This window comes from Onychostruthus taczanowskii, unplaced genomic scaffold (genome assembly GCF_017590055.1).
Source record: "Onychostruthus taczanowskii isolate IOZ18803 unplaced genomic scaffold, ASM1759005v1 scaffold4, whole genome shotgun sequence".
NCBI classification, from domain to species: domain Eukaryota; kingdom Metazoa; phylum Chordata; class Aves; order Passeriformes; family Passeridae; genus Onychostruthus; species Onychostruthus taczanowskii.
Genome location: NW_024501459.1, coordinates 16317143 through 16389231, shown reverse-complemented (window position 1 = coordinate 16389231; position 72089 = coordinate 16317143).

Genomic DNA, 72089 nt, shown 5'->3' with positions numbered 1-72089 from the left:
ACAAGCAGATAACAGCCTAATTCTTGAGACCAGTTTTTTTCCAGATGATCACTGAAGAATATATAGCTGTGCTTGCCACCAGCATATCATTGAATTTGATCTGATGTTATAACAGCTAATTTCCCTTCTAAGGTGGGTGTGGTATTCAAAGAGCCTGGAAAAGATGCCCACATCTAAGCTTATCTTAAAACCTCTCTGTGTTAGTGGAGAAAGAGAGGTTTTTGCAGCATCGTTCTTCCTCATCGTGTAATCTAACATGGGTCAGATTAATCTGATTCTAAAAGTTTTTTCAGTTCTTACGGAGATGGCCTGGACTTGTGAGAACAGATGTAGACATCTACGTTGGAGATCTCTAAAGATAGAAGTACTGATCCTAACCTGTGTATTGTTATGTATAAGCCCCATGAAAAGCTGGATTTACAGTACTTTTGTAAGACTGGTCAACCCTAATATATTAATTCAAACCATGGGGGTTTTCTCTCTTTCTCTCTTTCTCTCTTTCTCTTTTTTAACAATTTCATTCTTCTGGAGTTCTGGGAATGGAGATTTGGATCTCAAAGGTACTTGTATACATACAAGTCTCAGTCTACCTGAGACCATAGCCAGGCTAGTCCCAGTTCCTAGCATGTATGTAGCCTAGGAGTCTTCTTGCCAGTTGATCATGCTAAACCCATAGCTAAGGTTTTAGGACTTCTCACTTGCCTCTGAAGGAAACTGTGTATTCCTTATGCCACCCTAACTGTCATCAGGAAGAGAGAAAGCAAGCACTTTTGATAAATTTTTTTTTTTCCTTGATGCCCAGTAACTGACTTGCTGTGCATTTACAGTTATGTAGAACAATGAAACAGGAATACTTTTTTTTCTGAAGCACTGAATCTCATTTTAACAAGACACTGAACTGAAATAGCTGCTCAGGTCCAGAAGAAAGCTAGAATTTAGCTTTTTTATTTCCAGATCTACCAGTTGATTTACATTTCTCATGAGCCAGCATGCTAACACTTGTTAATTCCCTCTATATGAGATTAAGGCACCAAGCTCCCTGTAATGAAACCCACTCAGCATAATTTGAGAACTTTGTGATGGCTCAAACATCACAATAACCATGTTTCTTTTTTAACTACTTTCAATGCTAAATGAGGTTTATAGATTCATCTCTAAAGGATAAGAAGCAAGAAAAATGCCACATGGTGTGTCAAAGCGTATATTTATTGATTTCTAACCAAGACTGAGGATTGAGACTATCCTTTGAATCCCAGCTTCACTGATTTTTCCTGGGCAGGTTTTGAAGGACACCATTTCAAACATGTTAGATGCTTAGAGCATTATCAGGCACCTAACTGTATTTAAAGCAACTGCCAGATTCTAAAAGAGGAAGGACATAAACAGATGCTCATGAATATCCTCCAAAATGTGTATTAAAGTGTCTTCATTTATGTACATATCAGTTATTATCTCCTCCAAATCACTCTTGAAAGAGGGATTCATATGTTTTCATAATTTTATCCTCAGCATTCCTGTGACCTGTGTTTGACCATTACACAATTTTAAAAAGGCATAGGTACTACAACAGTAGAATTAGAAAATTCCATAAATCTGTCTTATTTCAGAATAGATCACAACTGTAGGATCCCAGATCAGAGTGTTTTTGATTCCATAGTGACCATATTCTGATACCATCCGTTACTTGAAAATGTTTTAAATTCCCAAGAGGCACATTGAGCTAACTGTGCTATTCCAAGAGTTCATTTCTATGCAATAGAATAGTAAACACATTTTGACTTTTAAATCTAAAAACAGAGATGAAGAAACTGTGCCACATTTATTCCTTCAAAGCAGTACTTCCTTCAAACATATTCATCATAGTATCAATAAGGCCACGAATATAGGAATCTCTTGCAAAATTATGTAACATGCAAGTCCACCAATCTGGGAAAGACACAAATATTAACTTAATTAATACTGTTGCTGTGAGATTTTGAACATGAAATGTCACTGTGGATGGTTAATATTGTAATACAAATTCATACTCTAAATTTAAAATATATTTGCAATTGATACCCAGTATTAAACCCATACAGAATCATGAAAATATAAATGACTGGAAAACAAATCGAAAAGTCAGTCTTTGCTTTGCATTTGTGACTGCAAAGAGCAGTATGAATGACTTGGCTAGTTTCAGAATTTCTTCCCAGCTGTGCAACACTCTTAGACTTCTAAATTAGGCCATTTTTGGCAAATCAATAACCATTTACATTTGGAAAACAGTAATCCTCATCAAAAGAGGCCAGGTTGTGGGAAAGTAATTACTCTTAATGTGGAAGAGAACAAGAAACCAAATCAGCAAAAGAAAGACACATTAATGAATCCTTTTTCCAAAGCTTCAAAAAGGAGGGGAAAATAACTTGGCTTAAGTTAACATTATAATAACCATTTGTATCATGAGACAGACAGGAACTTAGTTCTTCTAACTTGAACTGAGCACAGGGTTTGACATTATTCTTTAAAAATAAAGATAAACAGTTCAGGGCTCTAGTCCCTGGAAACAGTGAAAGCATTTGGCTTCATTGCTGTCTCCAGAGTCTGGAAAGATCCCTTTTGAATCACTGTCAAATGGGAACAGTAAATGTTTACTGACTTCCAGCTATGGTAAAATATTTTGCTTCCAAGTTTTTTCTATCCAAAATGCTGAATTATCTAACACTTACAATCAGTCCTTCAAAACACATTTTTTTTTTTTACTAACATTTCAAGACTATAAAGTATGGGATCAACACCTAGAAAAGTTACCAAAATAAAACTTAACCATTACAGAGGGTTCTTTTTTCTTTAATAAATGTACTCAGTTATTCACATTTCTGTGTCAAAAAAATGTGGCAATGGGAGCATTTTCAAACAGGGAGCATTTTGTTGATTACCTACAGAAAGGAAGTTTTGAGTTGGTAGCAGAAGTGATTTTAATCACTAAAGTTTTATTCTAGATATAATGACAGCAGTATATATGCATCTTGAAACTTCAGACAAGCTTACATGGACACAACTGCCACAGTCCCACTGATGAATGGCACTTTCAGAGATTTTCTATCCCCTTTTCTTAATTTGAAAGTGAATGAAAAATGAAAATGTCTTTTAGGGAGAGAAGTTCCACTTTCTTTTCTTCCTATATTCTGCACACATCAGAAAGCAGGCAAAAAACTGTAGTATTTGGTATACTACAGAATAACTAACTAGTGTACACAATGAAAAGAAAAATGGGTTGACCTAACCTAAATATTCCCATAAAATGTCTACCAGCTACATTCTGAGTATTTAAAATCATGCTTAAAACTACACAAAAAGCATCTTCAGAAGAGACACTGATTGGGAAATAAATTCAATGAACTTTGCCAGAAGTTTAGATTTACATGTCCTCTTAGATGATTTACAAAAATATCTCCAAGGAAAGAGCATTTATATAAAATAATTACAGAAAAATGTATTGGACTTTGATGTTCTGTTCTGCATGGTAAACTTCCATAGGTCATTTTAGTAACGTCTGGTAGCAACCAAAATCCTCTTATAAGGTATTCAAATGCAATAGCTGGGACATTTTAGTTTATCCATATTTAATGATAGTAATATAAAACTAATATGACTTTTATTCATTCATTATTTAAAATAAAACTCCTTAACCTTGTGACACATTGGATCAAGCAGTAGATCCAAAAATACAAGTTCTGTGATTTCATAAAACATTGAGGGCAGTTATAAAGATCATGGAAGATGTTTTCACATCCTTATAAGCCAACATATATTGTCTTTTCCAGCTGTAATTGTTTAATGTGGAAAAAAATAGCTTTCAGTTAACACAGACTTACACAAGATGGCAAAATTATTTCCATTCATCATCTCCATAATATATGCATAGGAGTGGGAATGGTTATGAATAGCTTATATTTTTAAATTTGTTTAATATAGAAAGTAATTACTGATTAAATTTTCAGTTCATGAAGGAACAAATGGTTCTTTGAATAAAATAAGAAACCACAGAGCATTCAAACAGAACAACCCATCCCTCTATTCTGACCTGTGCAAACAAAATACCAAAGTCAGTTTGAGTGACAAAAAAAATGATAAATCAAATTTTTCAAATAAGGAAAAATGCAAGATATGTAAAAGAAAAAGGCTTAAGAAAAGCTTTGCAAAGTTTGCACTTTCAAACAGAATTCTCTCAATAATTGCTTCTCTGGTAAACTGAAATAAAACTCTCTAAAGCTGAATTTCTCTCTTACAATATCTTCCTGTTCTGCTGATCCACATACAGACATTGTGTTGCTATGACTTATCCAGTTTTTACATTGATATCTTTAGATCAGTAGTGACATCTAAAACAGCTACACTGGTCTGAGACTACCAAATATTGTTTTGTTATACAGTTAAGCTATACCTCCTTAATTTATTGTTATTTCTGAGCTATTGAAGTTGTACCAGATTACAGTCTGACTTGTCAGGCATTTCCATGTAGTGTATTCCAGACAGCCTTTCCTGTTAACTTTTCCCATCTCCTTTTCCTGCTATTTATTGCAGTGAGCAGAAACTGGCCCTAACCAAGACTCACTATGCTTAAATCACCGCTTAAAACCTTGCTCCCACGTAGTTTCTGTAGTGAAGGATTTCTTTTTACCTCCAATGCAGTGTAGTGAAAAAGCAAGATTTGTTTCACCCCTAAACATACAGGTTTAGTTTCACCAGAAATATATGCATATTCCTGCTCTTTTGTTTTTTAACACCATTATGTAAGTGAAGTACAAAACTGGTAATGGTCAAGTGAATCCTGCCAGCTGAAGACTTTAGTTTCTAAGGGTGTCAGTTAGGAATCTTTCATGAGCTCTTATTCTCATGCATGCAAAATTTTCTCCTGACAAAAAACCTATGTTGACAAGTTTAGCAACTGCCTTGCGGCAGCCTAGTGACTTTCCTGTGTTATACTAATTTTAAAGTTAAATAATTTCTATTTCAGAATGGAACTAAATCTCTACACCCTGTTCTTCCCTATACAGGTATGATATTTTTCAAGCAGTATTGTGCAACACAAAAAAATCTTAAGATATATTATTTATACCTTAAAACAATGCTGCTACCAAATGGTGCATTCTAACACTAGGAGAGTTTTTTGGCCATCAAACATGTACAGTTAATATCTGTTTGTCCTCATTAAACACTATTGCTCTTAAAAGCTTTTGCTAGTATTAATTTAATACTAAAATGGTTGAAAATTACTTTTAACTTTAATACCTTTCACTGATTTAGTGTTTCAGATAAGTGAATTTCTATTAAAAATGGTTGTTGAATGGAAAATTGCTGACATCTCTTATTGTAAGACCTGTTATTTGAAGGACTGTAATAGTCACCTATTTTGTAGTACACTCTGTATAAACACTAGCATATGCTACAAAAAGAATCCTGTTTTGGGGCCCATTCTTGGGGCCTGTTCTTGGACCATATTTTTGTCTCACTTGAAATATATGCTTTTAAAGATACATTTTAAACACCAGACTATCTTCAAAACACCGAGTGAAGTCAACTAAATTGTAGTATATTTAATAAAACTTCTCTATTAAGTGACCAAAACAGTAGAAACATTTCTTTACTAATTTCTTAACACAAACTTAACCTTTTTGCTGACATATTTCATTTGTACATTACTGAAATTTCTAATTCAGCATCTTTTCTGGACATGTAAAACAGCAAGTTTGTGCATAAACAAGAAAATAATTAAAAGGTAAATGGGATGGAGCAAGAAAAAATAAATCTGTTTTCAGATTTTTGAGGTTCTGTTTCCATGGGTACCTCAGACTGCTTCACCAAAAGCTGTTGTATTAACTAGTTTCATGCTGCTCATAATACTCAGTAAAACATAGTAATAGCAGTTCCCAAATACGTTAGAAGAGCTGCAGGTCAGTCATGAATCAGCATATATATATAAGCATGCAGCTGCCCTAGTCATAATAAATTAATCTACCAAAACAATTGATAAAACACAGAATTATGATCTTAACTCAAGATTAAGCGTTATCATGAAACATGCCAGGTCAATGGACATTCAGATTAGGTCTCTCTCACTCTGTTTGAATCCATTGTTGTTCTGACAGTTTCTGTTTTGTTCGTCAGCATGCTTTGTGATGGAAATGGGTGGCACCATCACAGGGCCATAAATACAGAAATTACATTATTTTAGTTGAATCTAATATATCCCTTATCTAAGAGCAGCACTAAAACCAGTGATGCAAACTTTTCTGGTGGGTAAAGCAATTCAGACCATCCTTTACTTTGGCACAGTATGTTCAAGGGATATGAATCCAAGTATATTTTCCATTCCTATTTTTCTGTATAGGTAATAATAAATATCATGACCAAATATGAGAATTCATATCACGAAGCTGCAAACAAGAAATGGAATATGTTATCCATAACTGTAGTTTAATGTAACTAATTTTAGGAATTCATTTGATATACACTTTTCTTCCATCGGCTCAGAAAATGTGGGGGCTTTTGGATGACATTTATTGTTTTGGTAGAAGCTGCTTTGATTGTGATCTTATTTCTTTCAGAAACATCAGATGGGAGAATTTCCTTCTATTAAACCTCATTTTATGGTTCAATACCGTAAAATTCTTTAACACATAAGCAGGCACATGATAACACTGTATTTTACTATTTACACTATTATTTCTATTTTGTTCTAAGTACTTTTAAACTGTATTTACTAGTTAGTTGTTAACTACAGAATAATGTTATCAACATTATTCAATAGATAGGCATACTGAAGCAGCAGAGCATTGACTTTTAGTAAAAGAGGACAATGAACTATTGTACTGGTTTTTCTGGGAATGGATTTCAGTTTTTTATAGCAGGTTGTATGAGGCTGCATTCTGGAATTGCTGAAACAGTGTTGCTAAGTCAGGGATGTTTTAGCTGATCAATGCTTACACAGCAGCAAGGCCTTCTCATCCCACCCCACTGCTGAGGAGGCTGGAGGTGCACAAGAATTTGAGAGGGGACATGTTGAGAGCTTTGTAACAAGCTGGCTCCTGGATAAGGGCCACGGCCAGATTAATCTGCCTGAGATACAAACAGGAGGAATGTAGAGGATTTTGTAGATAGTTAGCTAGCTAACAGAGATCATGCTGGAAGCAAGGAGACGAGGATAAAAGCGGCAAGGTCACTGTGCCCTTGCCGAAACTTGAGGTTGTGGGAGAAGCTCGTTAGCTAGCAAGAATGAAGGAACGATAGTAGAAACCATAACAAGGTGAACACAAGAATGTAAACGTAGACGTAGTTGACTGATAAATGACTAACCAATGATGAGCTCAATTTTTGCAATATGCATTAGCCTTATTAACACTGCTATAAATGTGTGTGCCTATTCAATAAACTTTTGAGGCTTGTTGTTCATCATCTGGTGTGCAAGTCTTCCTTCTCCATCAGGGACACAGCTAGGACAGCTGACCCCAACTGACCCAAGGGTTATTCCAGATCCTGTAGTGTCATGCTCATCACATAACGCTGGGGGAACAAGAAGGAAGGGTGGGTGGAGGAAGTTCAGAGTGAAGACACGTGTTTTCCCAAGTAGCCAATAGACATGATGAAGGCCTGCTTTCCTGGAGATGCCTGGACACCTGCCTGCCCATGGGAAGTGGTGAAAGAGCTCTGGAGTCTCTTTGCTTGCTCACACAGCAGAAGTGAATGGCTTTGTGGGCTTAGCTGCCCATTGGAATTAAACCACCACTCCACATCTCTCAAATTCAAGTGATTGAATCGACTGGAGAATATATTTACTGTCTTTCTAAATGCCCTCATTGCTTTCTACTTTCAACATATTTTGTAAAGCAATTTTGAAAAAAAAAATTGGTTCTTTAAGTTTCAGACCAGGAAAAAACTAAAATGTATGGTTTAAATATAATTACATAGCCCAACTTTGTCAGTGTAGGTAGTCATCAAAATATTATTGGATAGATTGCTCTAGTTATTCCAAGGTCTTGAACAGAAAAAAAAAAGATGTGTTCTTTTCCAAATGTGATTTTTTTATCATTGATAATCATAGAACAACACTGGAAACATCAGGGTAAATTTAAGTTAAATGGCAGAATCACATGTAGAACATGGATTTTTAGTGTTTTGATAATCTGCATTTAACAGAAACATTGTAGTTCTGGAGGCAGGAGCTATACAGTAAGTGAGATTGCATAGAGGAAGAAGTCCTACATTATGCAGATGAACTGTAGTGACTGTCTTTCGTCAAGGAGTTATTGATATTGGTCCCCTAAGCACCCATCAGTCTAACTACATGTGTTAGGTCAGTGACATTTGTTCCTCACTGGCCTCTTCAGTACCTTTGGGCCTGGCCTGGGGAATGAAAAACTGGAAAATATTCTTGTTTTTTTGAGAACTGACTTCCTTAGAGCCTACAGATGTCCATGGGCCACCACTTGTACTTAATAATATTAAACTTTGGTACTGTATTGCATGAGTCACCTCAGTGCAGTCAGCAAATGCCTCTGTGTCTTTGAGAACGGTTCCAGAAACTGTCCTACACTGAATACCGAACAAGAACTGAATATCCAATTCTAGGCAGTAAAACTTCTTTTTTTTTTTATTTCTAGCACTTCATTTAAATTTAGATGATGCAAAAGATAGTCGTTTCCTTGCACAGCTAACTTTTCCATGACAACTTGAATTACTTTTCCAGCAGATTAATCTAACCTGGAGTTTTTAACTGAAATATCTAATTGCAAAGCCTCCCTGCTCTAGGTTGCCTCTATATTGACTTTATGGCACACTGATTTGGAAAGAGGAAACACTGAATCTCTGCTCAAACCTGAACACACCTGGCTGCCCAAACCTCTGCATGCACTGCCTGCAGCACGCAAACAATGTCACTGAACTGGGAACACCCACCCTATGGACTTTGGAGGCCAACAGACATGCATTTTCCTGCTAATCTTCACCTATCTTCTAGCCCCTAAATCAGGCTTCTACAGAGACTTTTCTTCAGGACTTACAGGATGAGGTAACATCTATAAATTGATAGAATTAGAAACTTTGAGCTCTGAAAAAGAAGTAGGTTAAAACTGATGCTGTAGTTTTTTGATATGGAAACAACAGTACTGATTCAAGGTGATTCATTATCATCTTTACTAAATGATAGAAAAAATTGATTTAATAAATTTGTCAATGTTATCGGTGCTATTACCACAATAGAGAGTACAAATCCTCTACTCAATATCCAGAGAGACTCCGTGAAGTACCAGAGACAATGAATGAACCAAAACAGGGAAGTCACTGGCTTAGGCCAGGAGGTCAGAACACTGACTGCATATAGATCACGGCTACTCTTGTCAAGGGAAAAAAAAACCTAAAAGAAAGAAAAAGTTGTAGCAGCAACATTAGTTTTTAATCATATCAGTGAGGAAGAAATTGAATTTTGTTCAAGCAACTAGCAATCATATTTAAATTTAATATTGTAATACAAATTTAAAATAAATGCAATCATTGCTTTAGTGAATGGTGACATAAAATTTAATTCATCTTATAAATAATTCTGAACAACTTTGCTTGCTTGCTTGGCACTTTATTTTTACTTTATTTTTCTCCCTAAAATACTCTTCCCTACAGTCTTTTAAATGCTGCTTACGAAATTCATAAAAAAATATGAATGTCATAATGATGGGGGAGGGAAGGAAATAATTTTCGAAGACCTAAATTCATTTTTTTATTACTCCAGATCCAAGGAGACAGGTAAACATTTGTAAAATTTTGGGGTTGCCAAAGTTTTAAAACTAAACACATGCTTGAATTGTTTATTGGATCCCATGCCTACAACAGAACTGTCATCATGTGTAGTTTGGTAACAAAACAAATGCAGCAATTTGAAGAGAAAATTTTTGTATCTTCATGTACTTGGGTACTACTTAGAAATATTTGACTTCATAAATTTGCAGAATATCTCTTGTCTTACAATGTATCAGATTAATAGTACTTGAGATTTGAATTTCCTTTCTTCTACTTATAGACAAGTTGGTCATGACTGGAAATTCTTATTTTGCACTAATATTTTTTCCAAAATTTAGACAGATTTTTCTTTATTCTTCTTGCTTCATTTGTCTTATGGTTTTGGTTCAAGTCTTCTGATTCCTAAAGGGTCCATGCACACAATAGCAAATCAACCCAATCCTTATGCCTATGAGACACTTCAGGTGGAAAAAAATCTCACAGAAGTCACTACCAATCCCACTGTCCAAAACTTGCTTATGTTTCCTGTTGCTATCACATCAAAAGTTCTTTGGTTTTTTCCTCTATTTATTTTGCAAGTCTCTTGGGTCAGTGACTGTATTTTAGCAAAGAAATTTTTTTTTTCCTTATCTCTCCTCTCTAGTCAGTACCTTTGATACAGTGATTTCTGAGAGCTATTATGAGATAAAATTGAGTTCCTTAAATCCAATTTACAGATTAACTTAAAGAGAGTATGAGGGAAATAGCCTATATTCAAGTACAGTAAAATAAAGAAATGTAATTTTTAGTAATTTAATATGGGGGTTTTTTTAGCAAGCCTCTTCTGATAATTATTACAATATTTTAAAAAATACTAAATTGAGTATTTTTTGTTGTGACTAGCTTGTGACAGCTCTGAGAATCTATTGTAAATACTTGTGCTGTCAGAAAGCATGGCTGCAAGCAATCCCCATATATATTCATTAGGAGGTGAATGAATTGACATAATAGCTTTCACTCACTTTCTGCTTCACTTTGCATTATTTTTTCCCAGACAAATGTAAAAATATTGATTGCTACAGTCATTTTTAGAGTATTATGCTGCTTTGTATTCTTAGTTAATGTGTTAGTATGCAATGAGCCATGCAGGAAAATGAATACTCTCATCATAATCTTGTTCAAATCTAATTTCCTCTTGAACAGTTTGAGGAAAATCCTTAGCTGATGTAACTACTGTAAGTGCACCGAGTTCAACATATGTCCTTTTATTTATAAATACATGGAATCTTCAGATTCACTTTCATGTGTGATATTATTGAATATTTCCTTAGCTGTTTGAAGACGAAGCATTTGAGTGACACAATACAAACCTAAGAGTAAAATAATAAAAAAATAACAAAAATAAACACAGTCAAATAGTTTCCAGGGCTAGTGTTTCTTAATGTGTATTTTACCCACTCTGAAGTACAAATGCTGAAATTTACTGTGATTCATTTAAATGCTTCCTGTAAACAATGCCTTTGATTTGTTTTATTTTTGCACAAAGATATAATTTATTTTAAAAATAATTTTCAGACTGACAAATTTTCAGTTTTTTGTGATGGCATAAACAAGTTTGTCTAAGGTGCAAGATAAAGGTCTCTTCAGAAGTTTGGAACTAGCAGATACAGTTTACTTATTACATCAGCAAATTAATGGTCTTGAATTTTCAACTTGCTGACGGGAACTTTTTGACACACCCCAGCTATTCCCTCAAGATTCAGGGAAAATAAATAGTGGAATGTGTCCACAGCCAAATTTATCTGCTTTTCCAAAGCTGGAGAGAAGTTGGATTCTTTCTTACACAGTGAATATATCTACCCCTAAAACTGCTTTGGAATTATATAAACCTCACTGATTTTTTAACTCTTTGTAATACTTCTCATAAAACTCTTAATATAGCTTCTGACATGTGCGCACAGGCATGCAACCCCAGGGTAAAAGGTCGGTAAAGTGAAAAAGCTAAGAAAACATCCTATTACCATATCCTCTTTACGCTTTTAAAGGAGTGTGACGGAAAATGGAATTTTGCCCAAGATTTCTTCTGTACAAGGCTCAATGTTAAATCAGACTTACAGCTCAAAGTGCATTAAGTACATTAAGTAGACTTAATAAAGTAACTGTAGAATGCTGTCAGGTTGCTCAGGGCTTAATCCTGCAAACACAAACAGGTACATAGAGTTTTATGAGAGCTAATTTTCCCATGGAGGTAAATGAAATTATGTGGAAAATTAATTTACTCCCGTGTGTCTATAAGACTGGATCTTTCATTTTGTAACTTCTACAATCATGAATCAATAAAACCAAAACCACTGAAACAGACTGGTTTGCCCTATAATGCAGGAGAAAGTAGCTAATAATAGAGACTGCCACAGTGGATGCAAACCATAAAATATAGGTCTGTTGAATGGATCAATTGGCTTCTGGCTTTCAAAAGTACTGGCAGGGGTCATTTCCTGAGTGAGAGGGAAATAATCTGCCCCTGGCAAGGAGAATTACAAACAGTTGTATAGAGGATGTTCTATGTCTGTTGTGTAACTGTAGCTTACCAGTAGTCACACTTTTGAGCAAAGCTAAATGTGGGTTATTGGATAATCTTTCTTTTGCCCTGGCCATGGGAATTCACTGTCCAGTTTGAACTACTGACTGGCAGGATATAAAAGATGGAGCAGAGGCTGAACAGGCGAAGCAATATCAATGGTGAGCTACAGCCAGCATATTCTCAATCTTTCTTTGTGATGTTGACCTAGAAATACCAGTGTAGGCAGATTGGCATCAAGGACACACAACGTGAACCACGTCATTTCTCAGAGGGAAAGACTTCAAAAACATAGTTATCTCAAGGCAGATCAGGCCAGAGTGCATTCACCCTTTCTTTTGCAAGCACCGCATTTTCCTCTGTAGCTCCCTGCCTTGTCCTACATGTGCCAGCCCAAGATCAAAGTCTGTCTCTTCCAAGGCTGTAACACTGCTCTAACCCCATCATTAGGAGTGTTTGAGAATGCACACTACCAGCAATTTCATAACAAATTTTGTACCTGCAGAAGCAGACTAAATTATGAGCTCTGGTTAAGCTCAGGCTCTTGCATTTTGCACTTACTCAATTATTTTTTTATCTGTTGGTAATAGTGCCTGAATGTACTCCTTCCATTAACTACAAGTTTTGAGAAGATGATTTGCTGCTCTCAATAAATGATGACTGACAAGTAAGATCTCCACTTTCCTCTCCCAGTCAGTTATAAAGTAAACAGAATTTAATGAATAAGTATTCCACCTCACTGGCTAAAACATCATGCCATTAAAAAAAATTAGGTAAAAGCTTTACTAAACAGTGACAAATAAGGCTTATTTCAAGTAGCAAAGACAGCTGGTAGAAAATTTAATAATTTCATAAGTAAAACTATCTTGTAAAAATGACAAATATTTAACATCATGGAGAAAAACCCTCAGCTAAGTCAAGAAACTACTGCAGATTTCAACAATTTTTCTTCACTCAGCAGAATAAACTACATTTAACTAGCTCTTAGTCATGAAATAGCACAACATGAAGAAAACTAAAATCAGAACATACAAATATAGTTTCCTTTCTAAAAAAAGGGTTCAGAAGAATGCATCACAGAATTAAGTTCATATATTTTAAGACTAGAAAATAACCTTCACAAGAAAGAATAGTAAGTGAAATATTTATTAATTACTGACCAGAAACCCATTGAAAAATAATAAGTTAATGTTTATTAATCCATCCATAAGCAAAAGTAAAAATTAAACCTTAAACTATATAACCTGTGTTTTTCAAATGGCAAGATACTCGTTATAATTAGTGTAAATGCTTCCAAACTAAAACATATCCTGATGTCATTGAAAATTATTTTTTTTACTAAGTAGATATTTAGCTGCTAAAAGACAAAACCACTCTACCAGATCCTATTCATCAGGGCTAATTTTACTAAAATTGCAGAAAGATGAAAGACTGCTTCAGTTCTTTAGGAGTCAACATGGTGCAACTTTTGAATTGAAAAAGAGCAAGACATAAAATAATCAAGTAGGGTGCACCAGAAAAATATCATAACCACAGAAAAAAAAATTACTTGAGAAGGAAATAGTATCCTGTGAAATTAATGACAGCTATTTTTCTTTAACTTGAACTTTATGGTAGATATCATCCCAGTACAAAAAATATCACATGCTACATTGGAAAAAATAAAAAATAGCAGCAATAATGAAGCAATTTTGTCAAGGGTAAAAAAAAAGTAAAAATCCATCACAGTTTTATAACTTCACATATGGTTCTGAATATTTCTTATAATGAAACTTGCTTTTGCGTTTGGTTTCAAAGACACATGTACTGCTACAGTGATGATTTAAAACATGCCTTTTCATTAGGTTTTTATGTTATCTTCAAGTTCCTTGATAATTTTATCCTATGGTCTTTCTCTGTGGCTTTGACTTGCAAAATTTTATTCACCAGTAATTTCTATCTGTGTATCATCTCTGCATATGAGCGATAAAATACTATGAGCAAAAAGAATTTATCTCACAACTTTTGATCCTTCTTACTCACTGTGTGTCGTGAAAGATTTATTACAATAATACAAACTTTGGTTACTTATAATCGCCCTTAAAAACACACAACTGGTAACTAGGACACTTTCTTTTTCTCCAGTTAAGTATGTAATTTCTTCTTCAGAAAGCATCTGCTAATGCCCACTGATGGAAGGATGTCATAGTGAGTTATGAACAGCCACTCTATCCATTTCAAAACTTGTTGCACTGCTGCCCTGAAAAGCCATGGAGAGAACATTATATTATTAAGAAAGGTAGCAGCTTGCATTTGTCAGCAGTCTTACACCTTAAGATCCAGAGGTTTAACAAATGAGTGATGTTACAAGTTACAGGTTCTCTTTGCAGAAGGATTATCTACAAGACACTTCAGAAGATTAGGGTCTGACGTTAACTCTGTTGCTACACTCAGCAGAAATATCTGCAAATGAATAAAAAATATATTTAGTATCTATCTCAGTATGAGAAAAATGAGAAATGTTGACCTGATATATTCACCTACAAATCAGTCCTTCCCATCTAAATAGTCACACTATTTAGAAGCATTCTCCTCTGCAATGTCAGTACTCTCAATGAGGTCAGAAGACACATGACTTCATCAGCATCATAGGTACACGTACATGGGCTAAAGGGTGCCTGTGACTTGACTTCTGAATTTCTCTTCTGTACACTAATCCTTGCCTGATGTAATTTTTAAAAATCATGTCTTGGAGGCTGAAATTAATTTTTGGGATTGATTGCTGTTTTTTCTATTATATATATAACATTTATAATTCCACTTCTTTTAAGTGGTACAAATATTTGAATGTGTAGAGTATGAAAGCTTTTTTTTTAATATGTGTCCATTTAAAAAATACCTTGCTCAGCTATTTTTTTTTTTAAAGGATAACTTTCATGTTCAGATATCCCTATTTAGACACTGGTTTATCTAGCTCTGAATTTATTTCATCTTTATCAAAAATGCTCAGCCCAGTTTCCTGCCTAGGATGGCCTAAAGATTGAATTTGAATCTGTTTAATATTTTCTAGCATATTCTATGGAACTAGAAAATTCAGACTGCCTTAAAGTCGTGTAATTCCTGAAATATATGTCTGTTTTGTTTGCAGTGTAAGAGTTGGTCATAATGTACTTGGTTTTCCCCAGTGTTATTTCATGTATAGCAGCCTCCCCTTGGATGGTCTCTTATTCTGATCATCTGCAGTGCCTAAGGAAAGAAAAGAGCAAAGAAAAATATTTGCTGGATCACCAGGAACATTTGGCTGCACTTTTCAATTTGCTATCACAAGCACTCTCAGCTGCATCCTGCCAAAGACAATCAGCCAAGGAATCTAACGTCATTTTGGAGTATGATGTGCATGATTGCAAAGAAAAGAGGAAAGACAGCCTCTTAAGGAGTTTGTCTTGGAAGAGTGTGTCTTGTTATGCTTGTTTTTGTAGTGGGTCACTGCAGAAGGTATTGGAAGAGCATGGTGTCTTTGAGCAGAATTTTCTCAGAGTACAACCAGAGACATTGACTGTCAAGGCTTGTGTGTTAGCAATGAGGAACCACATATACCCTGTGTTTTAGCTGTCCCAGACTTTTCCCTATGTCAGTGTGTGGTAACATACTCAAAGCAACACTCAGGGACTGCTGGATGAATTTGGCTGATTACCTGTAATGGCAAAGCTTGTCCATTTGGACAACACCATCTACAAATCTTATTTTAATGCTGAGATTAAGCAACGCACCCTTATACTTAACAGTCCTTTACCTGACAGCAGAAATGATTCATAGATTTCCTAACATCTACGAAAACCCCACTAAATTGTAAAGACTACAATGATAATGCACCTCACTATGGATGAGATCTGTTTAGTGTGAAAAGTTCAACCAGAGATTGGAAAATACCTTTAGGATCACTGAGTCCAGCCATAAACTTAACATGCAAGAACTGGTCTGCTGCTGTAGCAACCAGTTTTCCCAGCATCACCAGGAATGTCAGATTGCTATTACCTCTTGTATTATTTCTGCTAACATCAGAAAGGTCATAAGATTATTATCACCTTTTCTACCATTTTATTGATACTATATTTTCTATATTTCCATGTTTTGCTCAATAAACTATTCAAGATATGCCTTCTTGAGATCCAAAAAGAAACAGTTTATCCTCAATGCAAAGGAAGGAGTGTCTTACAAGCAAATCATATAAGCAAACGCCTATATTTCTATGTCACTAAAATCAGTATTAAATCATCATTTTTCCTGTGTGAAACTAAAGCTTTCTTCCTTTTAGATTTGAAGCTAATTATTCTTTTCTGTGTAGACATTGTCATATACCAATTGTGTGAGTTTGCTATACAGCACAAATGAGCACTACCAAGTAGTGATGGAAAAAAAAAACAGTGAAGGAAAACTGTATTTTCAAACAACATTAAGACTTTTTGACTACGTTCTCTGTGATGTTGACAAAATAGATCAGACTGATTATGAGCCAATTGCTAAGAGGGCCTCAGGCAAAAACTGTTTCAAAAAGACACTTTACCATGACAAGCTCCTACATATAAATTAAAGGGGAAATAGGAATACACATGAACAATATGTAGATTGGCTATGGATTTTTTTTACTTTTTTTCCACTTACAGCTGTAAACACATCAAGAAAACAGTTTCTGCTTTTTACTCATGATGGTTATTTTGTAGTATGGTTGTTATTACCTAGGAACTGATTACAGTGCTAGCATAGAGAGCAAGTTTAATAATTACACCACAACAGAGGTTTTGGCAGCAGTTTACTTAATCTGAAATTATCACTTCTGCTCAAACTGCAATACTTCCTTTCTGGAAAATTCAGGTAACTAAAAATGTTAAAAATGTTTGCTTCATAAATAATTCTGCCCATTTCAAGAGCTATCACAAATTTTCTGAGGTAACCTGAAGGGAGAAAGTTGACATTTGTATCACTGGTCTAGAAAACATTTTAGCTGAACATGGGCTGTCTTTTTTTTAATTTTTCGATCAATGACATTAAAGGGCAAAGTTGCACAAAATAGATTACATAGAAAATGAGAATGAAATCCAAAGCCTTATCTATGTACATAGAAACATGTACAGTTTTGTTCTGCTTTGGAGGTCTAGATATATGCCTAAGTTATGAAGCACCATCAGTGCAGTTGCTGGCCATGGGTCTAAAAATATCAGACGTGTACTCGCTTATGTCATAAAGCCAGTTATCACCAGGAGAAATCTCAGTTTCTGTTGCTTTCTTTTTTCCCCTGTCCAGCATATGTACAAACACATTTACTGTAGAGCAGGTGACAGACTTATAAGTCACCCTGGAGCAACAACTTAATGCACTGAAGTCCTAAGTGCTTACAAAACAGGTAGATCTGTAAATAGCTGTTGTTTTCTAAGTCTACGAAACCCTGCATCTTGGAAGGAATGAGTTTGGTTTCATTGTTTAATACATTTGAAACCATTACCACCAACTCAATCTTATTACCTTTCAGTGTGTTAAGGCTTCTCTATGTGAGCAATTACTCTGGTACAGCTGTTTTTCAGGTGATTTTCCTGATTCACTCCTAGTGTGAGACCTTCACTTTTTGGAATAAGAGAGACAACTAGAATGAGAAATTTTCTGGAATTAGAGAAATTGCAGACGAACCTAACCAAGATGACTTAGGCAGTTTAAATTGACAGCTTTCCTTATTCCAAGTAAGTTTTCATGCATAAGAATTATGAACCTTAAGTGTCCATTTGAAAGCAATGGATTATGACTGAACTTGGGTGAAAAACTTTCCTCCCTCATAAAAATGTGCAAGAATTTTTGATTCTTTTTGTTAATCTTTTTCTCTACTGTAATTATTCAATCTTCCCCAAAAGGAAAAAGAAAACCCAAAAATCTTCAACTAGAAAATATAACAATAAAATGCTGGTAGTAGAAACTTGTGCTAAAAGGTGATGACCTGTAAAAGAGAATAATTTCCAATTAACTGTTTTTATTAAAAACTCTCATCTGTGTCAAAGGTTAATTATACTACAGCAGAAGTTCATTATCTGATAAGAAACCTGTTATTATGCTTGCCTCCAACATTTAGTATTCCAAACTACTATCAGAGAATATTCAGGGTTTTTATATGTATAACCAAATTAGAGATGTTAAACAAATTACAAATCCTTTCTTCCAAAACAGACCACTTATTTTGGCTACATCCATTATATCTGAAGTTTTGGTATTGGCATGGGCTGCCCAGGGAGGTGGTGGAGTCATCATCCCTGGAAGAGCTGACGAGTCAACTGGATGTGGCACTGAGTGCTATGGTTTAATTGACATGATGGTTTTTGGCCAACGATTGGGCTCGATGGTCTTGGAGGTCTTTTTTAAAACTTAACAAGTCTATGATTCTATGATCTATAGAATGCTTTATTCTATATTCACAGGATCACAGAAGGTGTTAGGTTGGCAGGGACCTCCATGAGCCATCTGATCCAACCTCCCTGCAGTCTCCAAGAGCACATCAGTCAGGACTTATCCAAACAACTTTTGAATATTTCCAGTGAGGGCTCTGCAACCAGCACAGTAAACAAGTTCATATTCAGGTGGAACTTCCTGTGCATCAGTTTCTACCCATTTCCTTTTGTCTTATTTCTCTTCACCACTAAGAGCCATCCTCTTGACACTCTCCCTTCAGATACTTATAGACTTTGATGAGGTCCCTTCTGTCATCCCTTCTCCAGGTTAAAGAGGCCCAGACACCCTGGCCTTCCCTTCTCAGTGAGGTTCTCCAGTTCCTTAAGCATCTTCATAGCTCTTTTCTGATTTCATTCCAATAGTTTCAGGTATCTCTTGTACTGAAGAAGCCAGAACTGGACACAGAACCCCTGGTGAGGCATCATCAGCACTGAAGAAAGGAGTAGGATCAGCTCCCTTTCCTGTTGACAATGCTCTTCCCAATGTAGTCTAGGATTAGACCCCTTATTCCACTTTAATCTACCTTCATTATATTTTTATATGTATTAAACTTTCTGAATACTCAACATGTTGTACAAGAACTAGAACCTGCCCTTTCATAACACTGGCTGTGTTTTCCATCATTAGTTAATTCATAACCTTGTACAATCTCCTCAATTAAATCTTTGTTTACCTCTTGGTGTTGCTGACTAAAGAGACTGTTTAGAATATTACTTTCCTGTGAAAAGCTTATTTTACCAAAATACATTGTTTGTGTTTATACAAAGCTGACTGTTTAATAAAGAGGTTTGAAAATGAACCAAAAATGTTAAAAATTTACTTTGAAAATCTTGTGGACAATGTTGACTGAGAGAAGTGAAACTACAATAAAGTGGATGGATTGTGAAATGAGGACTCAGGCTAGTTCCCAGAATGTTTTTTATTGATGTCCATGGCTTTTGAATCAAACCTCCTTTATAAATGTCTTTGTGCATGAGGTAGAATTCTTGGGGATCCACCTCTTCATATTTACAAAGACACAATTCCCTGCCTTTCTCCCCCAGTTCTTCTTGAAAAAGATGCAAGCTGATAGGATGTTTCTAACTTTGCCTTTCATGTGAAAGCAGTTGTCAAAATGTGGATCTCTGCTACTCCCTGTCTTATTTATTTAAGGGTAAGAAGAGAGAGAAGAGCGGGGGGAAGGGAGAAGAGACAACAAGTCAATGAGTGTTGAGTCTTAAATGAAGCAAAAACACAGTAGTTTTGACAAATTATGAAAAAGCTTTTAGGATGAGAAAAGGAAATAATGCAATGTGCATCCTGTTATCTATCTTTGATCTACTTTTACAACCAATTTAGCTGAGCTAGTGCTGACCACAATATAACTGTAAAACTAGTAATGACAATCCATGGTCAGCAGGCATTCTATTGTCTGAGATTAATTCCAGACCAGTTCACATAAACTGATTTCTGAAGTCTGTTTGCTGAAATAGTGAATTTCAAGTGTGCATATAAACCTTGTCTGAAATTTAACAGTAGATTTTCAGAGAAGCTCAGCTATCATAAGGGAACCTCAAAGGAATTTTTGAGAAATGCTGAGTGTTATGAAGAATTGAAATCTACATAGTAAGCACCAAAGCAGAAAACTTCTTTAAAAGAAAGGCATCTTTACATTAAAAAAAGGAATTGTAAACTTAACATTAATTCATTACTCATATTTGACTCACTCTTTGAAATTGAAAGCTAAAAAGATGGGAAAAAAAACCAACTTGTTTCTTTTACACTTTGTTAAAAGTGTAACAAAACATGCTGTCTCCGAACATTACAATTCTTAAAGGCTTTAATGAATAATAAACATATATACTAACTACAAATCACTAGAGGATTAGAACTCAAACCTGTGATATTGATAAAATAGGGAAATTACAGGAAAAGATTAGTAAAAGACATTGAACCACTCTAGGGAGGAGCCTGAAAAATAAAGTGTAACAAGTGTGTTGAAACCAGAAATTTCTAGGACTTATATAGTAAATGTAACTTGATGCTCTTGAAAAAAGTCAATGAAAATTCTAGAAACTTAAAAATGCTTAGAAGCTGAAATCTAGTTAAAAATAGCACCGATTCTCATCTTCCTATTCAAAATAAATGTCATTTGTGCAATTGTCAGTTTTATAGTGAATAAAAATTTAGAACCCATTTTGAGGCATTCTTTGAATGCTCCATTCTATGTACAATAGAGAAGGAGAAATTCTGACTTTTTTCTGCCCAGAGTTAAGAAAAAAATTACTAAAGGATATTTTGAAATATCCTTAATATGTCTGCTCCTTGAAAGTTTGAGGGACCTGTGAGATTTGCTGTGGCAAAAGGTTATCCAGGAACCTTAGGAAAGATGTAAACATTTTTTCATTTTTCAGGCACTACATTCAGGCACATAATTTTCTATCACAACAAGTAAAGCTCCTCTATTTTTCACTGGACAAGACAGCTATATTTAATCAGAATCCGTTTTCCCAAAGACCTCCTGAAACTCTGGGAAAAGAAAAGCCTTTCCTCATGGACATGTACACAATTATCTCTTAAGTGTCTCTTTGGAAAATGGCCTGAAATGATAAAAGGTATAGCATTTTTTCCAGCCATCTTTGTATTTCATGTAGTTAGAGGGTACCTGCACGGCTAAGGAACAATAGAACCACATCATGTTACAACAGCTTTATGCAGTCGTAATTATGCAGCTTAATAATGCTGGTTGGGATGACACTAAAAAAAAAAAAAAAAAAAATCTCTGCATCTTGGTGCAACAGAACCATTAAAGCACACATTGATTTCAGTCACTAACTTTTAGAAATTTATATTGTCAAGGAATATTGCTTTTCTTTTTCCTTTATAAACCAGTTGACTTTTATTCCTTAGGCTAAAACTGACATTGGATTTTATGTAGATGGCAACATTTTGCACTTATCTCCAAGATGGGGTTCCACCTGTTGCAGCTCCTAGAGAGGATTAGTATCCACTTTTCTCCCCCTTTACCAGAATAATATGCCTTTTTGCAGGTGCAGAAAAATCAGTCTTACATAAAACTTTGCATGTTTTACACTGTCTCCCTTGGGCTGTTTTAAATGCTACAAAAAAAAATATACCAAGTGTTATTAACTTTGCAGTAAAACGCTTGAAATAAATAAACAAGAATGTGGTGGCATTAGAAAAAAAAGTCTGAAATTATGCCACATATCTTTTCAAACAATTAAAATGGCATTTTAAAATGCTAATTAACAGTTTTGTGGAAGTCTATTTTTTTCTTCCAAGGCAATGCAAGGAAACTCTAAAAAAATGTTAATCCAGGGTTTCAATAAAGTAATAAAAATAAGGCCATTTATTAGCAAGTAGTCCAAGGCTATAAACTGTAGTTTGGTGAACTGCAAGTGTTCAGGCCTTGTAATGACCGGTAACTAAAGATTATGATTCTGTGATAAATCTGCAAAAAACAGATTTAATTTTGTCACATTCATGCAATCATAATTTTCTGGTTGCTTTCCTAAGGAGAGACTCTGAAAAGAGATTTCTTTTTACATGCTGAAAAAAGGTTGATTTATTAGATCTTAGAGAAAAAAAGAAACAGATTAACTTATACTAATTGATGGTTCATTCAATTTATTGTAAAAGAAGTAACAGTTTCATGTATGGGTCCCACTACTTTAGATGAAAAGGCAATACAAGAATAAAATGAACCATTACAAATTGTTGATGACAAGTTGGTGTTTTCATTACAAGGCAACATCTAGTTGTTAGTTTAGCTTTCCATGATTATGGAAAGGTAAAACAACTTTTTAAATAAATTATACTATTACAGTATAATGATTTCCTAATTCTCTTATATTGCTATCTTAATTTTTCATATTCAGTATTTTCCCCAAACAGTAGTAACTAAATATTGAAATAAAATTAAACAGTTCTGGGAGCCTTCTCAGTATGTAAATTAGCATGAGTCAAAGATTCTTTTACATCAGAAGTATTATTATTAATGAATCAACAAATTTTACTTATCTACATGCCTGTTATATACATATAAGAGCAGATTGTTCCATAGCTATTTTTGGAAGCATCTCCTTTCTTGTTTATTCAGGAATATAAGGTCATATAGAAAGCTTAGTCCATTAAATTTTATTCAATAATACAACCAGATTTTGTCCTTAAAACGTCCTTTTTGGTGATCCTAGATTTTGAAAGATGATAACTAAAATATAACACTTACAAGTGCAAATAATGTAAGTAACACATTTACAATCCATAGGTGCATAGAGTTCCTGGCAGATGTGACTGTGTCGACAGCCTTGAACTACTCTTTATACATTTCCCTATATATTTAGTGTAAGAAGTATTTAATCCAATTCAACATATCAGGTATTTCTATGAAAACCAAGAAGCTGGAATAAGAAACAGAAATAAGTTGTTTGTAACCATGTATAAATGGATTTTTTATTTCAGGGAGCAAACAAGCCAAAACAAAATATCCCCCTTTACTCTCAATTGTGAGATATAAACTGCTTTTATTTATAAATCTTTTGCCAAAAGAAACAAACCTTCATTTCACTGCCACTTCCCCCCACAATTAAACAAATATAAGTTAGGTGAAACAGTCAACTCTTTCACATAAAAAACACTATGTCTCTTTTCAGGTTTTCTGAGAAATTTAGAGAAAAATATAAGGCCATACTCACAAAGCAGCCAGAAGAGGATGAAAAGAAATTTTATACTCCTATTTTATCAACTGCTTACAAGTAAGAGTAATACAACTGAATTTTCTTTCTCTAGTGTTCAAACTCTAGCGCTCACTTCCCAGGAGCCCCAACAGGTTAAAAGCACATTGGGAAACTAAGGGACAAAGTCTCCCTAATCTCCTATGTCTAGTCTCTTCTGTCTTGCATGAAAAATTGAATATTCATTATATTTAGGAACAGAGGCCTCTTCTTTCCAAAAAGCATCAGCCTGGACTCATTCTCACTTTCTCATTCTGGGTTCCAGTGACTATTTAGGTATTTTATCTGAAAGTCAAAACATTCAGAAGGAGCAAAATAGGAGATTTACTCGTTAGCATAATTTGTATAAGAAGTGGACAAGAAATGGACATATTTAAGAGTTAATAAAACATAATTCAAGTCTTTATTATGACAAAAAAAGAATTTAAGTATATGTGTCCCATAGACCCTATAGAGTTCAGTATACTACATGAATCCATTCTTTATCTGAAGGTAATGACTGTATAAATTACAGGTAAAAACTGGGTTATTTTAAAGGAAAGAATGTATTTGTTTACTGAAGTAATACAAGAAGCCATGGTAAGTAGATATGTGACAAAATTCAAAATAAGTTACCTAAGAGTTTTGGATTTGGATTAGCCTCATAACTATAGCCTATTACATAAAATAAGAAGGAAAAATAACAATATAGTTAATCTATCAGACATATGGCAAAACGTCTGATAGATTACCTATGGAAATTAACAAGTGGGGGAACATCAGAGCAAAAATTGCACCATAAACTGACAGAAAAGCAGCTGGCAACTGACAAACCTGAGAAGGGAATAATCAACTGAAAGAGTTAGTCAAGGGTCAGCCATGGTAGAGATCTTGTTTCATATTTTCATTACATTTCATGCAGCCACAAAAGTAAATGCTATCTGATAAACATTAGTAAAACAATATCAAGCAAACCACAGCATAGTACAGAAGTGGGTAGTATGGGGTTGTATAACACTAAAGGAGGAACAAACATTAAAGAAGGAACAAAAGTAGGTTCTAATCTCAACAGCTGGAAGAGAAAAAACAGTGTGGACCAGCTGGGTGATTGTTGACAACAATGTGTCACATCCATCAAATAGCAAATGCAATTATAAGTTTTATGTGATGAGGTCCCCAGAGTATCCAAAGCAATGTGAAATAAGACTAAAAGGTCTTGTCTTGTTTAATTTAGTAAAATGAACTGGGAAGTGATAAGATTGCTCTGCATAAATATATGGAGTGGTTAGGCATAAACACAAAAGAAAATGAAAAGGTATTTAAAATAAACAACAATGTTGACCTAATAAAAAATATTTCTAGATGGCTAATAAATACATTTGGGTTGGAAATTCAAAGTTGGAATCATCAGAGACAGAATACTCTGTAACAAGTTTCCAAAAGGAGTAAGCAAGGGCAATAAACCAAACTAGTTTTAAGATGAAGCATGCTTCAAAAATAAAAGTGTTATATATAAACATCTGTTTCAACTAACACTTGCCAAAACACAGACAAGTATCCAATAAAACCTGGCCTAGTATTCTTGCCAAATTGCCCAGTGAGTTGCAGGAGAACAGAGAATTTTAGGATCTTTGAATGAGATAACTTGTCTCTGACAACTATTTTGTAACTGGGCACTTCAGAAGCATTGAGAGCTAGAGACGTTTATCTGCTTTTCAAAATTCAAGAGCAACCTGGTATTTCAGGCAGTTTGATGTTGCAGAAAAAATAAAAAAGGCATATTCTAATAGTTAGTTATGAGAATGAGGATCATACTTATTTGTTTTAAGGATCGGACCCTTAAAGTTACACTCTTCTACCTCAATTAACAGAAGCTGAGTTTCTGTTGTCATACAGGATAAGATCCCTCCACTGGACTGCCACTCAAAAGTGTAATAGAACAGGTTGCAGCAGTTTAGATTTGGCAACAAAAGGTAATCCATACACAGAGCAATAACATTCAACCAAATTTTTTGTCTGTGACAGAAATTATATCAGTTGATAGGCCTGCAAAAGTTTTCAGGCAGTAAAAATATACAGACGTTGAGCAAACCTTTAAAGTCTTTCCAGCAAAGCCCATTGCAGAACTGACCACAGTCCCAAGGGACAACAGGAATAAAACATGTGTAGAATCAGGTCTGAATATTTTGACAGTCTAGAGCTCCTCTAAAGCAAAAGCAGCAGAATATTTTACATTGGAATTAGGTCTTCACTGACATAAGACACAGATCAGACTTAGTTTTGTTATTACCTGAGACAACTTGGTTTTCCAAAGAACTGGACAGGGTGGTTTTGTCAATCATGAAGTCAACACCTATACTAGTGTAATTCTGCAATGGAAACCATACCATTCAGGAGTGGTCCTAAGATGTGTTAGTACAAAGTGTTTCAGGAGCAACTTTGAGAGAGACAAAGGATTGCTGAGAAGTCCATCCAGCTTAAAGATATGCATCCAGAACAGCACCTTGTACTCTCAAGTTTTAGATGCAGTAGCAGGAGCTGGACCATGTATCAAGTATGCTTCCAAACCCTATGGAATATGTACATCTTTGTGAAAGGAGTGCCCAAATTAATCTGTTCTGCTTCAGGTATGAACAAAGCTCTCTTTTTCTGAATGAAGGTGGCACTGTTTTGCCCAGATATATCTTCATCCCTGGAAATGTTCAAGGACACATTGGATGGGGCCTGGAGCAACCTGATCGAGTGAAAGATGACCCTTCCCATGGCAGAGGGCTTGGAACTGGATGATGTCTAAATGTTTAAGGTCCCTCCAAGCCCTAACCATTCCATGATTCTATGATTTTTTTTGGCTGCTCATATCGTTATTTTAGATGGCAACTTTCTAACTATTAATTTGGCTTTATTACCATAGGTGCAGGTGTGTTCTCATGATGTTAAAGAACAAGCCTCACAGTATGTTGTCTGAAGTTAAGAGCTAATTAAAAATTCAAGTATAATCTCTTGAACCATAGCATACCATTGTCTTTCTTTTCCTACCATAGAAACAGATTGTTAAGCTTGTTCATATTGAGGGAATTTATGATTTTCCAATACCCTGTTTTTACTTACTTACATTCACTGGGGTTACCAAAAATTAGGGTTAATTTTACATGACAAATTTCATGAAAGCAAAGTACTTGCACAATCCTCTTTAAAGGATTGTCTGAAAATGGTGATTATAATAAGACATTAAATATGAGACTGGCTAAAACTGGCTAAAGGTTGGAAGTAATTGGATCATGGTAATCAAAATTTACTCCCGAACATTTTGTCCCTTAAATCAAAGGTGAACGAATGGTACAGTTTGATGATTTTTTGCGATTAGTAAATTTCAGTGCCTTAAGTAGACTTGTTTTAGCTCTCATATTCAAGTAGGAGTGTTCATATGGTCAGCTGCTGCATTTAAGCTGTCTAGTAACTTTAAAAAAAATCATGGACAGTTTTTGGGCTCTGCTTATAGTAAAACACATTTTCAGAAAAAAAAAAAAATAAACCAAAGATGACAAAAAATTAACTAATAATCAACAACCTACTGCAAATGTCACATCAGAAGCAGATTGTACTTTGCTATGAATTCAGATGTTTTAATTCAAACCAAAGAAAACAGTAATTAAAAAGGGTTAGATAAAATAATAAAATTTCTAACAGTAAAATTAAATAACTATGCTATATACAAGTGACTAATAAAGTCTAAAGCATGAAATCTAGACATGGTCAAAAGCAAACTTTGATTTCAACACTCAGTTCTAAATAAGTTAGTACATAAAGATTGAATTCCAGAGAGCATGTAAAGTATCACGATTTACAAAAAATGTAGATAATGTAAGATCAGCAGCCATAATATACTAACTACTCACTTATCAAAAACTCAGACCATTTTGGAGGGAAAAAACCTGTCTTAATTCAAGACAATTTGATCAGCATTTTAGCATTTGATGAGTTACCACTGGCCAGCAGCCAAATGCCCACCCAGCAGCCCTCTCACTCCCCTTCCTGAACTGGAAGATGGAAATAAGATGTAAAAGCCTATGGTCAAAGATGAAGACAGTGAGATCACTTACCCGTTATCTTCATTGAAAAAACAGGGTTAAATGAATTCCTTCATTCCCAGTTCCTCTTCCCACTGCCCTTCATCCTGAGTGACACAAAGGGGCGGGGAATGGGGTTTTCAGATAGTCTGTAAAAGTTCCTTCTCTGTCACTCCTTCCTCTCACACTTCCTCTGTGCCAGTGTGGGCAATCTCCATGGGCTGCAGTACTTAAGATGAACCAGCTCCGGTGTGTGTCATCTTCAGGCCATCATTTCTTAAATAAATATCCACCTGCTCTGGCATAATCTGCTCCATAAACTGCAGGGAATTACCTGCTTTCCTGTGGTTGGCTCCAGGGGCAGCAGTGGAAACTTCTCCAGCATTTGGATCGCCTCATTCTCTTCATTCTTCTCTGACCCTGATAATTATGTGGGGCATAATTACACTGAAAGAAAGTGTATCTATATGTTGCTAAGATAAAACACAAAACAAAGTCCAGGAATTATTCTTTTTTCAGGATCTGTTTCAATAACTGTGCAATGTGCAACAGCATACTAGAGAAAAGGGTGAGACTAATAAGACTTGAAATTTGAAATCTGAACAGGTTTAAAATTCTGGTAAAACCTATTAGGCCGAGGAATCTGCCAGATGGTCTAGAAGACGGTAACATATATTTAGAAAAAGAATCTTCATGTGTGAAATGCTAGTTTTATATAAAACAGTCAAATATGTATTTGTCTTGCTTCAATTTATCTAATTAGTATGGAGAAAAAAACTGTATTTTAGAAAGCATTATCAATACAATGGTGAATAAAAGTCAATAATCTCAACATTGATATTCAAGTATTCTTCTCTTTCTGTGAATTAACAAGAAAAATTTTGTCAGATGACTTACCATCTTTTCATAACAGACCTTCATCACTGTTGTCTGATGATGAGAATATGAAGTTAGGGATATGAATAATATCATGAATCATAAAATAAATTTAGGGTTTTTTTACAATAGACAGAAACACAGAACAGATAATTTTGTATACTTTCTGTAAGTGCAATTAACCATGTATCAAAGACTGTTAGACACTATTTACATTCTTCAAATTCAGAGGTAGATGAAAACCTCAATGGAGTGAGGAATATCAGAGCACCATACGCCTTAATCCATGTCACATGAGATGGTGTGTGTATTGTATCAGCCAGTGTTGAGACAGAGGAAAGACAGAGTGCTCCCTCTACTCTCAGTTTCTCTCTCCAGTAAATATTAATCTAAAAATATTCAAAGTAAAGCCTCTGTTCCACAGCCTTTGGGATAACCTCCAGCCCAGTGACGGGTCAATGTCACGTATCACGAGGAAAGTCTGCATAGAACTATTTGATATGAGAAAAGCTCACAAGGTTTAACTATTAATTATTAGGCTTTATCATCTTTGAGAAAACTGACCTATTATTCCTCCTCCACTGCTGCTTTGAGATGTCTTTCTGGGACTCCAAACAAATCTGAAATCTCCTACATTGCAGAGAAAACACACTGTGGCATAAAACTGAGAAAAATACAAAACCAGGACTGTTTATATTAAAGACAGGAAGAATGTAAATGAAGATTTGTCTTTTTTTTTTTATCTTTTCTCCTTGTCTTCCATAACCTTGGGAAGAGGAAGATCTAGGTTAAATTGTTTGATTAAAGTCAGCTGTGTGGACTGAGAAAAAGTCACCTCTTTTAAGCTTCTTCCCTCTGTGTGAATGAATGGGCATGCCAAGAAGGAAAGCCTCACTGCATACCTCGAGTGTTATCAGTATCTTCATTTTGACAGCTGTTGCAGTGACAGCTGAGTCTGTGGAAAGAACCTGAAGGAGAACACTGGTTTTACCAGAAGGTACAGTCCCATGAAGCTGGCCTATAGCAATGCTCTTCATGCTACAAACCTGGTTGATAAATAAAGGTTTTTATATTTAACACAACATAATAGCCACAGAAAAGTATTCCACTCCAAAAGAAAAGGTTAATGTATGTATTCATGTGCACACACATGTATTCACATACAAAATGTATATTCCAGGCATTTAAGATATTTCACTTGAGATGATTGCACTGCTCCAAATGTTTCTGTTCCACAAGAAAATGGGTCATGAATTTCTGGTTTAGTGCCTGAGGATATTCAAATGCTAATTTACTTCCACATTTTGTGCTGTAAGTACGAGACATCCATTCATCTTATAAATCTTATTATTTTTCTTGGAAATTTAATTTCATGTGTTCAAAAAAGGGCACCGACCATGCATTAAATCTTTCGAGTTTTATTCTTAATTCAGATTTTTATAAATTTTCCTATATTTTCCTACTTTTCTTGATGATAAATCCTATCATATTATTCTAATATGAGTTAGAATATTATTCTAATATGAGAACAAATGATTTTGAGAAAAGATTATGTAGTTTGGTCTTCTGAATACTGCAGCATATTGCTAGAGTGCTTTTTTTTTTTTTTTTTTTGGAGGGGGAAAAATTAACTTCATTTGCACTATGTAGCAGTATGTGAATGTACCTCTGATATAATGAAACCAGAGGACAGAAATCAATTTATTAAAAATCATACCTTCTGTTAAGAAACATACCTTGTCTCACTATCAGTTCATACAAGCACAACAAAGCGCAATTTTTAAAAATGCTAAATTTTGTTAAACAAGGTGTCATATTGCAGTCTTGTATCCCATCTTGATTCATTGAAAATTCCCCCCATGTGCTGATCCACACCTTATTTGTGAGAATGGAATGAAAAAGCAAGAGTTTAAAAGAAAAAAATACCTGCATGCAAGGCAACATGGCATATGAGAAGTGCTCTGAGGCACTACCCCCCAAGCAGAGTACTATTCCCCCTGCAATTACTGTTATCGAATCTGATCTGGGCACTGCGTAGAGCATTATAAAATTTAAATTCCACATCTATGTTACAGAGCAGAAGTGGCCTACAGGCTTAGTTTGAAATTAACTTTACCAACTGTCGACTTTGCTTAGCAAGTAGTGCATCCTAAAAGCTGGCTCTGGATAATCTATACTGAACGACCCAATAAGAAGAAGGAAAACAGGGACAGCATGGCTTATGTTTCAGAATACCCTCAGGTATACATACACGTCTAGAATACACAGGAGCCCCAGAATTCCATCTGACCCTGCTGTCTCATGGGCCATATATCTTGCACCATTTGTTTGTAACAAGGTTGCGAGACTATCAACAAAGGACCCTGGGGTGTTTCCTAAAATGTGAAAGACAGTCAGGACATTAAGATAGCTAGGCATTCCTATATTAAGTTTTTTAAGATTCTCAAAATATTTAAGAATGCATTTTGATTCCCTACAAAAATTTTACCTCCTTTTATTTTTTTTCCCTATTATTTTGATCCAAGAGAGAACCACTTCTTCAGAAAAATGATGAGATTTGGTTAGCTGCAATAATGGCCCCTAAAACATAGCACTCCAGAAGGAGCCTGTTCCTCCGATTCACCTTTATCATTCATGCCTAGGTGTTTCCAGATGAGCTTACACTTTGGAGGAATTCAGCAGTCACAGACTGCCTCCAGCTCAGACAGGCTCTTCAATTACTGTGTTTGTGTGCCATTTCTGGGCTCGACAAGATTTTCTTAGTATCTCAACCACTGTGAAGTAAACAGCATTCAGCTTCTGCACACAGTTTGCCCCCCCAGCTCCATGCTGTATCCAGCTACAGAGATGTGCTCCTCTTTTAGGAAATGTCTTTTGTTTTCTTTTTGGTTTTTTTTCTCTGTTTGTGGCACTGCTTTTTTTTTTTTTTTTTTTTCCATTTTCACTGTTTTCTCAGGCCTCAATTGTTTTATGAGAAGTGGTGTGGATGCCATACACTATGGCTATTTTCATGAGCCATGCTTATCTTGCAAATAGCAAAATTCTAGCAAATTCCAAACCCCAAATATTGGAAACAGATGTGAGCATATCTGGCATGCAAAAGAATAATGATCCTTACTATATCAAGTCCTAAGCTTTGGCTTGGTCTTTCATAAAATTATGCAGTCCTGATATGAACAGTCCAGTTCTTATATATGGTGCAATTCACCAGTTCTCTGAAAAAAAAAAAATGCTCCAATTTGCTTATCTTTGTAATTAAAGCCTGTTTAATTTTGTCCCCATATTTTAGATTTAATTTTCAGTATTTGAATCAAGTCTTCCCTGAATGATGTGGGTGTGACCAATTAAGGTATTATCTTCAGTCACAAATTTTTCATGCAAGATTGTAATTGGTTCAGTGGTTTGATGTTTGAATAAACTCACTAGTTCAAAATTCCTAACACCCAATATAAAGCATACAGGTCAGAAGGTAGGAGTGTTGGCACATGCTGACTATGCAAACAGGTTACACTGGAGTTTGGGCTGTTGGCAGTTTTGGGGCTTTTTAGGGATGTGGGCATAGGGGAAACTCTTTGTAATTCACTGACAATCCTTTGAAACTACTGATTCCCCAAATGAAAAAAAAAAAGTGAACCATCAAAAATTTTTACAATTGTAACATATTTTAGGTATTTCTGTGACTCTGCTTTTGTTAATTTAGTCAAGGACTCCTCGCTATTTCCGCTAAGACCTAATACCGAACTGAATGTCTGAGGTCCCCAGAACATTCTAGCAGTTTCTATTTACCAGAAACACCTTTCATTTCATGTTCAATGCTCTTTACAGCAGACATATTGGCTTCCACTCAGGCCTTATAAAACATATAAACTCACTTCAGTGCACAATACAGACTAGTTTTTATTATTGATTTATGTCCTGCATTGTTAATTATACCTTCAATATATGGTACCTTAAAGTTGAAGCAAGAATATATATATATATATTTTTTTTTTTTTTTTTTTTTTTTTTTTTTGATAGACAATAAGTGCCTGGATAAACTCATCTGTAAATTTCTGGGAAAAGGAGTCAAAAAAACCGTCACAAGTAAACTGCTGATTTTCCAAAATTTTATTGAACTTATCCTTTTTCTCAGTGGTAGCGCCACAGGTGCTTTCACTTCTCAGTAAATATTATGTAATCCAGAATTAATAAATCCTACAATGCTCTTATTTCACATAGTTTTACTTACTGTGTAACAAGAAAAGCAAAACACACAAAATCATATTGAAGAAGTTTTCTGAAAGAAAAAAGTTACAGAAGAATGTATATGCATTACAAAAGTACATTTCATTTATACACTTCAGTTAAATCATTAATTCACTATTAAGCCTTTTTCAGTTACATTGCCAACTGTCAGGAAGCTACAGTATCTATGGGGATACTGTAGTTAAGTTATGAGAGTAAACAGCAATATCAACCAACTACCGTGAAATTATGATGTGTTCAAGTACAAGCATTTTCTAAACAAAGTAAATGGATGTTCCTAACAAAAAAATAAATTAAAAAAAAAGTAACATTTTTCAACGGTACTGAGAATTTTCCTCTTGGAGGCAGGACCATTTTATTAACAATACACAAATCTTGAGTTCTAAAGCTTTCCAAATTCTTTCCCTGCTTCCCACCACAATTGTTAATGTCCACAGTGGCAAAGAAGACTGTTAAACCTATTGTAATCCACAAAAAAGCCTCTAAACTGGCACAAACTTGTTTAACTCATTTGAGGTTAATTTAAACCTGAGACATAAAAAGACCTAGTCCAATACTTTTAGGACATTTTAGGTTCCCTTTTTATGAACAGTGATTAAAATATTTACCTATCAATACAATTCTGGTTTATTCCATCACATTTTTATTTCATTGGAAAGATAGTCATTGCACATTTCTGCTGGAAATACTTGCAACTGCTTATTTTTTTACTTATTTTACAGATCAAACAAGGCTGTCACTACTACTACTAATTTTTATTAGCTCGCTAATTATAAAACTCATAGAAAAAACATAAAAAACCTGGAAATATATTATATTATTCCAGCCTCTCTAATTCAAACTATAAAGCTGTGAAAATAGATGGCATTCTAATGAACCTGTGCTAACCTACAGTAGCTGTATCCTAAAATTCACAATAAAATAATTGTTTTCCCATAGAAGGAAGAAATGAAACCTAACAAAATTAGTTGATTCTAATCAGATCAAAATAAATTGTTGGTCTACTTTTGCCACAAAGTGGGGTACAGCAGCCATCACACCAGTTCAAATAACTACCTGACCTATGTTTAGTACACTTTCTCTACAGCAAAAAGAGCTTTGTCTTTTTGGCTACCACAAAATAAGAAAAAAAGAATAAATAAGAAAATGTTCTTTAAGTCCTCAAGTTTCAGAGGATAAGAATTTTTTGGATGACACCTTGGAAATATCTTGGAAGAGAAGAGAAGAAAAAGTCAAAATTGTAATTGCTTTTCACAGAATGAAAGCCTTTATCTTACCACTATTTCTGTTCCTGTAAAATTAGGGAGAGTTTATCATTGTCTTTAATGAGAGAAGAGATAAGATAAGGCTTAGCAAGTCTGAAAACTCAACCTATAATCTTGTTTGATGGTCTAAATTACATTCTAACAGCTGGTACAGAGAGAAAAAAATCAGGCTGAACTAAATATGATGATGCCAATAAAGAGGAATGATTTTGAGAATCAACAGAGAAAACCCTCCCAAGAATCAGGGAAACCATCAATGTTGGGATATGAATGGCTGGGAAAGATATAAAAGTCATTAAAATAAACATTCAAGAAAATATAAATTGTCAGGAAAAAAAAAAAGAACAAAAAAACCCCATGTTAAAGTACGTGTTTGTGAAAATGATACAGTATACAAATTAAAGCAAAAGTTGATAGAATAGACACCTAAAGAGAATACTTTAAGCTTTCATTCCATAAGTCTTGAGTGAATAAGCAAACACACTGAATTAATGTAGAAAACTACATCCAATACCACAGTGAGGATTTATTTTTTCAGAGAAATACAATTATATTTTGATCTCTTGCTGAGAAAGTGTCTCAAACCAAAATGAGAATTTTCTAAACAAATATAATTCCTCTCACCTGATGTAATAGTGCAGCTAGTTTATGCTCATTGTTTCAGCTCTTCTTATGGTCAATATCTAGAAGTGAGCATTGTGAGGAAGTGATTCATTCATCCCATCCATAACTAACTCAGAGGGTTTTCTTGCACTAAGGGGGTTCTTGGCTCTGCCCCGCAGTCTGATGCCTCTGAGCAATAAAGATGGTCAGGAAAACAATGCTATTATTCAAAATGTACTTTGACTAAGTGATGGGTGAGATGAACCTAATTCCTTTCCAAATTTTTACTTTCAAGAAATTAAGATCAAATCTCCTGATATGACATTTTAAAAATCAAACTATTAGAAAACTAAAAATAGGGAGTGGAAATTCATGGTCAGAGCTAAAATTCAAAACCACATTTTAAAGTGCTCTGGATATGAAGTAGATACTAGCTCTATTATGTTTAATCTGCAAAGATATTTTATATAAGAATTCCCAGTTTGTCTTATATTTTATCCAATTAAGAAAGGAGCTGAGTTTAATCTCACGTGAAGATTTTAAAAACTAAAAGTAACTTACGGTTGTGTTCGAGGGTCCCAGGACGAGAGAAGAGATGAGAATCCTGACTCCATGTCTCAAAAGGCTGATTTATTATATTATTATATTACATTAAAATGCTATACTAAAACTATACCAAAAAGAATGGGGAGAAAGGCTCCATCAGAAGGCTAGAAAGGAAAGGAATGGAATGAATAACAAAAGCTTGTGGCTGTTCACAGCCTCAACACAGGTGGCTGTCATTGGTCATCAAGTAAAAACAATTATTTCACATGCTGGGTAAACAATTCTCCGTATCACACTCCAAAGCAGCAAAACATGGAGAAGCTGAAGCTTCCCAGCTTCTCAGGAGACATGATCCTAGCAAAAGGATTTTTCATAAAATATGTCTGTGACAGTAACTAATTATCCCAGATATAAAGTCTGAAAAAAAAAAAAAAAATAGAAAAAGAAAGAACATTTTTGCTTCCTTATTGGCTTACAGAAATTTTGCCAGTATCTCCATGAAAATCTATTTCATCAACAGGTGATCACTGCTCTTCATTGTATTTACAGGTGGTTTACCTTCTAGGTGATCAAAAGTAAAAGTATTAGAATTTGTAACTCATTATGGTTAATTTTACATGCCTTTATACCTCTATTTGCCTTGACATTTTTTCAGTTATTATCAAGGAGTTTTCACTGACTTTTAAAGGATGTCTTAAGACAATAATGGACTACATATATTTAACACATTATTCACATTAAATATATGAAATGTATAGCTATCCTCAACTCATTAAAAAATGAATTTAAGCCATACAAAAATGGTGCAAAATGTCTTCTGCCTTTCTAATATCATAGGCTTTCCCATAGTAGAGATTTTTTTTTTCATTCAACTTAGTGTGTAACTCTAGAGTTGTGGAAGGCATGAGCAGCATGAAGAACAGTGACCAAGGGATTTGCTATTCTAAATGCACTAAAAAATTACTACAAAGAAGACAATATGGGAAATGAGGTATGTATAAATATTACTATGTATTTCTTACATATCTTACATAACCCTAAAATACCTCAAAAAATAATTTACTTGAAAATATATGACATCAAAAATATAACATGTGGTCATTAGGCAAATCATAGAATCATTGAATATACTGAGTTGGAAGGCACCCATTAGGATCATCCAGCACAGCTCCTGGTCCTGTGCAGGACAGGCCAAGAATCACACGAGGGGCCCCAGAGTGTTGTCTAAATACTTTAAAAATATTATTACCAGAGTTTTCTTAGGACACCTCATATAATTTACCTTCCTTTCAAGCTCACGTGGATAAAAAGTTGTATAACATCTTTGTGAATTATATATATGTATTTATGAACATGCACACTTATGAACAGCCACAAATATTGTAAAAATCTTTATTAGTTCCCAAACCTTAACATAAATGTTCTGCTAATGCATAAGCCAGTTTTATTCTATCTATGTGGCTATGACTAAGCTTCACTCATGACAATGACAAATAGCTCCATAAAAACTATCACAGTCTGAAATGGGAAAATGATAAAACCATGAAAAAAAGTTTATCTAATCCAACAACTTGACAAAATAAACAATGTGACAGAATGTTCATTTGCTTCATATAATTCACTGAGTCCTGATTTGGCAGCTCTTGTCAACCTAACAGAAATGGCATACAACCATTCCCAAGCTTCTTTATCAGTGAGATTTAAGTCGTCAAATTGGGATTTTTTCACTGTTGTGTGGACATCCGTTGGTGTTTCTCACATTGCATCATATTATGGGGCAAAATAGGCTGGATGTTGAAATTCAAACAATGGAGAACACTGACAAGTCTTTTTCAAATCTTTTAGACCTAGCAGAGGGCTCATAGAACAAAACAAAATAAAACCAGTAAAGATAACCTGAATTAGTATGTGGTTGGAGGATGAAGTAAGCAGCAGAATAACACTTCTGAACATAGAAAATTTTCTGTGCTTACAGCAAAGACCTTTCAAGGTCTCAGTCAAAGTCAAACAGATTTCCCAGAGCTTGGTCTCAATGCCTCACATCCCAGTGCCATGTTCCTTTAGATGAGACTCTAATCTAAAGTGCAGTGCAATATCTTCTTCTACCATTGTCTCTTTTTTTCTTCTCTCTCAAGAAGGAAGAGGATAATGCACATCTAGAGGAAATCAGGTCCCATACAGAGCACAGATCCATCCTACACCACTAGTTCAGCTATAGATGTAAGGACCTTTCTATGTCTTGTCAGTTTTCCAAGCAAAGCAAGACCTCATTCACTTGGTAACGGAGTGACCTCTGTGCAGTTGTGTGCAGTGGGAAAGAAAGTAGATCACTGGTAAGCCATTCAGAACTTTTTGTTTGTACTTATTAATGTGTTGAGATGCTTCTGAACAGTCTGTGCTGTCCTTCCATCTGGAGGAAAAGGGGCTGTATTACCAAGTCCTCATTTTGGAAAAGGAGACCCCGTGGCCATTGCATTTATTTTATACTCAGATATTTTCAGTGAAAATATTTCTCTCAAAGTAAAGGCTGTCTGACATTTCCTCCAGTAATCCTTCTAAGCCCGTCCAAATATCAAGATCTGGTATCTGTTCAGAGAAAATTTTGTGGACATGGGAAGGGGAAGTTGAAACATTTCAGCCTGAATGAAATTACAATTACTGAACAAAACTCTTCAATATCATATATTTCATTGCCACTTTTTGAAAATATCTAGCACAGAATTAGCTGTATCTAGGAAGCTGAAATTTGGCAGAGACAAGCTTCTTATAGGGGTGCTTTTCATCATGCTAGTAAAGAAGGTCTGATTTAGTCATAAAGAACTATCAAAATAGAAACTGGCATATGCAAAATAGATTTAAATCTGGAATTCTTTATAATAACTATTTCTCTTGTATATCAAAGTGAAGATTTTACCCAATAAATGTCAAATACAGCAGGAGCTTATACATGAGAAGTGTCAGACTGACTGTTGCATGAAACTATGTACAGAAAGTGTCTTTGTTAAATCTCTCACATTCCATTTAATAATTTTGACTGCAATCTTGTATATAAATAACAGAAGATAACACTGATTAATATTTTAAGATCTTAACATATGCTGTGGTAAAATAGCAGTTCTTTCAAATAATATAGTAATTCTTATCTCTAGTGACAGAAAAGATTTCCTGAAATTTAATACTGACTCTGGTGTGGATGCTGCCAGCAGCTGGTATGCACCCAGATCCTTTCTTCTCACCATCTACAGCTGTGCATTTGTTGTCATTGCCCAGTGAATAACACATATGTTTCCTGAGAACACTGAGAGGAAATAGGAAGCTGATTCCAACAACAAATGCAATTTATCATTTAATCACAGAATGACTGAGGTTGGAAGGGGCCTCTGGATGTCATCTTGTTCAACCCCATCTGCTGAAACAGGATCATTTAGAGCAGTGCCCAGAGCATTGTCTAGACACTCTTGAAAATCTCCAAGATGAAAACTGTACAGCCTAGGCAACATGTGTCTGTGCTCAGACACCCTCACAGAAAAAAGAAAAGCAAACCCAAACATTAAATACATTTAATACACATTTATTTTTGAAAGGGAGGGAGGTTTACTTCTTTATGTTGAAGTGTTTTACCACTATAAGTTAAACGATCGGTTGCATTTGGAAAGGGATCAAGGACAATCTCTAGTTTCAGAGACTGACTCAACAGATGACACTTTAAAACACCCGTTTAACAATTGTTTCTGGAATTTCTTTGGGATTTATTTTAGTGGTAAAACATACTCAATGAGTTTTTGTACACATATAATGAATAAAGGGTTTCAGTTACAGTTTAGCCTAAATTTAATGCATTGTTATTTTACTTCCACTGATAATTATATAACACTAAATTGAATTACATTTGCAGCCTATCACTGGTATTAGACCCCAGTGAAAGCATCTCCAAGGAAGCTATAAAGAAGCCCAAGTTTCCCACTGTTGTCTATCTGCATTCTGCTCTTCTCACAGGTGTTCCCAGACAATGGCTCATTCTTGCCAAAACACAGTTCTTGTGCCATATAATGATACTCAGCCTAAATCTGTACACAAATTACATGCTCAACTATTACAGAGATGTTAAGCATTAAAATACCCACATTAGATGGGAATTTCTTTTATCTCCCATGCTTAATGACAAAGAAATGAAAAAAAGACATGATCTCCTGTTGATTTTATTATGTCTTGAATAATGATAACACTTTTTTAGGTCTGCATCATAATGTGTACAGTGACATCCTCATACAAGGACAACATGGTATGAATATTCTAATGAAATGTATATAACCCAGAAACATTTCATTATTCACAGCACCACATCAACTGAATTCCTGTAATGAAATTCCTCTGCATTTCAGTGGAATTATGTCCACACTCTTAGTGAATTTTTGGATGCTGAACTCTTAACAAGTTTAGTTTGTATCTAACCTACTGAGTTACCTGCGCATGTTCTGTGACACAAAACACAAGTCCAGAATAATCCCTAGCAGATAAATATTAGGTTAACTTTTACTATTGAAAGGGATTGAGAATGTAATTTGTTATCTTGTTGGTACTGAAATTATACTTTCAAATATAGGTGTCACTTACAGATGCAGACAGACAGGTCTAAGAATGGAATAAAAAATTCTTGCTCTGGGCCATATTTATAAGACCATAAATGTTGGTTTTGGGCTAAGTAATTTGTAATAACTAACTTAGCAGATTTCTTCTACCTATGTGACAGTCTCATCTTCAAGGCTAAGTTAAACCTACAGACATGTAAAGAAAGCATGTATGAAACACACACCACAGTGTATTTAATTCAAGCTGACAACAAGTATTATTGTGGATAGTAAGTGAATCATGCCTTTTAGGATTTTAACCAAGGATCAGCATAGCACAGATCCCCACTATTTTTGGTATTTTTCTTGGGGAAATACATGGGATTTCTTTCTAAAAGGGCTCTGAACAAAAATAATTGAAACACAGGAAGGCAGAAGAAAAAAAACAGACACAACAACTGACTAGCTACAGTGTTTTAACTCACATTTCCAATAGGGTGAAGGGTACCTAGAGCTAGTTGAAGATAGACTGAAAGAAATGAAAAAATTAAATTAGGGGAAATTAAAGCAATGAAAAAGGGTAAAAGGGCAAATGTGGAAAACAAATTCTGAATGACACTGAAGATTAGAGCAAACAGCCAAATCAGAGTAAATGAAAGTCTAGTCAGAACTACACAGGGCTTTGAATTAATAAAAGTACAAGCTTTGTCTGAGTTTGCAGCTAATATTAATAAAGTTCCTTAGTGATCTTCTCAGCTGCCATCAAGATCAGTGATAATACACTCTTTTGGTAAATTAAGATCTGGACAATTTTCAAGATTTATCTTTATTTAGCAGGTGTTCTCTAAACAAGTATTAGATGTCTGTGCTTTCATTTAGTTTAAAGGGGTCATGAATTCCAATATAATAGGGTATTGAAAAATTAAATGAAGATGCCCATAGTTACATTGTACTACATGGCATATTTTTATTAACAGTAATGGCCTTTCACAGATGAACAATCAGAAATTTACCAGGTAAGCGTTACATGAAAAGTTGTTAATTATCTTTTTTTTTTTTCCTCTCCAGAATATATAATATAATATTTTTGTTCTTTTGGATAATCAAATATGTGATTAACGTTGCAACAGATTAAATAATCAGTTGTGAAAAATTTATCACTGTATTTTCACATCCTTGAATTCTGCATATTGTGTTAGGAATAATCCTTTACTTGAATAAGCAGAATGTATTTTATTTTTATCGTTGTTTTTATTATTATTATTATTACTATTTTGTTCTTTAAGTACAATAAACTAAATATTATCTGGACAAATAGCAATGTTTGAAGTGCTACAGGCTGAAACATGTACACAAATTTGTCAGAGGAAAAAATGTGTTTCATGGAATACCTGTAACTTCTGACAGCTGGTGAACAGAGGCTGGCAGCACTTTGTTCTTCCCAGGTAGAAGGTTCAGAACATGATTCAGTTTGCACTTAGACAAACAGCATCCTTTAGATCCCATGGTAGAAGTGAATGCTGGAGTGCAGAATGCCCTGTACTCTAGTGTTAGTATTTTCAAGGATTACCCTGTGTTCATTGCAGCACAAACAAGTCTTCCTCTTAAATGATCCTCTTAGCTGAGAAAGATCAGGAGCATACATCTTCTTCCTCATAATATATCTTGTTGCTCTTGTGGAACGTTTTAAGACTTTTTCCTTTAAATTTCCTCACTATTTATTAATATATAGAGTGGTAGTACTAAAAGTTTATCCCTTTTTTATCAAACTGCATAATTGTTTCAAGCCTCCCCAAGCTCTTTGGATTCAATCACTGGTTTCAAATAGTCTGTAAATATTTTCTTCAGCTTCTTTAAAAAAATAATCCTATGCTCTGCCAAAAGTTTTAGAATAATACTATTAAAGAACATATACAGAGGCAGGAGAGAAACGTTGCTTTCTCAGATTGAAATTGGTTCTGAAAGTTTTCAGTCAAAGTATTTATATAAGCTGTGTTATGCTGGGAATTTTTTCAAATTCCTGCAAATTGCTATATACCAAGTGCTAGGGAGTTTCTAAAATACAGCTTCACCCGCACATTCTGTGTAGCTGCCAGATAAAAACTCAAACCTCTGTGGTTCTGTGTTCCCAAAGATGTTGATGAATGAGAGCTTTTCTGCAAGGAGACTGATGGGGTGCTGCTGGGAATACAGGAAGGAGTCTGGGAGGGAAAAATGTTGCCTATTTTTTCTTTTTATAGGCCATTGAAATAAATTGGAACATTAATAGATGTGTACAAAAAACAGCCACCAAACAAGAAAGTATGCTGAAGAAAACATTTTTTTTTTAAATATGATTTGTTCAGCTTCTGTTTTCTTAGGAGAGCACTGGTGCCTTGCAGAATATATTTTATTTTGATTCATGAGAAACTGAATTAAGCAATGGGTCTATTTCCTTAAATTGGTCTGCTTCTACTACCTTTTTTATTTTTATATACTGAATAATATATTACTATTTTTATTCCTCAAAAATATATTCTGGACTTAAATATATAATTTAGAGACTTACCTTAGTCAATTTCAGTATTCTATATACAGAATAAGCTTATTCTTTCTAGTGATTTTGAGTTCCTTATTTTTAAATACTAATCAAAAATGTGTACCATTTTCCATGTATTCAACCTTTGTTCTCACTAGTGTTCCTTTTAGTCTTAACTAAGAACTAGAGAGATGTTAATGCCATTTTATGTGGCATTAACAAAAAATTACAAGGAAAAATAAAACTAGTATTCAAGTCATGAGTATGTAAATATTTTAAAATCTCAATTTAACAACCACAGAGAAGAGCCCACTGAAAATTAGGTCTCTTTCCCGAGAAATTTTGAGACTTCAGTAAGGTTTCTTTCTGTTAGAGATCAAAATGAAAAGAAAAAGAAACAAGTGAATTAATTGCAAGTATTTAATTTCTCTAGCTGCAACAATTTCATTATGTTATTTTAAACTTTTATATATAACTAGACAGTACTTAAAAGTTTTATTGTGACAGGAGAAATTTTCATTGAAATAAGTCTAAAAAATATAACCTAACTGGGACATTTTGAAAGAGGACCTGCCGCTTGCCAAGGCCAAGCCATCAGCAATAGTGATAGTGCTCTGGGGTAAAAGATTTAAGAAAGGGATAAAGTTGCTGTGTTTCAATTTCCACAGCATTTGCAGATGAAGAAAGGAGTGAGAATATGTGAGCAACAACATTGCTGACACCAAGGTCAGTTAAGGAGGGAGAGAAATTCCTCCAGGCGCCATAGCTGAGATTCCTCTGTAGCGCCTGGTGCGCTCCTTGGTGAGGCAGCTGTGCCCTGCAGCCCATGGAAGTTCACACTGCAGGAGAGATACACCTACAGCCCATGGTGTCAGGGATTGACCCTGGCACAGTGCCAGTGCCCCTGTGAAAGGTATGTTTCCAAAATGGTTACTGTGAGATGTGACCCGGAAACAGAACAAAGCAGGCTCCAACTTGGGAATGGAAGGAAAAAAAAAAAAAAAAACTTTATTGATCTATAACATAAAGACAAGAGGGAAAAATAAAAAAAAAAAAAAAAAAAAAAAAAAGACCACACACAACAATCCACAATGGAAAGCCCCCAAAACACTCCTCCTCCCGCCAGTCCTCTAACACCATCACATCATATGACAAGACTGTAATTCCTAATCCAGCTACCATCTCTCTATCACTCAATTCTCAGTCCAATACCATCCTTCACACAACCTCCTCCCAGTTCATCCGGAGAGAGGAGTCTCCCTCTTGCACCATGGGCCTCCCCAGGAAACACAGTGGGAGCCTCCTGTGCTTTCATGTCACACGTGGCAGCCACCGAAAGAGAATCTACCGTGGTGACCATCTTCCTTCCATGTCCAGCGCTCTCACCACTGTCTATGGATCCAAACTGGTTCTCAGGTCCTTTTAAGAATGCCAGTTCCAAGAAGTGGCCACCTCTCATCATTGGGATACCTGTCCCCCCCATATTTACTCCTCTGGGGCCTGGGGGTCTCAGGAATAGAGATCCTTCGCTGAAGGCAGAGGGCTCCACCACACCCTCCCCCTCAGTCTCTGTTCCCTCTATTTTTCCCATAGCAGCCTTGTAACTCCTGGCTTCTGGCCAACCACCTCCCCCAAGGTGCAGTCTCTAAATTACAGGAAGAAATTGGTTCCGTCCCATGGCCATGTAAAAATCCAGCCCAAAAAAGCTACTCCAGTCATCTCCTTCATCTAGGGCACTTCTCATCTGCTGACATTTCTTCACCTACTCAAGCCTTCTTCTCACTTGCCCATCCTCCGTTCCCTCTCAATTCTCAGCTAGGGAGGATCAGTGTTTTTACAGCTTCCATTGTCTCAGCACAAAAAGCACCTTGCCCACCCCCTCCCCCCCACCCCCTCCTGGCTGTGGTGCCAGCACAAGATATCAAATTTCAAGCCAGCACAGATTCTATCCCTCTCTCCTGGAGGGGGAGGGGCCTGCCCGAGATATCCCAGATCTCCTCCAGCCCTGCACCTTGCAGGGGCTCTGGCCTCCCTTCCCTAAGGCCGCAGGGCCTCCCTCTCCCTCACACAGACACAGCTGGACAGGGGAGAGGTCAGATCAACTCACCGGCCGGACTCAAAAGAGAACGTCCCTCTGGGAATCTTCTTCTTTTAACCCCTGTGTGTTCTCAGAGGCATATCCAGGTCCCCAGTGGCTACACCAGGTGCCAATTTCCAAATCTGGCCACTGATTTGTTTGACCACAACTTTCCCAGAAAATCACTTCCTGGTCAAACCACGACACATGGACAACTCCACCCTAGAGTGGGTGGATGCCCAAATGAGGCTGTGACTCTGTGAAAAGCCTGCACTGGAGCAGGCTCCTGACAGGAATTGTGTCCCAATAGAAAGAGGACCTCACACTGGAGCAGGTTTGCTGTCAGGACTTGTGACCCCATGGAGGACTCACACAGGGGCAGCCTGTTCCTGAAGGAGTGCACCTTGTGGCAGGAACCCCACAACAGTTTATGAAGAACTGCAGTCTGTGGGAAGGACTCACCTTGGAGAAGATCACAGATCACTGTCTCACATGGTGGGGACCCCACAGTGGAGCAGGGGCAGACTGTGAGGAGTTCTCCCCCGGAAGAGAAAGGAGAAGCAGAGACAACTTGTGGATGATCTGACAGCATCCTCCATTCCCCATGCTCCTGTCCCACTGTCAAGGAGAAGGAGTTAAATCTCAGAAGAAGGAGGGTGGAGTTGAGAGAAGGAGAATGGTGCTTTTAAGATTTGGTTTTGGTTTTCATTGTCCTTCTCTGATTTGATTGGTAATAAATTAAAATAATTTCCCCAAGTAGAGACTGTTTTTCCCATGATGGCAACTGGTGAGTGAACTCTCCCTGCCCTTAACTCAACCCATGCGCCTTTTGTTATATTTTCTTTCTCTTGTCCAGCTAAGGAAGACACTGATAGCAGCTTTAGTGAGCCTTTAGGCCCTGGGCTTCCAGGGTCAACCTAACACAATATGTTATCAAAAACTTATCAAATAATAAACTCGGGTGATAAGAACCATAATTCCCAATAAAAGATCCAAGATGAATATGCTGGCATCAATAAAATCCAAGTCCTTTCCTTATCATTAAAATCAAAGTCCTTTCCTTGCTGTTTAAGGTCAGAAACTTGACAACAGCATCTTCCCGATATAAAAACAAAAGGACAAACCTTACTTTTTACCAAGCACTTTTACTTCTGAGACTTTGGCACCAATCCAGTATTCACTGGTCTAATTTTCCTTACTGCAGACCCATTCATTTTGTTCAATGTTCACTTCGTCTAATCTGACAATCAAACTTCTCTCCAAGGGACAGCAGAGAATTAACTTTCTAACTCAGTAAGGGTGCACATTCTGAGCTGTAAGGAAAACAATAAGTGCTAGTTAGAGGATATGTCATAAAAACTTCCCAAAAAATCCAGATAGGCAATATTCCCATGGCCTGCTATCTGAGGAAGACTAAGAGCAGTGTTTTGTCAAATATAGCAGCAAGTGTAATAAAATATAACAAAATCAGAGAACAAGCTAAATTGAAAGGGACCCATAATGATCACCAAGTCCAACTCTTGGCCCTGCACAGCACCATTCCCAAGAGTCACACCACGTGCCTGCGAGTATTGTCCAAATACCCCTTTCAGCTCTGGCAGACTTGAGGCTGTGACCACTTCCCTGGGGATCCTGTTCCAGCGCCCAACAACCCTCTGGCTGAAGAACCATTTTCTAATATCCAAACTACATGCCACCTGACACAGCTTAAGGTTTTTCCCTCATGTCCTGTTCCTGGTCACCAGAAAGAAGAGATCAGTGTCTGCCCCTCCTCTTCCCCTCACAAGGAAGTTGGAGACTACAATGAGGTCTCCCCTCAGTCTCCTCCAGGTTGAACAGACCAAGTGACCTCAGCAGCTCTTCATTCACCCCCTGTCAAGGCCCTTCATCATCTTCACCGCCTTCTTTTGGAAAGTCTTTAATTGCTTAGTATCTTTCTTATATTGTAGTACCCAGAACTGCCCACAGGACTTGAGCTGAGGCCACCCCAGTGTAGAGCAGAATGGGACAATCCCCTCCCTTGCCCAGATGGTGATGCTGTGCCTGATGCCCCCAGGACACCCTTGGCCCTCCTGGCTACCAGGGCACTGCTCTTATGTTCAGCTTTCCATGGACCAGAACCCCCAGGTCCCTTTCCCCTGCACTGCTTTCCAGCATCTCATTCCCCACTCCATCTGTACATCCTGGGTTGCCCATCCCACGTGCAGAATCCAGCACTTTTCCCTCATTTAACTTCATATGATTGGTGATTGCCCAGCCCTCTGATTTATCTGATTTATGCAGGGCCTCCATCCTTCGAGGGAGTCAACAGCTCCTCCCAATTAGGTGTCTGTAAACTTGCTCAGTGTCCCTTCCAGTCCTGCATCCAGGTTATTAATGAAGATGTTAAAGAGCACAGGGTCTAAGGTAGAGCCCTGTGGAGCCCCACTAGCGACAGGTCCCCAGTGTGATGTCACCCCATGCTCTGCAACCCTTTGTGTTGGACCTGCAAGCCAGTTGCTCACCCATCACAGGATGGGTTTATCCAGCTGTGAGCTGGATATTTTATCCAGGAGGACTCTGTGGGAGACAGCATTGACAGCTGTACGGAAATCCAAAAAGATCAACTGGCTTCCCTTGATCAACTAGGTGGGTTACCTTGCCGTAAAAGCAAAAAAAGTTTGGCAATCAGGATTGTCCTCTAATGAAGCTGTGCTGGTTGTGGCCAATGACTGCATTCTCTTTTAGGTGTATTTCAATACCTCCCAGAATGATCTTCTCCATAACTTTACCAGGCACTGAAGGGAGACTGACAAGCCTGGAGTGTCCAGGGTCCTCCTTCTTGCTGTTCTTGAAAATCAGCACAACATTTGTCAGTTTCCAATGCTAGGACATTTCTGTATTTCTATGACCACTCAATAATCATCAAGAGATGATATCAACTAGCTCTTTGAGGATTCTTGGATGAATCCTGTCAGGCCCTATAGATTTGAAGCAATTCAGATAGAGCAGCAGATCCTGCACAATTTTGGGGTTGACTGTGAGTTGATCATATGCTACAAGATGTACACAAAAAGATGTAGTCAGTGCTCCTGTCATCCACTCTTCAAACACAACTAGAATTTCATCTGTATGTCTGTGATGATAGATTTAATTATTTTCTAGAATAAAGATTACATTTTGAAACCCCTGTCCTGGTCTCATTTTAACATGTGGCATACACCTCTCAATGCTTCAAAGCAGATTACTATGTAACAATGATTTTCACCTTTCCCTTCTCTATAGAGAAAATCAGCTGAGTCTAACCATGAAGAGACAGGCAAATATAAATATAATCTGTGCCTCTTAAGAAGTTTTTTTCTTATTTTTCATCTGTTAGTATTGCTTAAGTAGGCATCCATCAGAAACAGGCTGTGCTGTTTCTGATGGATGCTACTGCTCTGAGTAGCTCCAGCATAAAAATCAAGACCAGAAACTCTGGGAAGACTCTTTGCACCATCTGCCATCAACTTCAGTCCAAAGAAAACCACCATTCTTAATCTGTGATCCCTCTGTGGACGTCAGTGTGTTATATCAGCCTTCTCTAACTCTTTCCATTCCTGGTTTGTAACACAGAGGTGAGGAGGGAATGCACAGCACTACACAAACCCTACCATCCTGTGCTGGACAATTAGAGAAAGCAGCAGCTGCTGGTGCCCACAAAATCACAGTGGGAATGGGTATCTGATCGCAGGGGTACTCCTCTGAAGCAGCTTGAGCTGGAACAAGAAAGGGTCATTTAAGCTGTTACAGAATCAAGGAAATGTTCTCACACAATTAGAAACTGTTTCAATTACCCAGTACCAGATAGCATCTGAGAAACAGTAAGATTCCTCTTAGTTCCAAGTGACTGTTTCAAAGCTAAGTAAAGCATGTTGTCTCAAACTACCTGCAGTAGTGGTTTGAACTAATGTTTAATTTTGCCATGAGATGGACTGTGAATGCTCAAAGAGCCAGGAAACAGCTGAGAAGCAGTTCAAAAAGCTGTTCAGGCCATTTATCCTCTGTACCTCTCAGCAGTCAGTTACTGTCTGCTGCTTCAGAAGTGGTGTGCGAGTGCTACCCATATAAATGAATTTAATATGGATAAACATGTCAAGTCTATGACAAATTTGGGATTAAGCTAATTATATAAGCACTGGAGATCAAGCCAAATTTTCACTGGAAAAATCCAGTTCACTCAACCTTTAATAATCAGTCTTAAATAATTTACATTCAGGAAACGTATGCAAAAAAAACCAGGTGAATAAGATCTGTAGCAGAACACAGCCTAGTAAGGCCTAGAGTAACTCATATTTCATAAAAGTTTTCAACAGCATAGAAAAAGTCACCATATCCATCTCCCCAGATTCATTTTTTAATGCAGTTATGTCTGTCCCATTCAACAAAGAGACATGCCAAAAAGCAAATAAATAAATACATTCCAAAAGGAAAACCAAAATGTATTGGCCCTAAAGTTTTTAAAAAGCAAACAACTTCATATAAGTGTTCTGTAGAGCAGTAAATAAAACCTTTTGACAGAAATTACATAATATTCTGTGATGGGTTTAACTGGGCTGGCTGCCAAAAGTTCACCTACCTGCTCTGTCTCTCTACCTTCTCAAAATGAAAGGGGGAGAATTAGGATGGAAAAGGTCATAGGTTGAGATAAATATAAGAAGATAATTTACTACTGGCTACCAACATGAACAAATCAGCCTTTTCTAGAGGAAAAAGTAATTTGATTTATTGCCAATTAAAAGAATATTTCAGTGATGTGAACCAAAACTTAAAATAGCATTCCTTCAACCCCTCTCTCCTTCCTTTCCAGTCTCAACTTCATTTCTTTATTTCTGATTCCATCAACTCTACTTGGAGGGAGATAGGAAATGGGATCCGTCCATAACAGTTCTCCCTTGCTCCTTCCCCTGCTCTAGCATGGGCTGCAATCCTTTAGGACAAACCAAGAGTGGCATGGACTCTCCATGGTCCTCAGTCCCTGCAAGAAATATCCACCCATTCCAGCACAGGGTCCACTGCAGGCTGCAGTGTAAATATCTGCTCTGCTATGCCATCTCCGTGGGCTGCTGGGCAACCTCTCTTTTTGCTGCCTAGGGAAACTCCTTTCCTTGATTGTTTTCTGGCCTTGGTGCTCACATTGTTATTTTTATTTTTTTTCCTTACTCCTCATTGCTTGCTCTGCATTTTGCTCTTAAATATATCTGCCTGGAGAAGCCCACCATGTCCCAGTTGGATCTCGCTGGGTGCAGCACAGGGCAGCCCGGACTTGCCCTCACAGAGGTTGCCTCTCAACCCTCCTGCCAGTACCTGGGTACCAGCACCACAGTGCACCATCACAGACTACTTATGGTTTCACCCCTACTCTTCACACCTCACAAAACTGTAGTCAGCATTCAAGTGAATGCCATCCAACACGGGTAATTTAAAGAGAAATGCTGGCCGGCTCCAACTCACAAAACACCCAGGTGATTGGTGGGTTAAGGTACTTTCATGGCCTCTTGGAGTTAATTTGCAGTTTGAGGGAAAAGAAGGGGTTGAATCTGGAACTACATGTTTTACTTGATCTGCTGATCAACCGTCCTATTAAGAACATGGAGAGACCACCTACTCCAGTGACTGTCTTGATAAAGGGGCTTTTTTTTAAGTCTGTACAGGATAATCTGTGTTATTTTGCTGAAAGTTCAGGTGCTCTAGGGCTTAAATGGGGGGGTTTCTAAGGCAGAAATCGGCCATCCATTGCTAAGCTGATAATCAAAACAAGTAGTCCAAATAAATATAAGAAGATAACAAAGTTTTAAGTCATTCTTGACTTAATCACTAAATCAATTAATAATTTCATCTAGACTGTAGTGAAAATAAAAAGTGTAAACATGGTTGTAGTGTGATGCTGGTTTGGGTTTTGCTTTTATTCCTTTGTATATTCCTTGTTTTTGCACATACATTTGTAGCTTTGTAGCCTATCATAAAAGTGGCTAGTTTTCCCAGTACTTTTTCATGGTCTTTCCCTAGATAGAAAGCCAAAAGAAATTCCAAGCCCTAGGGGGTACAAGGCACCAGTGCTCTCTTGGTTCTTCCTGGGAACCAAGGCTGAGAACAACTCTTTTAGATACATTTTCATGGGCAAAGTACAGCCAGTGCTGAGGGAGAGACTCCAGAGAAGGGGCTTGACCAGGGCGGGGGGGTGAATTGCATCACCATTTGTCCTCTTAATTGGTGCTTTTAATCAGTTATGCTAATTTCCTAAAACCTATAAATAAGTAGTCGTCTCTGGAGGGAGTGGGCTTTTATGGACATCTTTCCATAACTGCCTCTGAAGGCCTTCAAGTAAAGATTGCCTCCTACCTCCTTACTAAAATTACCTTGAATTTCATTTCCAGATTAGGCAAAAGGCAACATTGCTTATGAAAGGTGATGGTCACCTTAATAATGTTTTGTTTAATCTCAGGACCTCTGTTTTTCATGTTTTTTCAAGAAAAGCAGAACCCAGCTTCACGACTTTCATTAATAATAAGATCTCTAGTCTCACTTGTTCTATAAATACAATATTAGGCAATGAGACAATTTATTTACTTATATGTCATGCACTAAATGTACTCTCAGTAGACCTACATTTGGTCCTTGAACTTTTCTGACTCTCAATAAGTTGACTGCATTAGACCCCCACCACTCACTCTCTTAAGGGTTCACAAGAAAGGAAAAAAAAAAAGCTCCAAAAAACTTACAAACCTAAACAAGTTACACAAAGAAAAAAAAAAAAAAAAAAAAAAAAAAAAAACCCAAAAAAAAAAAAAAGCCAGAAAACAAACAATAAAATCTAAAGCAGGGAAAAATAAAACAAAACTAAAAACCCCCAAACAGCACATTTTTACCCATTTAACTGAAGTTTAAAATTTGAAGGATTTAAGGATGGATTGATTTCCAGATCATTTATGGGAATGGAGCGAGAAGATATAGCAAGAGAACAACAACAACAACAACAAAAATAATAATAGTGTGATTGCCAGCTCTTTCACAGGAAAGAAATTATAGTTTTACTTGAAAAACATCTAGCTTTCAATAAATATAAATATAATCCATCCAAAAGCAACAAAATAGATATTCTGTATATGCAATACATGTTTTATATGAGAGCAAAGAAATAATCAGTTGTTGGGTATAGCTGTTATTTTCTAAAATTCATTCTATTACACATATTTAGAAGATGAAACATACTTTATTACTTGGAACAACACCAAATGTCAATATCAAAATATAAAAAGAGAAGAATGAGTTTTTAATGTTTGCTTTCTATTTCATGGAAAGGTTGCTAATCAGATTAATAATATCCTTAACAGAAAGCAGCAATGCACTACATCATTACTTACAGGAGTTTTTTCAAAATCTTAGAACAATGAGAATGCAAAAATCTAATATTGGTCGTTTTTCAGTTTTGTGGCAACCAGCTAAAATCTGTGTTGCCATTTGTTTGATTTCTCTGGCAACCACAATCTGATATACTATTACAACTAAACTCCTACTCTTTATTACTTCCAGTTGCATTACACCAATATTCTCTTTCAAAGTAATGGAAATTCTTTGCATATGGATTTAGCAGGCAATGACTTAGCTAAAAGTAGAGGAAGGTGAAATTAAATATGTGAATTTTAAAATTTAATTAAAATAGAGAGACCAATCTGACACTGAAATAAATTTGTTAAAGACTATGAAAAGTGAATTAGCACTTTAGAGGAACACTGAAATCTCTTTAGTAGAAAATATGTTTGGTGCAACCACTTGTTCTTGGCCTTGATGCTGAAATAGTAATAAAAAAATACCGAGACTGTTTTACATAGGAAGCTAGCCAAACATATTTAGGCTTAAGTAGCTCTCAAACCAAAATTATTCATCATTGCAGTTTTCATGGGGTTAATATTTGCCCACAAATATACTATCAGGAAAATAGATCACCACATTTAACTTAGGATTTCTGGCATTATTCACAGAACAAACTACTGTGACTTTTACTTCCATAAGTGGGTCTGCATATGAGAACAATTGTGCTGTGTGCTCTCATGGAAACCAGGATACTCCAGGTAAATTTACAAGCTACAATTTGCATAATGAATGTGCAGGATCAGGTCTTGATGAGGAGGTTTTTTTGCTCTTTATCATTTAATCACAATGATGTGAACTAAGCAGGGGAGATTAATTCTAAGTGAAATCAATGGATTTGTGTGAGGCATAAGATGTTGACAAATTCTCTAAGATATCCTCTATGGTCCAGTATGTCCATTGTCTTCACAAGATTGACCAAAGTAAAAACAGGTTCCCCACACATAAAAATATATACTTAATCCTGTTACAGGTTGAGGAAGACAAAATTGTCAAAATGTCCAACAAAAATTTGCAACCATTTCTAACTGATGACCAAATTCAGCAGAATAGTTGTATTTAGGCAGTTGTCGAATGCATCAAAATTATCCTATTTTTTATACCAAAACTTTTATGTTCCAATGTGTTGTACATACACGTCCTATATAGCAAGTTATTAGTCAACAAAACCAACAGAAAATGAAGTATTATTGTAATGAGAACATTTATACTATGAAAGTGGTGCTAGGGGTATTTCTAGTTTTTTTATATACTGGGATGGTAGGGATTCTGTGTCTGTTGCTAAATATTTCAGTGGTTCCTTTTTTAAAAAAGAAGAGGACCCCTTCCACAGTTCTTAAGATAACAAGGTGACCTAACATGGTATCAAAGGTAGAAAAGTTATTGAAGGAAAAATCTGATCAGAAAAGAATAGAAATGAAAGATGAACATTGGAACTGATAACAAAACTGTTTTTCCCTCAAATTGAAAGAGTCCCATTAAATTCTGGTTTCTAACCATTACGGAGATGAAACAGGAGAAAAAAAGAACCTGACATTTCAAATGATTGCCCACAGGAAAACTCAAAAAATTTCAACTGAATTAGAATGGCACTAGTAATGCCCTTGTCACATCTCCTGTATCAAGAATTCAGGGATACCAAGTCACATAAATAATGATCTAGAAAGTAGAAAATGTAGGGAAAGATATTCCACTCTGCTTTACCTGTGAATTTATAGCCTGGACAAAAAATAAGACAAATATTTCTTACTCAATATCCAAGAGAGATGGAAGCACCTCAGCTCAGAACACAGAGACTTAAAAACCTTTAAATGCTTAAGAATGAGGTTGCCAACAATCAAGTCTTCAGTCTTTAAATTTATATTCCTAGGCATCTACAGCTGTTTTTTTAGCTTTAATATCACAGTGCAAATAAATGCAAGTTTCAGCCATAAACACCTTCACAATTTGCAAATTATCATTACCTTTCATCTACAGTGAGAAGCATTAATCCAGTAGGTAACCTCAAACCACAGTGACTTGACTCCATTCCACACAAAATACCATTGCAGTTGTCTTCTTCAGCCATTCACTGCTGTCATTTCCCTGTTGATAGCCAGTTTTAAAAAGTCCTTTAATTCCATCCAGTTAATCCTGAACATGATAAAATACATCAAATTACAATATACTTCCAGAATAAAAGTCTCCAGACTTGAATAGGAAAAAGAATAAGAAGATTTTTCCTTTAATATGGTGTCTTTTCATTTATTCTTGGTGTCCAAAAAGAGAAAAAGTATTTTATTCATCATTGCAATTTTTCTAGCTTCTGCTTCTGGCTCTTTTGCTTTCTTCACTTGATTAATTCATCTTTTTATTTAATTCTTGTATGGGGACATAAAGATACAAAAATTCATACACTTCTGTTCCTTTCTAAAATCAAGGATAAAGAAAGTTACAGGAAAATGTATTCTGCCAATAAGCAGAGTGACAATAATTATTTCCTCAATTCCAAGTCCTCAGTTTGAAATGATCAGAAACTCTGTCTTGTTTAATTTCCCAAATGTTGGTACAAAAGCTTGATAGAAGACACAAGGAATCATTATTGATATCTCCCTAGGGATCACCTCCATTGACATGGAGACTCAGGTAGAATTTCCTGAGTGAAAAAGAAGTAAAAAAGACAACAAATAATGGAATTCTTTTGTTCCAAAGAATGGAAAAAAAATCAGAAAAAATACAGAGACAAACATGTAGAAATTAATTAATTTTACAAAGAGAATAATTTGAAATACTGACAAAAAGGCCACTCATGTCCTTTACATTGAAAAAAATCATTATTGCTATCAAAATATAATTAATCTTCAGTAAAACAGACAAGCAAGAGAAAACAAAGTCTCAGTCTGGGTAGAATGGAGATGATATTCAAAGGAAACCTACAGATTTGTCATTGTTCAAGGTGCAATAAAATTCAACTTATTCCACAATAATTTTAAGAGATATTTAACTAAATATGTGTCTTAAAAATCTGAATGCACAGATACCTAGACTACCTTAAGACCTTGAGAGGTATTAATAAATCCTTAAAAAAATAAGGAAAAACACCAGATAGATAAGTATTGTGCATGAAAGCATGGGCTTATGATTTCTGTATAGAATTTGGAATCAAGTGACTTCCTAACCAGGAAATGTTTGCTTCCTGATAAAAAAAAACAAAAAACAACAAAAAAAAAAACTTAATAACAAGAGTAGGCAATAGCTCTTCTGTGTGTTGAGCTGGTTCAATATCCAGAGAAATATGTCTACAATAAAAATAACGTGGTGGTAAAACTGCCCCCAGAGTAATGAATACAGTTCTTTTACATTTCTTATAAGACCATTTTCCTCTATAAATGTATTATTATCAAACTGTTCGGTATTTAAATTTCGTCTTAGCTGCAGAAGCATTTCACAGTGCAGATAAACTCACACCTAAATACAGAATACTTCAAAACTGTTGACTTGAGGATTTTTCGTATCTTTATCTGTATTATGAATCCCTATCATCAAAGGAAACCAGAACATGCCTGAAGACGTACATGTATTTGTAAATAGAATTTGATAAGAAAATCTTGTTTATAGGGTGTGATTTACCATGTTAATTAGAAGAAACCTTAGGCCATTACACATTTCCATCCAAACTAACACAATAGAAAGAGATAATAAATATTATCTGTGTATGGATCAGACTGTTTTTTTAAAGAGCTCAGTTCTGATAACTGTCATTTAACAGCCAAATATGTGACTATTTTTTCAGATAAGCCTGTCTCCAACACTTCCTTCTGCACTTTCCCAGTTAGAAGCTCCCTGGGGGAGCCATTAAGGAGCTGTGATTTCTGAAAAACACCCCACTCTTCATTGCTCATAGCATTAGCCACGATGTGCTCATTTTTCTGCACAAAGACGTGGTCTTTGTCCTGAAAAGGTCACATGTCCAGAGCAGATGCATGTCAAAAGTGCACAGAAACTGGGGAAAAGACAAGATGTGGGAGATGTTTACACCACCTTATTGCAATTTGTTTGGATACTGGAACTGACAATCTAGGGTTCAGCTTATGCTTTGCTCAGACTGGGTTTAAGCCTAAATTTTGACTCTTTTAGACTTCTGATTTGACAGTCATGCAAACATTCAAGGAGGTCTCACACAACACATAGTAGATAACAACCTCAAAGGTAGATCTTCCTTCCCACCAGAGACTTTGGTGAGCCAGGAAAATTTTGTTTTCAGTGGAAAATATATACTCTTAACTCTGTCTTGGATGGAACTGGAGAAGAAAGCTTCAGCTAGTCCTGCTCTAAGTTCCTGCTCCCCAGCTGAATCCAGAGCCCAAATTACAGCAGCGTGAGTTGGTCTTTTTTGCCTTTCCTAAAAGGCAGAACCAACCAATAGTCAGCACAGCAATTCCCTGTATCTCCTTTTAATAATTCATTCTCATCTCATCCATAAACTGATAACTAGCATCAAGGAATGCTCAGAAGCAGTTTACTCATTAGTCCTTCAATCTACTGATTTTGAGAACAAAGCCTTCTAAAAGTGCACATTCCTGAACTGGCACTCATCATCAGGCCAGCTCTGTCAATACAACACTTATGAGACTCTAGGGATGGTGACTGGCTTAATCCTTATTACGAGCTATTCCTTTTGCAGATTTCTTTTAACTGCAATAATTTCAGTAACCTGGCTGACAATGGGATCCATACACAATTATACTAGCACAACTGAGTGAACAATGAAATGCAGCATGTGGCAAGAGCTTTTTAAATCAGCTTTGTCATCCAACTAGCACACTGAGAAACTCAGCTGTGACTCATCTTCTTTCTGAACAGCATATTAATGCCCAGCATCTTAGCACTTCTGATTGCAGGTCCCCCCCTACTATTCTGAAGGTCTACCTGAAGAGGCATTGTTAAGGATGGAAGTGTTACTACAGTGAGTGAGCCTAGGGTACCTGATGTATTTCAATCAGGAAAAAAACACCTGACTTCTTCATCTTATACCAATGAGTAAACCTGAAATAGCAAGTATGTAAATATTAATGATATTTAGTTGGACTTTTCCAGAAAACAGAACCCCATATGCCCTATAAAAGATCTTTCCATCTTAAGTTGTGAAAGAGATGCTCAGAAATTATGGATATTGGTCATCACAGCATGATTCATTACTTGTTTAAAGGGTACAGGATTCCACCCTATCTCCTTAAAGTTCATTTTTTGTCAAAGTACTATTTAACTACTTGGCATCAGCTACATATGTACATGTAGCTGTTCTGCAGAATATATGCTAATATCAACCAACTGAAAAGAAGTCATTAGTCTACTATCACTATGTTAAATTAATTACTATTGAAGAATTCAATAAAAACTTACTCCAATTAAGTAGAGTATACTGTAATAATATTTTACATTTATACAGCACTTTACATTTGGCATTTGACCAATTAGGCTGAGAGAGCCATGCTAAATCACAGCAGGCGCCTTGGAAAAAGGGCAGCAGCTAACTGTCAAATTATTCTACTTCACAGTGGGGAATTTCTCACAACAGTGGGCAGAGTCCTATTCTCACATCATGCAACAGACATTTTTCAGATTTTGAAGAAAAAACAACATGACTCCAGAATTATATTGATATTAATTCTCTTCAGTAGCCTCAGTATTTTTATCCATTATAGTGTTTCTTTTGCCTAAATACAGCCTGGGGTGCCTACAATGGGGCTAAAATCCAAAATGTGTGGCTCAAATTTGAAGGGACCCTAAATACATCAAACCTGTTTTTTAAACTAGTTACACACCTCCAGTAAAATACAAAGATTTCTGTGGCTGCACCCTGTCACAATTTTTTTTTTTAAATCCCTCAAAAACACTGTGTCTTCAAAAAAATATATCCCCTCCCACTTTTTCGTTATTAAAACTTTGAGGCTTTTCCTATGCACTCAGCAAAAAGTACCAAAATTTAGCATGTAGTTATCAAAAAAAAAAGAAAATGCATCCCTCAATCTTAATCTGTAGATATGTGTGCTCACTTTCTGTCCATTTAACTGAGAAATGACACTCATGGTTTTAAGATCTGTCATTGCACAAAATAATGTGTTTTATCCTGTTATGGAATTGTTAAATGGCAAAGGTATTTGAGAAATTGTTTTGTCAACAAAGCATACTGTCTACCAAGAATATATGAAAGAAAATAAAAGAACCCCCATTTCATTTTCCTTTATTCCTTTTTTTTTTCTTTTTCTTTCTAAGTCACACAAGTACTCAATGAGCTCAGCTAAATTGGAAAGAACTAATTGCTACGGTCAGTAGACTGAAGCCACTGCAGGTGTGAAGTTTAATTGAAAGGCAGATGCACAAAGACAGCAGGTAGAGATGGAAATTAGGTTAGGAAAAGAACAGGACAAGGTGAATGCAGAAATCTGAAACCTAAATAAAACCATACACATTTAAACAGTGTTTTTCTGTGGTCCATTCATTGCAAATTATGTCTGGTGTTTTGTATTTGGAAGAAGGTAATGATTTTGCAGTACCTGTTCTGTAATAAGTGCAATTATTCTTCTCCAGATAGTCACCTTTTTTGGAAAAAAAATTAATTTTTCTTATGAGTATATTATCATTTAAAGCTGCTGTTTGGCATACAAAAGGGGGTATTTTTATTTGCCCCCTACATGAATTAATGGTGTTACATGTTACTAGCTAAGCTTCCATCAGGAACTATATCCTATTGCTCACATATTGTTAAAATTGATCACCTAAAAGGAAAGGCCAAGTGCTCCAATCACAACTACTTCTAAAAGCAATTTTATGGTGCGTGTTTTCAGGGGGAAAAAAGTTATTATGTTAATAGGAAGATCTGCAATCATAACATAATGAGATGCCTGGAGTTAAGACTATTGTTACAGTACTGCTGAGCCCTAGTGGCAGGAGACAGCTTGTACTGGGAGCCAAAAAACAACATTTGGCCAAGATTATCACAGAACATGCTGAGTTGGAGAGGACTCACAAGGATCACTGAATACAACTCCCTGCCCTGCACAGGCGACCCAAGAGTCGCACCACTGTGGCTGACATTATTGCACAAACACTCTAAACTCAGTCAGGCATGTGAAGCATCAAAAAAGTTTTGTTTAAATCAATGCCCTCTCTGCTTAGTTGTAAAGTTTTATTGAATGCTAATGCGGACCACTAAAAGTATGCATACCAAATTAAAAGCAAAAATGTTTCTTAAAATATATGTATACAAAGAAACTATTTTGTCTGCTTGACTAGTTCTTTAAATATTTGTTTCAGCTGATCTTCACTTTGGGGTAGACATCCGTAGACAATCTTTTCCTACATTTTCAAAGCTGAAAAGGCATGGAGATAAAAAATTCCTGAAATGCTTCTCACTGCAGCATGATGTTACATGTTTTTTTGACCCTGAAAATATTGTTAGATTATGTGATAAAAGTCTTGCACTGCACATGTTAAGGGTTCCAAAACAGCAAACAGAATGTGGGGAAAGCCCCATTACCAGTTGGAGAAAAAACACTTTGCCTCAGCTGCTCCCAGGTCTGTCAGAGGAGAGTCATCAGCTTTGTGGGGTGGAAGTCATACCCTCAGTGAGAAGATTTCTGTTCTGTGAACGTGCTTGTGTGTGAGTGTCTGAGTACTGCAGTCACGGCTCATAGGGGCCGTGTGTGAATATCTCTCTGGAGTGCCAGAAACCGAAGCATGGGGTGACATGCACCCAGATGAGCTACTGAGTGGGACAAGCACCACAAAAAACAAGTGTCCAAGTGTCTGTAGGTCTGTGAATAATACATCTGTGAGTGTCTGTGACTGTGTGGGATGCATCATTGAACTGCCCTGCATTGTGCGTCATCTTTGTGCAGAGAAGAGGACATGATCTTTAAGGAAGCTTGAAAATGCTTTGAGAGCCAGGAGAAAAATGGAGAGCATTGTAGTAATGTGCTTTCCTCCAGCTACCCTGCAAATTAAAATTTTATTCTCCTTTTTCACCATGATTATTAATAATTTCTAGCTGATTGTAATCACAAACCAAAATTAATGACTTACCTTCCCTCTATAAAAAAAGTAACCTGATGGATAGGACTAACACAGGAATGCTGTGATGAACACTTTTCATTCCTAAAAGTTATGTGCAGCTGAGAGCCTGAAAAATAACCACAGGCACCCTTTGCAGAGCTTACTTCTCTGTGATATAAAGCATGTGTGGAAATCCTATAGCTGTAATACAAAAAAGCTCTCTTTGATCAATGACGCTGATCACGAACATCTACATCTAACTTGGTTTCACTGACTCATTTGAGCAATTGCATATCTCAAAACTACAGAAGCCTTTCTAAAACATTACAATGAACTTACCCAATAAAATAATTATAGAGATCAAATTAGAGATGAAAAGGATGATGATTTCTAATATGGTTATTTGCATATCCTCTATAGAAATTATAAGCTATTTATTTAAAATTTATTTTCTTACCTAATCATTCAGAGTCTGAATGTACACACATATAGGGAATTTGATAACCATCATGAGCAATATTTGAAACTATGCGTAGGGGAATAGGCATTTTTAACAGCATATTTATCAAAATCTTCTGATAAGGTTGGTGCTTTCTCATTTTGGTGCAGATTGTAAATATATTTCATTGCAGCACTAGCTAGATGATTAAAGGCTTCTTTCAATTTTCATATGAACTGAATTGATTCCAATCTTACCTAATTATGTCGATATTACACTCTTAAACAGAGTAAGGATGAGAAATAGTTGAAAAATAGTGTAAGAGAACAAAAACTTACATTAATCCTTCATCAATTATGTATAGCCTATTATTTTACCCTAGATGTTCACAAAACTGACTTTGTTTTGTGAATTTACAGCCTAACCAAAAAATAAAATGAGACTAACTAACCATGGCTTGCAGGAAATTGTCTCCATTGCAAATGAGGTGCTAACTGGAGTATATACAGCTGTGCTTGGCCCTGATAACATGAGCAATTCTGAATTAATTCTTCCTTAGCAACTCCTGAACTCTTAGCAACTTCCAGAAAAATATTCAGACAGCAACATTAGACAACATAAAAAACATATAAAAGGCAACATGGAAAATAAACTGAAAAGAGCTAGGACACCAAAGAATAAAGAAAATACATTTGCTTTTTAAAACTTCTGTGTAGCAAACAAAGTTTTCATAAGCTTTAATTTTGTCTTTAAAACATTTACTACAGCATAGTTTAATCTACTAAGGGTTAGTAAATACCACCTGAGGAATGCCTATTTGATATTAATATTTCTAATTGTGAAATTCTTTGGTTCCATTTTTCTTGGTGAATAAAAGAATATTCTCAAATCCTGTTTCTGCTGCAGAAATTAAATACAAAAGCCAATTTTTGTAATTTTCAGTACAGACCTACTGATTCTTTGCAGTATTAAGGTTTTCTTTAGCAAATGAAGTACAGCTGACCTGTGCAGCTACAAGATGATACTTCTAGGTATCAACAAAATGTCCTTTCGTGCTCTTTAAATAATATCTCAACACAGCATAAAATGTCTGAATGCTGAGATCTTTCAAAAAAGACAGTACAGTCTACAATACCCCAGAACCACCTGTTGTATTTCCTTTACTCATTACCTTACCTTTTAGCACACAACAACTTAGCTTACTCAAGAGAGAAAACCTATCTAAAAATATTTGGTGGAACATATAGGAAGAAAGAATGAGAAAAAGTTTTAAAAAGAGTAATGACCTTCTCAAAGAAATCTTGGCCCATCATTTCTATCATAAGTATAAAGTTCATATTCACCTAACTTGGAAATCCAGCAACTGCTGGTTTTTAACTTTCCTTTTTAAGAAATGAATCTATTACCAATTCCAAACTTTCTTTTATGGGAGTATATGGCTGTTCCAAGTCTACTGATAAAATTTTTAACCTATTCAATCACAGTTAAAATCTGCACTGGGCACTCTACTGAATAATAACCATCATTGAGAAACTTATGGTGTCTCTTTTAGGTTTCTGAGCACTTTTAGAAGATCATAGGCACCTTCTGTACATAGAGAATTACAAAATAATATGGGAAATCCAAGTCCTGGAAAATTTCCTGGTGCAATCTTGACAAGTCAGCCTGTGCACTTCCATGGGACTCACCAGAGAAACACACGCTGGTGGAATCTGGTCAGAGCAGAGCAGCTCAGCTGAGCCTCAGCAGCAGCTGCAGCTACAAGACTTTCAGTAGTCATGTTTCCATGAGCATTTAGGTGCATGACTTGCATAGCCACTTAATCTTAGTCATATCTCTTATAACTAATCAGAAATGGAGAGACGAAAGATTCTCTTTTTCTGAGCTGTCACATTTTCAAGTATCTTAGCAGAGACATAGAGTCTAGTGGAAAATAACATATTTTTGCACAGAAACTAAAGATATATAATGTGTACTTGAACACAATTTCCCATGTTAGCAATTGGTATTTTCTGGTTATTGGTCTTGTATTTGAACATGGGGAACATTTGGACTGTGCAATAATTCCTCTTATTGCTAAGAGGACTATATACCTGTTAGTAATTTAAAGGACTACAATGACACCTAAATTTTTTGCAGTTTTAGTGGCTTTTATATTTTATTTTCCAAAGGCCTTTCATCTGTTAGGATTCTGATGGGCTTTGAACCTTGATCTGAAAGCCTGGAACTTATGTTCTGTATTGTGGTTCACCAGGTTAAATCCTAAATAAAATGTCACTGTAAACATATCTCAAGTTCCTGGACACAATTTTTCCTGGATACTTTTTCTCTAGCACCCCATTTAAAACTTCCTGCTTTCTTCTAGCTCTTCCTGTTTGACTGCAATTTTATGCCATGTACACCTTCTTCTGGCACTAGTGGCAGCACAAATGCTTTATGAGATCTTACAGATACACAGTAAATTAACTGGGAGAAAAAAAAAAAAGACAAAAAAAAAAAAAAGAGGAAGGGGGAAAAGGGGAAAGAGGCAGACATGAGAAGAAAGAAGGGGAAGGGTCTCCAACCTTGCTGCCAAGGTGCATGGAACTACATTCTAAATCAGAAAGTTCACAAGTTCAAACTTAGCTGGGGAATGAAGAACTAGCAAAACCTTTCAGCCAGCCTTTTTTAGCACTCAATAAAAATTAATTTTTCATGTCATTTGATTAGCCACAGGTAGGCACATTGCTACTAATTTTCAGTTTAGGTTAAAACTCCACAGAGACTTCTGGTTTTCAGTGCCTCAACTGGCATCTGACAATTTGTGAGGTGTCAGGTGAGTACTGATGAGGTTGAGAACTAGGTGCTGTCTTGTTAATGCGCTTGGCAGGGAAACAGAACAAATTCACAGCAGGAAAAGCCTGTAGTAACTCATGATTGAGGATACACCATGGACTGGATGATGTATTTTAGGGGTCTGAATGCAGCAGTTTGAAACTGGATTTGGACTTTTAACATTATGAGGAAGGAAAGTCATTATTGCAATTTCAGATTTTGACATGGGTTTAAACAGTACACAGTGTAATGTAATTAAAATCTACTTTTTTTACACACTTAAGATGAGTGGCTTAAGTCTGAGACTATAACGGAAATATAAAACAATTAAAATATAATTTATGTTACAGATATTTCAGCTTACAAATTAACTATATAAAAAAATTATGAAGAGGCTCTAAAGTCATAGTATTACCAGAGTTTACGTCTTTCACTCTCAGATAATCTGAGCAGGAAATTTAAAGAATTTTACAATTCTCTGTAATGATTTATAACTGGATAGTTATCAATTAATTGATAACTGCACTTTTGACAGGAGCATTCCAAAACAGCTTCTTTGCACAAATCACCAGAAATAAAACTATAAATACAACAAAGGTAAATTCTATGCTTCCCTATTTAATAAACTAATAGATTTTTTTTTGTACCACCACTTTCATGGATTATTTTGTATGCAGCCAAATATTTTAATGCAGTTGTCTATGCTGATTCTTGATCTATTTTGATTTTGCAAAACACAGACAAATTGTACTCTTTGTCAATGGCCGATATTTTATGCATTAAACATGTAATCATGTGGCAATTAAGGATAGTGAAATTAGAATAGTATGATAATGAAGTTCACTTTGAAACAGTATTTGATAAACAACCTCTGTGCAGGATCTCATAGCAAATATTTTTGATTGTCTCTTTTGTTTAAAAGGATTTCATTGCTGGAAGCTCACAGGAAAGTGTTTGTGAAAGACAGACATTATCAAAGACACCAGAGAGGATGTTTCCAAACCAAGGATGATGTATATGACAGAATTTTGTCAGTTTATATAGAATCATAGAATCATTCAGTTTGCAAAGGACCCTTAAGATCATTAACCCAGCCACCATACCTAACACTGCCAAGTCCACCGTTAAACCATGTCCCTAAATGCCACATCTACATATATTTGAATACCTTTAGGGATACTGACTACACCATTTATATGGGCAGTTGGTTGCAATGCTTTAGCACTGTTTTGATGAAAAAAATTTCTTCTAATATTCAATCTAAACCTGCTCTGGAACAACATGAGGCCATTTTCTCTCATCCCTTCATTTGGTACATGGCACGGTCTCACTCCATTCCCTAGTCAGGTAGTAGGTGAGAGTGATAAGGTCCCCTCTGAGCATCCTTTTCTCCAGTCTGAACACCTCCAGCTCCTTCAGTGACTCTTCATAGAACTTGTACTCCAGACCCTTTACCAGCTCCATTGGCCTTCTTTGGGCAATGCTCCAGCACCTCAGTGTCCTTCTTAAATTGACAGTTCCAAAACTGAACATGGGATTTAAGGTGCTGCCTCACTATTGCTGGGTGCAGAGGGGAAATCACTGCCCTGGTCCTGCTGGACACAGTATTTCTGGCCCAGGCCAGCATGCCATTGGCCACGTCTCCTCCCTGGGCACATGCTGGCTCATGTCCAGCTGCTGCTGACCAGCACACCCAGCTGCTTTCCAGCCACTCTTCCCCCAGCCTGTAATGCTGCATGGGATTATCCAAAGTGCAGGGCCTGGTTTGAAGTCTTGTAAATCTCATACAATTAGCCTCAGTCTATCAATCCAGCCTGTCCAGATCCCTCTTCAGAGCCTTTCTACCTTCTAGTTGTTCAACATTCCAACCCAACCTGGTGTCATATGCAAACTGACTGAGGGGCACTAAATCCCTTTGTCCAGATCATAGATTAAGGGGTTAAACATGATGGCCCCAACACTGAGCCCTGTGAAACAACACTCATTAACAGGTTCCTGTTGAATGCAACTCCACTCTTCATCAATCTCTGGGCCTGGATCTTCATCAAGTTTTTTATCCAGGGAACAGTACACCTGTTCAAGCCATAAGCAATCCATTTCTCCAGAGGATACTGTGGGAAATGTTGTTAAAGGCTTTACTAATGTCCAGGTGAACAACATCACAGCCTTTCCCTCATCCACTAGATTGGTCACCTTGCCATGAAAAGGGATCAGACTGGTCAAGCAGGACCTGCCTTTCTTAAACCTTTGTTGGCTGGATTTGAACTTCTGGTTGTCCTGCACATTCTCATGATGGCACTCAAGATGATCTGCTCCATGACCTTCCATGGCATTGAGGTCAGGCTAACAGGCCCATAGTTCCTTCGATCCTCCTCTGGCCCTTTTTTGTAGATGGATGTCATATTTTCTAATTTCCAGATAGCTGGGACCTCCACAGTTAACCAGGATTACTGATAAATGATTGAAAGTGGATTTGTGAGCACTGTCATTTGAATTTATATGCAATTAAGTAATAAAAGAAAGGTAATAACTGCCACTTAGTAGCCTTCCAATACCTAAAGGGGGCTTACATTAAAGCTTGCATTCAATGTATTGAATTGGGATGGATTTGAAAACCTGCTCTAGGGAAGGATGTCCCTGCCCATGCCAGGGTGGATGTAGCTAGATGATCTTTGATGTCCCTTCAGACCCAAACTATTCTATGACTCTATGATTCTGTAATTCTGTGATTCCATTATATCTGTTTAAATAACAAATGAACAACTACACACTAAGAGCCAGACAGCAAATGTTTGAAAACAGTGTAGCAAAATATTCTGACTTCTATTGAGTTGGTGTGTCTCCTCTACAGATTTCATGCAGGTGAGGAACATGCTGTTGAAGATATTCTCCTGAAGATATTTCCCACATACCAAAATTCAGTTTGCATAGTAGAGTAGTCTTGAAGAAGTAAACTTTTGCTCTTTTAGATGAAGTTCAAGTGGTCACCTGCTCATTAGACTTAACAGAACTATTCCACAATGCCCTAAAATCCTCATAGTGCAGGTGCTGGGTTTTCAGTTCATTCACTCTACTGATTGGGTTGTGTTATGTGCACTTACATAGCTTGCCATAATAAGACAAAGTAAATTGTATCAAAAAAATTCTGAGAGGCAAAAGTATTGATTAACTCCACTCTGCAAATTTTATCCAATTCTATAGCTTTCAAAATTTTTAGAAAAGCTCAGCACTGGCAAGGATTTCACATTTTGTTGTAGTCTGGCCACTTCCAAATTTTCTGGTTTTTTTCAATTGATTTTTATTTGATCATATCTCCTTGACAGAGTGTTTTATCCACTTTCTTCTGTGATTTCAATATTTCATTCCCTTTCCTGAAATAAATAAATATAAATATAAATCTCCATTTATCTTTGTTAGACTTGTCAGAGTCTTTTGATGCCAAGATTCTCCTATGCATAATCCCTTTAAGTTTAACCTTTACAAGCAGTTGTAACATTGAAGCATAACATAGACAACTTCTCTAAAAATCTTTGTTCATTTGTTTCTAACAGCATTCTTTGTAGTGCCAACTCAGTGAGACAGCACCTCATCACATATTCATGATTCCAGAAATCAGGACTGTCAGTGCTGTCAGTGTTCTTGCACTGCTGTGACATAAGAGGAAAAAGCTGGTTGTGAGTTACTGATCTCATATTTCCCTTATTCCATTTGCTCTCTTATCAAAAATAATGTTCTATTAACACATAATTTCAGCAAGCAATATTCAAAGTTTTCTCTGAAACTGAAGGTTTTGTTTCAAATGCTGCTTTCACAAGAACCTGCCACTATTGCATCTTCCTCTAAGTATGAAGATATTTAAATCTATTGAGTATAAGGAATATTAAAAACCAGAACTGAATAACAACTTTTTTGTCATTTTTGCTTTCTTTCCCTTATGTTTTAAAATCAGATCAAATTCAAAACAACAATAAAATAAAACCACTTGTCAAATCTTTATTTGAAAAATTTTCTTTTAATTGCCAGTCTTCTTTATATTTTCCAATTTGTTTTATAATTTCTGTTAAAAATACAAAAGATTATTTTAGATTGACAATTTAAAAAATAGTTTCAAAATAACATGGTGGAAATTCATCCTAATACAAATTGTGCTTTTAACATATCTACATTCAGCTAACCATTTTTTTTCTCAGAAATTCAAAACTCATTTAAAACGCTTTAAAATATTAAATTGTTAGAAAAATGTATTTTACTTCTTTCTTTTATAGAAAAAAAATTACTACAGAAAAATAACTTATGAAGGTGCAGAAGTAACTTTCTTATCCTATGAATTAAGTTCTAAATACCAACATTATTCATTTAAAATTATGTAAGCAAGGTGTCTAGTTTTGTTTTGCTTCTTATTTCTCATCTACTGACCTAATAATAATGCAATAAAATATGAAGGAAGCAATTCCACACTCATCTATTTTGGTATTTGTCTAAGATAGGTAAATTTCAGATATGACAGGACACAGCTTACAAATTTAGCTGGTGGCCACAACAGTTTACAAACTGTTCTTCAGATGTCCAGTATAAAAACAATAAAGGCTGAAATGCTTCTCCTGTTGGTGCCAATAGGAAATCTTTACATTGTGAATCAGACTGAGCATGCATGGAAAATGATCCAACCACAAAACCTGCAGCCAGAAATTCGACTGAGCATGTGTAAATTACATGTGAGAGTCAGAAGAAAATTAAATTTGAATTATGTATTCGTTTTAAGAATTTCTCAGGAAACTAATGAAACTAATGTTCTATGTTTACTGATTCAGATAAAAAAACTAAAAAAATTTCTAAAAATTAAGCTAAACAAAACAAAATAATTTTCTAAAAATGCTTCTTATCTCTCTTTCTCTTTATTAACAAAGTCTTTTCCCTATCAAAAAAAATCACTTTGTTATTTTTTAAATTATTTCTGACTATAAGTGAATCAAAAAAGGAAAAATAATACTGATGACATATTTAATAAAATTATCAGTTGAGTATAACTTTTGTGTGAAATGCTGAGCATCAAGTATTTACTGTAAATAGCATACAACAAAGCCAAAATCAGAAACACTTTAAAAAATATTAATGGAGAATCGCTCTCACAAGAAAAAGGCTTCCTCCCTGGTCACACTGCTAAGGTCATTATTGCTGCTTACAATTACATCACCACATTCTTTGATTTATCCTCAGGAAGAAATGTAGCTGGGAATAGGCTGTGTGAATTTTTGTGCTGTGGGAATGTGCACTATTTTCTGTGACAAGCCAGGGAAGTCCTTATGTCATACAATTATTGCCACATGCAGTGCCATCAACTCAGGCATGTGCAGCAAGTCTGTCACTTCCCTGAAGCACCAGTCCCACTGTGTCTTTGCAGATGGATTGTAAAAATCTGGCCAAGATGGCCAGAAATGTTACAGTAGATGACACCACATTATTACAGAAATAGATATAATTTACATCTTGAGCTAAACTTAACTGTTCTCTTCATAGATCTTTATGTTCTGTTTCAGAACTTTGGCCCAGTAGTCAGAAAACATAATTTATTGCGCAGAGACATATATTTAGGGATTTACTGGTGGGAATTTATGTAAAAAGTTTTTGCTTCTCCAAGTAAAGGTGTTTTGTTATTCAGTATTTGCTTGGCTATTTTTCCACACAATGACCCTTCATTTAGTCATATTTTTCTTTCACTTTGGGGTTTTCAAGGATTCAAAGACTTTTTTTTATATCAAAATCCCCTGAGGGGCCCTTCTCTAAAACAGGAAGTTATGTTGTCTCCAAGAGGATGTCTTAAAAATTACCTACTATTCTCTGAAACAAAAACATAAATATGTATATATTTACATGTACCTTTCAGGAAAGGGAATGAAATCTGATTTCAGTGAGGACCAATTGGTCAAGCTTCAGTCCATTTCCCTGCACTTCTTGTCATCCCAGTCACTTTTGTTGTTTTCACTGTGTTTCAGAATTTTCTAATTTTTTTTCTCATTTCATTCCTTCAATATGTTCTCCTGTCTCTTTGCTTACCTTTCTTCCCTGATTTTGGGATTGCAATGGGAATAATTTTGGCAAGTTTTGATGCTTTTCTTTGCACCTCATTTAATCTCAGTACATTTGGTTGTAGTCTGGCTACTTCCAAATTTTCTGGTTTTTTCAATTGGTTTTTATTTGATCATATCTCCTTGCCAGAGTGTTTTATCCACTTTCTTCTCTGATTGCAATATTTCATTCCCTTTCCTGAAATAAATAAATATAAATGTAAATATAAATATAAATATAAATATAAATATAAATAATATTAATATAGGTATACCTATATATATGGAATTAGAAGAGAAAGCTGGGATAAAGAAAACTAATATTTTAGTAGCAAAGCTAAATTAGAAAGTAAATGCAAAACAAAGTGTAAAAGCATTTGTTTTATGAACCTGGACATAGGACAACAGTATTGGGGCAGAAGACTCCCACATTTGGTCAAAGCAGAAGCTTTCACATTCCAGATGCCACATTCTTTCGTAGAATTAAGTATTATTCATCCACATAAACAGAAAAATTAAATGTGCATCTTAAAATATCCAATATCCTCGTGTCTGCTGCCTTCAGTTTAACTGCAACAGCTCCTGACCTCAACCTCTGCTTCAAGAGATGTTGAAGAAAGGTTGAAACCACTCCACTAACATCTCAGATGAGTCAAATTATGCTAATGGCTGAAGTACAAGCTGTGGGAATGCACCTGGCTGGGATGAATAGTGGTTTAGCCTCAGTGGCATATACAGGAGGCATCAACCTGAGACCGTGGGAAACAGGATACTGAAAGAGAGGTATATGGTCAGGTCATAGCGAGAAGAGCATGGTCATGGGAGTAGGTATGTTATTAGTATGTTAATGGAACTATTCTATATTAGGTCATGGTTCTGGTTCTTGTTCTCAGTTTGTTCAGAACCTGTCGCTTATTAGGTCATGTTCCAAGTTCTCACTCTTGAATGGACCCCTCCCTCAGAATACCCCTATATATTGTTATGTTCACCACACCCTCCAGCCTTTGGATCTTTGTCAGATGCACGATTTTCGCTTTTGTTACTTTGCTATTAAAGTTCTTTATTTTTGGGTAAGTCCATCATTCTTACCCTTCTGTTTTGCCACATTCCACCCAGCTGGACCAGACTCAGGATTGTAGGGAATTGGACTGCAATAACCAGCAGCAAATATGTGAACATGCTTCCCACACCTCTCTCTCTGTCTCAAATACCTGCTGTGCTAAAGGAATCTTAGTGTGCCCTCTGTGATTGGCTCAAGGTTCCAGACTGGCAACAATTAAATTCCAAGTTTCTTTGTTTTTTACAGATTCTTCATTCTCAAGTCATCTCTTTCCTGACACCAGGTTATACTTCTGATAAACTCAACCAAAATATTTGCTTTCCAAACTTGAAATTTGTTTTAGAAAAAAGTTCTGTTGGTTGATCCGACCCTTTCTGAGATGCCATACCACCACAGACCTTGGTTTTCAAGACCTGGAATGCTGTTTTGAATGGTAAGCAGATGGGAAGCAGGGTGTTTCCAGCCAGATGATGGTGAACTCTGCTATGATGCACATGATGCTTTCCTTGTGAGCTTGCAGCAGTGTGACATATTGATGTCCAACAGCCTCTATCCTCTGTACCATGTAGGCGTTAGTCATCTGACTTACTTGATTATGGCATGTTTTGCATTCATGTATAATTCCTGCAATGGTTTCAACAGTCAGGCTCACTCTCAACCATAGCCCACATCCATGTTGCATTTCTCTCTAGGGTCCACTGAGCTATGTATAGCTCACCCTTAAGTTTCCAAAGTCTGGGTTTCCCTGAGACACTTTCATTCTTATTCTCAGTCATATTTATGATGCCTTATTCTTCAAGCAGTGCTGTTAATTTCACCAAGGCTGTTGGAGGAACTGGACAATATTCAGTATAATTAAAGAATTAGATACCATAAGAATATATGGCAAGGAAATGCCAGTTTAATTTACCTTGGTGCTTCAGATCAGATATAAATTGTTTATACTATAACACTTTTCAAAATATTTTGCTATCTTTGTTTCACTGAATTTACTAAAACTGCAATGGAATTCTTTCACTATCAAACACATGTTCTGTACCTGAAGAACGAAGCAGGTGAAAATAGAAACATGGTTCCAATGCACAGAAGTTGAGTTGCCATTTCTGTTAATACCTTAATCTAATGATATTAAAGGGAAATGTTCCTTAATTTTCCTGATCACAGACATAGGAAGACTGAAGAAATAATGTAAGGAGGCATGATTAAAATATACTAGCAATTTTGAGTCTGCTCTACATATTTGTTGCAACATAGGTCAGTAAACTCAAGATACTTCCCCTAAAAAATATCATATAAATGCCATATAAAATACCAAAAGCAAGTCCCCAGGGATAAGATTGACAGCCCTGACCTTGCAAACTTACTTCAGTTCGTAAGATTTTGCTTCCAAGGTTATCCTAGACCAATAATACATTTTTTTGCTACTAGTATTTAACCAAATGAGATGAAAGCTATGGAACACACAGCCATATATACCTTGCAATTCTATCCTGCCACTATAGCATACATGAAAACCCACTACCAAGGAAAAACATAGAAAGCATATATTTATGAGTATTTCACAACAAACCCCTTTTACCATGTCTTAGAAATTAGACTTTAATTTTTTGTTAATCTAATAATCTGGGAGTATAAATTAAATAATGAGCAAGTTTTTATCATACAGCTATGGAAATTAGTACAGTCCAAAGCCACAAGGCACGAAGTACTGTTGATGAATTGCAGCTAGCACACATAACTATACCAAAGGCAAATTACATTACTGTTTTGGGAAGGACCACACATCTCATACAGCAATATATTAAGGCTGCTAAGTACATCATTGCAAGCATAATTTGACTTCAGGGATTTAAGAGTTTTGGTAGAAATAGTAAAGGTTAGACAGCTTTCATAGGCTGGCTTCAGGAAGAATGCTATTTAAGCAGAGTTCTTCATAACTAATTAAGTAATTAACTTGCCTCCTTATGCTCAACAATTTCTCACTAAATGGGTCTGCTACAAATGCAACTTGCCTTGAA